The following is a 71,157-nucleotide window of genomic DNA, read 5'->3' on the forward strand; positions in this document are numbered from 1 at the left end:
CCCGTCAAGAAGCTGCGGAGCTGAGGGGGCGGAACCACATTTTCTGAGACATTTCCTGAGAACACACATTGTTGTTACAACAGGTCAGTTTCCGTAAATCAGTTTTATAATTTTAGTTGAGTCACCGGAGCCACCCGTTCTCTGTATGCATCCTTAATTAATGACGTTGTACTTTTTTGTTTCTCATTCATTTTATTTAAGTATGATTTTGCTGGTTTTGCAACAAAAGGGAACATAATACTCTTTCCAAATTATTACTTTTATAGTCATTTACAACAATCGGCTAAAATAATGAAAATAAATCATCCGTTTTATTATCATTTAAAAGTATATATATATATATATATATATATATATATATAAACAAATTTAAAATGAAAACCCATAAAATGTCCAATCCAAAAATACATGTCTGAAAATATCTTCACTCTTCCTCTGCTTATATGTATATGTATGTATGTATGTCAGTAGGTGCCACAAGCTGCCAGAGGGTGCCGCGGGGTGCCACAGAGTGCCACAGAGTGCCAGTGCCACAAGAAGGATCTCGCTGTCTCTCCCTTTCCACTTCCAGGTGCAGGGCGAAACCAAACCAGTGATGATTCCAGTTACTGACAGTGAATCAGTCTGTACTCCATGCTCAAAGGCTTTATTTATCTCTTGATGGTAAAGAACCCTCAAAGAAATACTCCGGCTCCTCTACTTTGAAATACCACAAATGGTTCTGATGAGGTATGTTTATAAATGGTATGTAATTAGTATTTAATAAATCTACTTCCCAAACTAAATGTGTTTTGCAGTTGTTCTTGTATGAACAATATACTCCTCTCACATATACATGTATACAAAATGTGTGTGTATATATATATATATATATTATTTTTTTTTTTTATTTGTTCTGCATTTGTTACTTTGAAGACTTGAACTTGAAGAAAGTCCAAAGTGGAGATGGAGCGACGCCCACCTGTTGATAGCTTCCTCCAGCCACCAGAGGGCAGAAGCTCTTGTAAGTGAGCCTGGTCTGATATTTAATGGGTTGAGAGTGAGCTATAATACAAACCTCTCGTCTTGTATTTAGATTCTTTCCTGCAGAAATAAAGAGTTTAGTTAAAATAAATTATAAAAAAAGCTCTGCCCTAATAACATGTATTATTATTATATAACTGTATTATTATTATTTTCATTACAGTTCTAGCACCATTATTCTGTCAGTTTAAATGTAACCCTGTAACTCGGTGCAGTTTTTGGAGAAAATGTAAAATGTGTAATAGTCAGTGTTTTATCTTTAACAAACAATTTAATTTAAATTTTCTATGAAATTAAAAATTTAATTAAATCGGTCAATTACAGTTATGAGAAATATGTAGAATTGGCAGGTCATACTTTTAAGTAATCGACTTGGCTAACAAAGTTGGTCTGGCTGTTTATTTGACTTCTGTTTGATTGAACTAGTTTTCCCAGGTGTGAAACGTAAACATGTTGTTTCATGTTGGTGATTTGACACTGAAAAGAGTCTAAGATCCTCCCTCATGTTTCACCTGCAGTGCTGTTAGACTGGACAGCTTATTGTGGATCACTTTTCTGTATTTCCCCTCAACACACACAGACACACACACACACACGTACCATGTTTATATGAATTATCTTCTCTGTGTGTAAGGAGATATAAACTATGGTGACATTTTTTGAAGTAACGATGTCCTGTGGAGTTTTCTTGTTAATAAACTTAAGTTGTCTTAACATTCATCWGAAGGCGTTGTGTRAGGTGTAACACGTGATGTAAAACATTTGCCATGTTTTCCTGATATTTATTTAAGGTCATCGTACTTCTCACATCTTAATTATCTTGAAATCGTATCATTGTATTTTAGCATGCATGTGTATTGTTTTTTTTGATTAGTCCTGCATTTATTCATACAGCTTTAGGACACACTGTTCAGAGTTAGAATAAGGAAATACTACACCCCCCCGTCCTTTTTGGGTGGAGTTCTTTGGCTTGAAATCAGCACCAGAGAAAATGTCAAAACACCATCATTTGTGGAAATTATGAAAATCATGCCAGTATGTCCACAAACAATTGAATTTTAATTTTCTATAAAATCAAAAATTTAATTAAATCGGTCAAGTGCCAGAAATATATAGAATTGGCAGGTCATACTTTTAAGAAAGAAAGTTGCTCTAGTAAAAAACACAGGTGGTTGTAGTTTCTTTGTCTTTTGATTGATTCAAATAGTTTTCCCAGGTGAGTAGTGTGCAGAAACTCTTCACCTGTTAGCAATGTGGGGAAAAAGATGATACAGAGGACCCAACAGTATACAGAGTATCTAAAATCAGCGACAGCTCAACTAGCCACATACAACATTACAATGCAGCTTACATGTTTATGCAGCAGTATATTAATCCAATAATAACATATGAAATTATACAATAAAATACCATTCTTTTGCATGATGAGTACTTTTGCTTTTGATAGTTTAAGAATGGTTGTTGATATGTGGTACTTCTGTACTTTTAAGAAATACCATTTAATGCATGGGCTCTTACTTGATGTGGAGTATTCTTACATTGTGGTATTATTCCTTTCACTTAAGTAAATCACTACCTATTCATTATACAACTGATAATCAAATCTTAGACATTAGTTTGATATACTTGGATCTAAAAAATATAGAATAGTAAAAACATATATGTAATTCAAACTCTGACTGGTTCCCGATTCTCCTTTTGTCGTGGCTCAGATTTCGGTGCTATTTTCACCACATACATAGTTTTCGAAAAGTGTGAATCATTATTTCCCTTTGTAATCAGTCTGTTAACAGTCCTCAACTTGTAGGAGCTGCTCATTTGACAAGAAGCACCCCACCCATTCCTTTTTGTTTTCTAGGCTGGTGGAGTTCTGTGTTGTCTTGCTGAAGAATCGGCTCTCGTCCTCAGAGAGTTGCAGCAGAGTCTTCCACACCTCCTTTTGATTTGTGATGAAAGGGAAAACAGCAGCACTGAGAGCAGCGACAACAGAGTATATAGCAACACTTGTCATACCATATAGGGGAAGTGGAGTTACTTTCAGATTAGTTGGCTGCCTTAAATTAGGTAATGCATATTGTTACATTTACGTATGATGTTGCAACGTTTCCTTATGCTGTAATTTCTCCAGAAATCGCTGTGTAAGTCATTTCCCCAGCATCACTGACTATAAACAGCAGCTTGTACAAGCCATTCATACTTTTGTGTCTAGGTAAACACTTATCACGAAAGAAATAACTTTGTTATCTCATGATCACCAGTTAGTTATCTTGTGATCTCAAAACATCAAAGCCTGTTTTAATGAGATGAATTAACGTGTGATCTCGAGATAACAGCGTCAAAAAATAAGTGCGAAAATGGCCATTCTTGTCTTCCGTAGGAATGAACCAAGAGTCTGCTGATTTGAAGATGTGAGGGACAGGGAAGTGAATTTTCCACATGGGTACACCCTATGGATTTTGACGTTATAACAAGTCCTTTATGCATTCCACAGACAGGAAATTATATGAAACTGAAATTGAAGTGACAGATGTCTCAGTTTATTTATATCTGTGATGGACCTTGAAGGATTATATAGGATTCACGCAATCATTTTCTGTGACACTGCATGGCGAATATATTAAAGTTGCATAAAAGGTGGCATTTTGTGAGTCCAATGTTAACACAGAGATTAATTAAAAGGGTATATCATAACAAACAAGTTTAGATATTTTCTAATAAAGAAATATATAGCATGTTATTAGATAGGTCCAGACATATACTACATTGTATTGTCTAGATAACAGTTACACATATTTTACCAAGATCACTCACAATGTTAAAATCTAATTATGGAACATACATTACACGAACGCTTGCCATATTTTTTAAAAACTTGTTTTCTAAGGGAATTAAAGCTCAAAGAAATTGAATCAATTAAACTGCAACTGCCCAAAAGATAAAAAAAATATATTGTATTTTACTATTTTACATTACTGTTTAATGTTTAATCATGAAAGTATATAAACACGCATACACATTTTAAATGAAAGTATTTTTTATTCAGCCATAAAAAATAATTTCAGCATAAAAAAGTTAAAAGTTGTAAAAGTATTCCCTATCAGCAATAACGGACCATATACACATTCAAACATCTAAAGAAACCCATGCTGAAGTTCATTATTATACAGCAGAAAGAGAGATCAACCAGCCTGCCCTGCTCATATTATCTAAATGGCACAGGCACTTAACATTTTAATTCCATACAGTTCAATGCATTAGAAATAAGGCAAAACCAACTAAATTAAAATCATGTCAATAATCAGAAGACAGAAAAAAAGCATGTGACATATTCATGCCACTCTGCAATGTTCAGCAAAAGAAATAAACATTGAATAAATGAGCATTATAACATTAATCTGAAAAAACCCCCAAACAAGAGCAAAGCTTACTTGAGTTGAGTCGTGGTCAGTTGAGCTAAATATACATTAAAAATCAATTATTGAATTGTGAAGCATTGGTTATTAGTATAGCTTTGTAGGATTTGTTTTCATTAGAAAATCTTACATCCTGAGATGATAACTCGGATCCATTGATGGAATTACGCTTGTGTATACAGTACAGAAGTGCATTGAAACGCACAGCTTTTATTCATGTGACACCTCTTGTGCTCCGTCCGCATCAGATAGCTGTTAGAATCAATAAACTGGAATGTCATGTCAAACTAACTGAACATTAGAGATGTCCATAAGAGAAAAAAAAAATGCTTCCTTAGAAAGCAGACACCATCAAAAGTAAATTCCTTGCCACTCTGTTACAACAATGGCCACATTTGTTTTGTTTCAAGTGTATATGTGACTCTGCCACTGGCAAATGAGATGATAACCAACTGATGTAACTCTCTAAGTAGCAATCCTGATGCCGTCATACTGAAGGCAGTGTACTTAAGAGAAAGCTCAGAAAGCAGCAGATAAGCAGTTACAGGTCGGGTGACTCCTAAAGTCTGCACCGTGCCCGTTTCGCCACCTTGTCTGGTGAGGTATTGCGGAGGGAGTTGGAATGGGGCCGGACAGAGTGTCAAAGCTGAGGAGTGACCTTTGACGCCCGGGGCTCTGATTCCAACCCTCAAGCTCTCTAGCAGTGAGACTCCTTTTCATCAACGGGGAAGTAGCCGTCCTTAGAGGGAGGGGACTTCTGATGGAGGCTGTCGCCGTCGGCCGCAAAGACGGCCAGCAGCTTCTCCTGTTCCTGCTTCGTCTTCGGTAAATCGGGGGAAGGTGTGGTCAAGATAACGAGGCGCTGTGAACGAAAAATGGGTTCAATGGAGGAAAGGTTGCTACAGTATGTCATTGATACCTTGTTTGAGAAATTGATGACTATTTTCAAACTAAATATTTAAACAACCAACATAAATTATCTAATCTGTGACATTATCTCAGAGATTATTCAAGATCAGTAATGCAACAACACATGGCAGCACAAAAACAGAAAGCACTGCGGTTATTTTGTCAACGCCTTACCCACTAGATCACAATAATGCCCCTTATGAATTTAAAGAATCTATTTTTAGGCTTTATTAAAAAACAACACATAACTTAACTTGTCAGCATACTTGCTCTAAACACTATAAATCGACAGAGTATGGCCTTATAAAGTTGTTATGGAGAACGTGTTAGCAAACCATTTCAGTTTATGTCCAACTATTTTGGTCTCCACCAACTCGTGAGGGAAACATCTGGCTGAGTTTGTTGAGAGCGATCTCTTTCACATAATCATGTGATCTAGTGCGAATACAAACATATTGATGAGAGCAGCTTCAACACAATTCATTTCCCAAGTTTCTGTCATCATGTGGACTGCTATCTTTTCACGCTTCATTCATTCATTAGCACTTTTAAAGATTTTCTTTGATTTTCTTTAGGTAAAACTTACCTCTCTCAATGTTCCCGATGTGTAGTACAGTTTCACTGCTATCCAGATAGGAATACACAGCATGGAGGACAGAGCCAGGATCCAGCCTATCCCATTGCCCCACCATGGGTATACGTATTCATTGTTGTACTTCAGAGGTGAGTACTTGATCAAGGCAAAAGCAAAGGTTCCCTAAAAACAGACAACGATATTTTATGATTCTGTATGAATGGACGTTGCCTATACGACATACCTGATATTTGAAAAACTAGTAAATGCTTTAAGTCAAAACCTGATAAAAACCTTTAACCTTAACTTAAATAATTGTCATTGTATGTTCACTGTTGGCCAGCAGAGGCTGCTCTTGTTTCAGGAGAGTACAGTGTGAACGGGTTCATATCGAAAATGAATGTGAGACACACCATGCATGTTGCAGGGGTGAAGTACAGCCAGCAGTATTTGAGGATAGGGCTGGGGCGATAGCCAATCATGTCCTCTATGTTATCATAGAAACGGTCGGCACCTGTAATCAGGGAGAGATGAGGGAAAATGCAGTGGAAACACATCAATATCGACCAATCATTTGTGCCAAGACTGTTGACAAAAGAAACAGATTAATAATAGTCATGATTAACAGAAAGATGAGAACTGCTTTAATAGGCTAGGTTCATATTACTGACTCTATTCCCTAAATAAACCAACTAACTGAAATAACACTCGAAACACTCTTTGGCTGTAATGTGTTAATTCTTAGTGATTGGCTGAATGTAGGGGGCAGTGTGCACTGGGATGAATAGTGCCTTGTGAGAATAAAGCCTTTGTCTCTTAAATACCCCCTTTATGCCTTCCCAAATAGCCTGCCTAACACAACTCACCATAAACCCAAGCGATGCAAACAGTCTCAAAAACAGCCACGAAGAGCAGGCACATCCCACTGGCTGCGTAGTAGTCAAAGAGCTGGAAGACGTACATGCCGCCCTGTGTAGACAGATATGGGTTTATAACCCTGTAACTAACAAAAGAAAACCTCCAGGCTGTCAAACTATGAGGAAAAACTAAAATTTGACAGAGTATTAAAGCCACTCATTCATTTTGTATACTTGAAGACAATTTTCCAGAGTATAATTAAGAGGACCATAGTCAAACAACACAGAGAGAATTGGCTGCGCATGAACAAGGAACTGCCGTTTACATGGACTGAAGGATGTTAACAAGAAGCTGTAGTAGGTAGTAGCTCTTTATATTCCTATAGCTGATTGTTGGGTATCGTCAATATGAGTTCAAATTTCTGTTGAAGAAGGAGTGAAAAGATTTTGCACATGAACCAGGGGTGTAGATACCCTCCTTTGGACAAGATTAAATGCTTATTCTGCACTCTTAATCTGTAAAAAACATTATGAAGTGAGGTCACTGAGACCAACCTCTGTCAGCATGATGAGCCCCAAGAGGAAGGACACCACAGCCACCGCCAGGATGAAGAGCTCCCTGCGGTTCTTGCGCCGGAAGGTGGAGGGATACATGTCCACCATGGCTGTCACCAGGCTCTCCACGCACACAAACTGATTGAAGAAAGAACTATGAGATATTTGCATATAAGAGTGTATGCATGTTTGTTTGTGCATGTGTGCTGCTGAGCTATCCAAAAAACTAACAAGCAAACAAAACATTTTCAGCGGATCTGTGCACATATACGCTTGATAATTAATCCATGGTGCTTTTAAAAAACTATGTGTGTGTGTGGTGCATATGTTGGTCTCACTTGACTGTCCAGTCCCAGAAAGGCAATCATGATGAAGAAGCAGCAGGCCCATAGAGGGGAGAAAGGCATCATGGACACAGCCCGAGGATAGGCTATGAAGGCCAAACCTGGACCTGAGTGGGACATAATTGAAATGTCATCAAAGTCACCCTTATTGGTCACCCTCGCTCACGTGCATGCTGTGAAAGTATATAATAAATATCATTAAAACCATAGAGGCTATTGAGAGGCTGAAGGAAATCCATTAATTCAAGCGGGAGCTTTGCATGCATCTGTTCTGACTCATATATTAATTAAAGTCTATTAAAGTCTTTCAAAATAATTCAACCAAAGTAATTCAGCAGAAATAGAAGAACATGTCACAGCAACAGTAGAATGCCTATATATAAAAACTTGAAATATATGTTTCTTTATTTTTTTTTTCTTAGTTTTTGTCAGTTTATGTATGCACAGTGTTATCTGTAAGTGATAAATAAAAATAAAATATTTAAAAAAATGTGTCAAGTAGTTTAAATCAGTGGTTCTCAACTGGTCTGGCTGCGGGACCCACCATCACCCCTTAATGACAAGCTGGGACCCACGACCCAAATTATATATATATATATATATATATATATATATATATATATAATTTGGGTATATCTATATTCAAGAAGTCTAGTAGTAGTAATGTCTCTGTGTAGTAAACACATCAATTATATTTTAACAAATATTATTCTCATTTTTCAAATTTAACTGGATGGATTATAAATAATACATAGAAATACATGAATAAATGTTCTTCTCATTTCAAGTAAAATAACAGCTGGATTAAAAAATAAATTACGTAAAGAAATTCAATTTAGAAAAATTATTTTCACTGAATTGCCTGCAGCTTTAAATTCAGTTCATTCAGGGTGAAGTGAAAAAGCCACAATATTATATTTTTCTCATCTATTAAAAAGAGAAATTAGTGTTTGAAGAATTCCAGTCAGAGTCTAATGACTCTGGTCTCTCTGGATATTTCTCTCTTTTGGAAATCATCCTATGATTTGACTTTCACATCTCACATCTCAACAGTCCTGCTCTCTCTCTATCCTCGTCTCTCCAGCATGTGTCACGGTGTGTGTACATCTCACTCAATTCAGGAAACTCGTCAGAATACTCATATTTTGATTGGCTGAGCTTCATCACGTGATGTGATTCACAACAGCATTGGTCGGTGTTTTTCCTGCACCGCTGAACAAGTGCCGTAAATGCTGGAATAATTCCGCTGCATAAAAAATGCCTATTCAAAATAAAATCACAACTTTTTTTTTTTTCTTTTTTTTGCCCACGACCCACTGAAAACGGGTCCGCGACCCACTTTTGGGTCGCGACCCACCAGTTGAGAATCACTGGTTTCAATGACAGAAGGGAAAGAAATGTATCAGTGATATGTATTGACACAATAATTACGGCAGTAGAGGAAAAACCAACCAGATTCAGCCACTTCTGAGATGGGCACGTTCTGCTCGTAGGACATGAAGCCCAGGATGGAGAAGATGGCAAATCCTGCAACAAAACTGGTACCACTGTTCAGGAAACAAAGGGACAGGCAATCCCTAGAAATAACACAGAGAGGGGAATGTAATGATTAGGAACTGTGTGTGTGTTGAGAAAACCCAATATAGTCTGTACTTGAGATTTGATTCCTGTTCTGTAAATATAAAATGTCAACCATCATGGTAGCGTGAGGTTGAACAACAGGTTGCATTTTACTGTAATTTAAGACAGATTAGAAAGGTAGTGTTGTGCAGTTGATCCTATGTCTAGTGCATCATCATGTCAGTCCTCACCTGTAGCAGTTGTTGTTGTATTTGTTGTAGCTTCCCAGGGCGGTGAGGCAACCCAGGCAGATGGCATAGGAGAAGAAGATCTGAGTTCCAGCATCCATCCATACCTTAGGACAGAATAAGACCAATAATACCAGTTTACTTTACAACTGAGCTGCCAGCTGTCACATGCAGAATAATCACAGTATGGAGTTCAAACAGAACCGTCGGTTGACCATGACAACAAACACAAAGTATAACCAGTTACCACATTGTATACTTTCTATACGGTGGCGGGCCGTGCATTTTATACATGGGCCTTCTGTGCTGTCCTACTGAGCTACGGTTATTTGTTTCTATTGGTGTAATAATACACGTATTCGTATTAAACCGTTTGGTACGAGGCTGACAAACCGAACAATACGTTTGAATAATACTAGTGCATTTGGAAAATGCAGAAGTTTAAATTGTGGGAAATATAATGTTTTCGGTGGACCGCGTAACAGACAACGGGATGTGTGACCTTTTGAACCCGGAACAATAACAAAAAACAGCTGGGGCCGACCGGCGTTCTGCGTTTCACCGGCCGGCGTTCTGCGTTCGGCGTTCGCCGGCTGGCGTTTGCCGGCCGAGAAATAGAGAGATATAGGGGCTGAATCTTTATTATTATTAAATTATAAAATAGCTATAACTTTGTGATTCTGTTTAGGCCAGCAGAGAAGGCTTAGCTGGCCCTGAAGGCCCACCACTGTTTCTATATCATCCTAGTCTGCATATTTACAACCGATTACCAATACAAAGAGATGTATGGCTAACGCTCCTAGAAGACTCGGTTCACTCTGCAGTGTGGAAGCTGTATCTTACCAGTCTGCGTATCTACAAGGAGCATTTCATTAGCAATATAAAAAGATATTCAGCACTAAAATAGTACTACGTCAAATGTCGGAGACTGCCCTCCTCACACAGCCTCCCATGTACTCATAATGAAAGAGTTATCTCCACATACACCATCTGATCCCTTTTTAAAAACACCCAATGCATCTATCAAATCCCGAAACTCACCCATTCAACTCCTCCATCCTGACCTCACCCACTCAGCAAAGCCTATGTATGCACCCCTGTCTCTCCGAGGCATAAAGTGCAGCACTTTTCCACCCTCTCTTTGTAAACTCACTGGCACTTCAAAATTCAAATGAGGTTTGTCTTTATGCTTGCAATTCTGGTAAAGTGCTGCCAGGGCACTGGGGCATGTTTTAGATAGCTGGCAGCCAGCGCTGAAGATCTGATTGACTGGGGATCAAACCAACAACACAAGCGCTGGACACAACACTACACAAAGGCAGGTATTCCCAAGGCACCGACTCCACCAGCCTAGCTTGTCAGGCTTTGCACACACTGGGCTCGTATTCTTCCCTAGAGCCCTGAGAGGGATTTAAGAGGACCCCTTTTTTTTTGATTTTCACACTGGTTGCAATCTAACGGACAGAAGAAATTGTGGAATCCCTGCACCATTCCCTATTCACTCTTTCCTGCAGCGGGGAATAAGGCATGACATTCTGCTAGCACCATTAAATGACACTGTCCCCTCGAGACTTTTTTATTATAAAGCTATAAAGCATTTCTAGGTGCTATAAAGTATCGAAATGCTCAATCCATGGGGGAATACACAAAGTCGTATTCAGAAACTGTGCCTTTAAACGAGCCGTCTGGATTTCCGTATGGTTGTGTTGTCACAAAAAATTAGATATATAATTGACCCTTAAACATGTATAAGAGTTTTTCACTCTTATTAATGTAAAAACTTCAAATTTGACTCAGTTTATTTCGGGTTGCAGTGTATGTGAATGACAACAGCCGACAGGAAGTAAACAAGCTGTCGACTAGCAACACAACTCCATTGAAATGCCCGTAAATGGAGCGTATCAGACAGAAGGTGAAAACAGACAGACAGTATGAGAAAAATAAAAGCGTTTTTGAACACTAAAGCATGTAAACATGTTCCTAGTAGAAACCCAAAATACAAATATCAACCTGGAAATGAGCACACTATGTCTCCTTTAAAGCTATGTTTGGGTTCAGTGCAAAAGCAGGAAGTAATGTAACGTTATGAGTGGATGGATGGATGTGGATGGATGCAAAACGTATTTGACACCAAAGACAGGATTTGCACCCAACCTATTTATTGACAGTGTAACTTTTCTGATCAATCGCATCCAGACAAGATGTAAACAAACTTTCAAGCGAATAAATGCCAACTCAAATGCTGTGAAATATGTGGTAAATAAAAAGCTTTCAATGCCTAAACTGCCAAACTTGTGCACAACTAATCACCACCATTCCAATTTATAGCAACATCCTCCACACATTCCCGATTTAACCAGCAACTTTTAGGTCACTGCTCAGTCTCAGCCTCCGTATCTCCAACTCCATCATCCTGCTGCCACTGTTTTGCTAGGCAAGCAGAAGTTATCGGTTAATTTCTCAATAAAATCGCAGAGATGGCGAAAGCTTTAAGGAGCTAGGAGGATGTGTTGGTTTGGCATTCCCCAAAACACTTTTAGTAACTAATATTATAAAATATTTGTCAATGTGAGTGAGTATTATCACTTCAGCACACTGTACCAGTTTTAATATTATTACAAATAATTAACAATATTACCATGCTAGTAGACATGACATCATAGTTTCTTACAGTTGTATCTGCATGTGTCCGAGTTTTTGTTTCTGTGAATGTTCACGTCTGAAAGCAAGTGTATTTGCAGCATACCTGTGGGTCAGACAGCCGTTGCAGGTCGGGGTAGAGGTAGTAGTGGATTCCCGTGGAGGCTCCTGGCAGGGTGACCCCTCGGATCAGCAGGATCACCAGCATAGCGTAAGGGAAGGTGGCTGTGAAGTAAACCACCTGCAGGGGAATAGCAGCAATTCTCAATCAGAGATACATTTACAAGACTTATAGCAACGAGACGTTCTTCCTTCTCCAATAGAGTGTTCAGGCTAAAACGTGAAATTATATATTGTGTTAAATTGTCGACAATGTCTTAAAGGGTTCTGCAGAACTTATGCATGTTTGGTGTTCTAGATTTTCACTTGATGAGGTTTGAGGTTCAGGTGGCAATCTATGTGCATTAACACTTTTGCGCTAGCTGCCCAGTTCATGCAAGTTTTATTCCTTCTGATACTGTAAACAATGCAACACTTCCTGCAAGTGTTGGGAAAGACCCAACCACACAGCGAACACATATTGAAGGAAATTAGAGCAAAACAAGTCTTTTAAATAAGGAATGCTACAGAAAACTATCTTCCAATACTCTCTTTTTATACTGTTCAGTGAATGTTTGTCTGTTGTGAGTGGGGGAGAGGTTTCACCTTGCCAGTAGACTTGACACCCTTCCAAATGCAGAAGTAGCAAATGACCCACGCAACGGCCAGACAGATAACCAGGTCCCCATTCAGAGAGCCAATGTGATGAATACCTGAGGAAATTCTCAGCACTCTTCGCCTGGGGATCGCACACAAATAATACATAAGAAATTCAAAGGGCTTTGTAGCAAAACTACGAAGTTTCAGAACCAGTAGTGAAAGTTCTATCCGGTCTAACAGTCACACATTTTTTTAAAACAGGATGGAAAACAAGATTGAAGTTGAATATTTGGTGAGCTTGTTGGCACCTATAAGGCCATTTGAGGACAAGGCCAACCAAAAAGGCACTTACTCCCAGAACTCAATGACAGGAGAGGTGGTGTTCTCATGGTGATTGATGGAGCTATTCCCCCTCTGAAATGCCATACAAGAATCTTGAATGAAAGAAAAGACAGAAAGACATTCAATCCTGTGAAGAAAACCAAGCTTTCTCTGAGGTATCCAAGTTACACACAGGCAAGTGAAATAATGCCACCACTGAGACGGAGAAGTGAAATGGTGCAGGAACATTCACTACCTTAAGATAAAATGCAACTGGAAATGAATGAAATGTTGAAGGGGAACACCCGAAAAAAATAAATATGTGTAATTGTTTTAAAATAAACAAAACTAAAAGTCTGTAGCCAGAGTTGTTCAATGCAAACATGCAGATATTTACCGTGTAACATGTTTAGCATCTAAGTGCTTGGTGTTAACATTCTAACATGTGCTAATTAGCACTAAACTAAAGCTCTGCTGGAGTTAATGGGAGTAGGTTTTTCACAGTATTTTGTCATAAACCAGTAAAGTATTGGACAAATTCAAATCTAATAGTTCTCACAACATTTTACTCAAACTCCAAAATCTCAACTGCATATTGACGCAACTTCATATATTCACGGCAATTCAAATAGTTGAGATATTTTAGTCTCGCCAAATGTGTTGGAACGACTCCTGTTGTCATCCACGTGTGGCTAAAATGTTTTATTCAGATCTCCATAAGCATGACATGATGGAGACCTGGCTACACCTGATTAATGAATACACACAAGACTATAGATGTCTAGCAGAAGGCAGAAGCACACATTGTTTTTTTGGCATTTGGTCCTGCGGCTCACCTGTGTTCCAGGTGTTGTTGCAGGAGGCCCAGGGCAGATCCCAGGTGAAGCAGTTGGACAGATAGAAGAGAGCCCAGGCCAACACAACGATGTAGTAGATGTTAAGCAGGCCAGCAATCACCTGGGTGGCATACCCCACTCCTGGAACAGAGAAACATCAAGTTTATGACTGAACTGTAAATGTTTTGGGGAAAAAAGGGGAAATTTAAAGACATTTTAAATAACCAACCTGCATCCGCTGTAAGTGCAATGTTGCATTTGACAGTAGTCTGAGAACACCACCACAGTTTCACTACAGAAATGACTGATAAGAGCTCCCTGACAGATCCATTTACTATAGACAGAGGCACAGTTTATCCTTGTAAACAGCTTGATTACACACATCTTTAGGTCACCGCTGCTGCTTTTTCAAACGACTGCATCAGAGTATAGTAAATTAGACGCATCTTAAATTGTACCAGGCTACATTTTTTAGTAGAACTCTTGTTCCAACAGGTGATTGCACACTTGACTCAACAATTTACCGACTGTGATCCTGTGTGGGTCATGATTATGGATGATTGGAGACTTATTTGAAAGGAAAAAAAAAAGCAATGTTAGCCCGTGTTGGTTACTTGACAGCTGTAACAACTGCATTCATCCCCATCCTACATGTGTATGGCGTTCACACTGGTTGTTTGACACACGAGTGCAGACACAGACGCACACAAAGTCACACATATAATGCACGTAATGTGAACAAAAAGGATATATGCACATAAACAAAGAGAAATTCCCCCGTCATCCCACATGGTTGCACCTATTTTGAATATGTCACTGGTTTGTCCTCTTAAATCTTCGTATGTATCCCATTTAGAGCACAAGCAACTCGTTGTTTTTCATCGTTTCAGAATAAGACGCATGCTGTGACGTTGGGAGACACTTAAAGTTCTAGGCTGAGGAATTTCATCCACTCTTGGTGCCGTAGAGTGTTTTTAACATCCACTAACTAATATTTCTTTGGAAAATAGTTAGATTACCTTCAAACAAGGGGCAGATTTTCCTCCAGCAAGTGATGCCTCCCTCACTGGTGTACTGACCCAGAGACGTCTCCAGGAAGAAGACCGGGATCCCACAAGCAAACAGGAAGATGAGGTACGGGATGAAGAAGGCACCTATAGAAGCACACACATTAAAAGGAACAGTTAGCCCATCAATGTGCTCCCAAGCAATGTAGAGTAGTAGAGGCCACTGCAAGTTGTTGGAATTGAAAGCCTTCTATGGTCATGATACAAAGTCGTGCAGATATTATGCTGCTAGAATAAATCTGATATTGTCCATCTAGAGAATCAAACAATTTTACTTCCTATGGGATAATAAAGATACAAGATTATATAGTTTACTAGTTTTTATTCTTCGTCACTGATCTCTCAAACATCAGCTAATTGGCAACCACTGGCTCTTTTCCTATTTTCAGTGAACCATGACCCCTCTTTGATTATGTATTAACCCGTGTATTATCTCCTGCTAAACTAATTCAAAACCATCGCCTCTCAGAAGCTGAATTTGGCTGCCTGCGACGCAATTGCAAACAAATGCAAAGCTGGAATTTCTAGAAGCTTTGTGTTTCTGTGGTGGAATAAACGCGATGACTAAATCTAAAAGCTTTTGTGTTGAACAGGCCAGAGAATAGAAATTCTAGCACTCACCTCCTCCGTTCTTATAGCAAAGGTAGGGGAAACGCCAGACATTTCCCAGGCCAATAATTTCTCCAGCCACTGACAGAACAAACTCGATCTTGTTGCCCCACTGACCCCGCTCTGTCATCTTCTCCTCTTTACTGGGCACAACGTCCAGGGGCCTGCTGTGCCCATTGGAGGGCTCCATTTTGGACATGTTCTCCGTATCCCCTGTGTGACCAAAGGGTAGAGAAATAAACAAAAATGACTAAGAGGAAATAGGACAAAAGACATAATTTCACATATCCTGAGACGAATATCTGATTGCTTTGTTTTTCAATGGCAAGTCCTTTGACAAAGAATTAAAGACACAAGCATAGTACATGTTCTACAGCTCAGTGTTAATTGGTTAACGTCAACAAGTATCTTCTTTATCTGAAAAGCAATTAAACAAATGACATCGATGGTGATGATGTCACATGGAGAATTCTATCACAATATGCCAAATGTAAGGAAAATTATACGGTATATGTATTTTCCCTGTTTCCTTGAGTTTCCTGTGTTCCCCAGGAAATCTTAATACTGCAAACGCAGTATGCAAAAAAAATGCCAAGATATCCTACTGAATCCAGTAGTATTTCACAGTATTCAAGCCAGCATGCTTTTCTGGCTGTTCTGTACAATCTCATCAAGAGCACCTACTTCTCATCAGCTCCCCCACATGCAACTCCAGGCTCTCCAACAACTCCTTACTAGGTAGTTGTCGCTATACGCCAGTGACAGGCCATGTTCAGTATGGTTTATTCCATAGTGTTTCTCGTACCTCTAACTTGTTTTGTTTTTTTCCACTGTCTCAGGTCGACTATTTGCCTGCCAGCTATGCTATGGCTCGTTATCTGCTTCAGCTCTGCCATCTCCAATTCTTCCCTGTGGACCCTGGATTCACATTCTCCAGCCATTATAGTCTCACATTCTTATCCTTGTGGCAATAAAAGATTGTTTTTACACCACCACGCTGTCTGTGTCCAGCGTTGGGCGAATCAGATTGATTCTTCAGTTTGCATTACACCAGTCAAAACTCTTTTGATCTGAATCACAGATCTTGACAAAGATAGCAATACAAAATGAATATACTGACAGTCAACCAAGTATTGTACTGAATTATATCCCTGCCTTTTTCACAGTAAACAACAAAACAAATCTGGAAGAAAAAGGGGGATCTCAGAGCAGTTTTTCTTAATAGTTTAAAGTAAGGGTGTTCTCAGCTTACCGGCACAGGTAGAGTCTACTGGCTTAGAGGCAGCGGTATCTCCGGGCGACGGGAGCTCTGATCCTCCGGTGTGGGAGGCAACCGAGCAGCAGCCTGTTAGTTTCACTCCGGCAGTGCAGAGCGACATTGCTCCAGTTTGATCCATTTGTTGTGGTTATCTCCTTGTTCAAGGTTAGATGCTTGATTAAAGGTGTGTCTCGCTCCGGAGGATGTTAGAGTTGCGCAAGTTGGAGGCAGGGACCGGTTTTAGGATGCGTGAGTCAGAACTGCAATCGAGCTCTGGTAGCACCTCTGCAGGTACACAGGTAACGGCAAATTTCACTGCTGCATTCAATGTCAGTAAGAATATTTCTTTGCTCCCTGTGTTTCGCGAGTGTGAGGTAGAGTCGTATTTTTCGGTGCGTTTGAGCGCATCGTTGCTGCTTTGCGATGGCCAGAAGATGTGTGGGCCGTACTTCTTCAATGTAAATTGGTAGGTAAAGCTCAGGAATCTTGCTCTTCACTTTCTGTGGGAGGTATGCTGGTTTACAAGAAGGTTAAAGGTGCCATTCCGGGAGTGTATGAGTTAGTGCCAGAGGCTTCCAGACAGCGTTTCCGAAGCCTTATGAAGGCTTACAACCAGGCTTACGTTGACTTTGGCCGTCCGCTCATGTTTTCCTGTTGATGGATTTCATCCTGGGAAAATGATATAGGGGAAGGTAAAGTTTCCCCTGCCCCTGAAGTTGTGGATGTCCCCATATCTGACTATGTCTGATCAGAGCTACCCAGATGTGTTTGAGTCCCAGGACAGGTCTCCCTGTGTTAGTTGTTCGGTGAACGGAACCTTAAAGGACCCTAAGGGTGTAACAGAGTCAGTTACTGATCCTGCAGTGTCGGTCTTATGGGAGGGGGGTATTACATACTGTGTTGTGTCTTCTCTATGCTCTCTCCGCTGTCTCCCCAGTGTCCATTCAGGTGCCACCCTTGAGTGTTGTCATGCGTTTAATGCTGCCAAGTCTCTCCAATGCAGATCTCCAGTGTTGTCTGCTCCCAACTTCCCGCTTCCCTTTAAACTTGAAGTCGATGCTAGTGCTTCTGGAGCCGGTGCTGTGCTGTTGCAAGAGGGCGAGGGAGATGTGTGCCATCCTGTGTGCTACTTCTCTGTGAAGTTCAAGCACCACGTGCTGAACTACTCCACCATTGAGGAGATGCTCTGGTCATGATTGTGTGTGTGGGCTCCAGTTCATCGCCGGTGACTGTGTCCACCGATCATAACCCTCTTGTCTTCCTGGCCCAGATGTAGGTCTACAACCATAACCAGCGGTTGCGTTGGTGCAGGGCCCAACGCCTTATTGAAATATAGCAGAAGAAAGGGGGCAGGCAATGTGGTGGTTGATGCTCTGTCCCGTGGGTGAGATTTTTTTGTGTGTTTCATGTTTCCCACCCCCAGTGTCCAATCAGGTGCCACCCTGGTTCCTGCCTAGCAGCTGCAGCTTGTCAGCCAACCTGGCTGGGCTCAACCACCTATTAGTGGCCATGGTGGTTAAAAGGCCGGGAGATCCACACAGACAATCCCGTGGGCCAAGTGCAGCGTTCCAGCTGTTGGTGTGTTGATCTCCTCCGTTCAAATGTGTAGTGTTAATACTCTGACCCACTAGCGTGATTCCTAATGTGGTGTTTTGAGTTCCATTATCACTGCTGTTGGTTAGTGTCACTTTCTTTTTTAAGAAAGTAGTTTTCCGATGTTGCCTGTGTGAGCATCTTTTCGTTAATTAATCTTTTTTTTGTTTATTCATCTGTTGCCCAGGATTCTTTTCCCCTGGGTTATTTACTTTGTTATTCCCCTCATCCCCTAGACCAGGGGTCACTAATAGGCGGGCCGCGGTTTGGTTCCGGACCCAAACGCCGTTGTATGCGGACCCGGATCTAAAACCGATAATTGATAATTAATAAATTCTAACAGAGCGCTTCTATTTTTACCGGCACAGCTTTTCCAGCCTTTACGGCACTCGGTCAGAGGTCCAGGAAACACACCGACCAATTACATGTGCTGTAAATCATATATGTGTATTCCTATAAGCTTCGCAACTCCAGTGACATTTGCACACACACAAGAGAGAGACCCAACAGTCGGAGAGGTACGTGAGTCAGAGAAGTTATTTCACATACCGTTCTCTAAGAAGAGAAATGTGGACCAGAGAGACCAGATAGACCAGAGAGACCAGAGAGACCAGATAGACCAGAGAGACCAGAGAGACCAGAGAGACCAGAGAGACCAGTCTTTAACCAAGAATAGACAGACTCATATATCTTCATTCTTCCTACATACAGTTCAAAACCAGTATTTCTCATATGTTCAGAGACAGCGTGTGAAGCGTCACTACGAGACAAAGCACAACTCTTTTGAGCAAACGTACCCACTCAAATCCGAAATGAAGGTACAAAAAATAAAGGATCTAAGAGCCCAAAATGAACAGAATCCTAATGCATTAATTCACTGCCCAACAACAATGTTAACAGAAATGAATAGAGCTGAAACAACTGGTTTATTAACCACAGATAAAGTCCCTGCACACAAAGACAATTCAGTTAAATTAATTTTTCTAAAATGAAGTACTTTATTTTAAGAGTCACGTTTTTCAAAAGCTTACTGATATGTGTTTTACTTTTTAATTCAGCCTACATTTTACTTGAAATAAGAGAACATTTATTTGTTATTAGAGTATATATTATTTATAATGAATCCAGTTCAATCTGAAATCTGACAATAAATAGTGTTTGTGTTATTCAGTTGAACTTTCTTTATTTGATTTGACAGTCAGATGTTGACGACATACAGACGTTAATACAACTGTTGCCTACTTCAATATACATGGCACTAAATCAGAGCGCAAGTCAAGACGTTATTTGGTGTTCCGGACCGTTGGATGAGGAAATTCTCTCTAACTGGACCTCGGTGAACTTTAATTGAATACCCCTACCCTAGACCTTAATCGGGGAGAGTAACAGCCAGCAAATCCAAAATGCAGCAGACAGTCTTGATGTATACTCTCAAAACCAAACATATTACTGCAGAGCTTAAATCCCCTCATTGGCTCCCAGTGCAAAACAGAACAAACTTAAAATATCTCTCAGTAGTCCTTAAGGGACTTAACAGTTTGCTTTAATTGGATTTAAGTGTAAAGGGGTTTTTAGGAAGATTAAGTGTACTTGGAGGGAGAAGAAAGAATTACAGGACCATGGCGAATTGTCAAGGAGAATTCCCACTGTGTATGTGATGAGCCAAATATGCCTGTTTTTGTTAACCTGAGCTACTACATAACGTCTGTCACTACTCTTCCTGTGTTGGATGAGGTCAGTAATGGCTTGATGTTACGTGACCACGCTAGAAGTTAGTCAAGCCCTTGGCCAGACCCTGTTTAGGGGCCAGTGCCGCTGAAAGAATTACGCTCTGTGGAGGAAACAGACAACTCACTGACTGTGCTCACTCCTGTCAGGTTGCATTAACAGGCCTCTCACTGGCCCCTCTGTTACCCTCCCCCCCCCTCTCTCTCTCAAACACATCACGATCGCTGCTGCAGTCCAAATTCAGACGGACTGTTCATCAGTCTGCAGGAGATATGCTCAAACTAATTCACTTGCAAGAATACATGCCATCAAACCTCCTTCCCTTCATTTATCCTTCACACATCCACACAAACAAACACGCGTGACGTGTTGTGTGACCCGGTCTCACGGGAGTTCGGAAAACAACACAGGGGATGGAAATCACCTTTAGCCAGAATGCTTTTGTGAAGCCACTTTTAGGAATGTACTCCCACTGGAAAAATGGGCAGAGGTGGAGCACAACTGTGACTCTGTGTGTGCTGTGCACATGAGGTTGGAGGCTGGACATGTTTCAGGAGCCAAAATCTCCAGCACTTGTGCCAAATTCTGGCCTGAGGTAAAAATAGAGCCCCTTGTTTTCAGAAGGCACTTGGTGGGAATGAAGGCTTGGTGCAACAAAAGCCAAAGGAGCCCCACTGCTCTGCGCTGGCAAATGAGAATCCTCACTGGCTTTGCAGCCAGATCACAGTTTACCTTACTTTTTCACAGTTTCTTTGTGGATGCTGGGAAGCCCAACACACAAGCCAAATATCTCACTTTGAACACAGTTCTTTTAATAGGTGAGACTAAATACGGGCATTATTTATAGTAGCATAGTCGGGCTAAAATAGGTTTCATACATACATGCTTATAGAACGTGAGAGAAAAGGCACACTGTGAGAAAATATGCCAAGTCTGTGAATTACCTCACCGAGCCACAGTGGAGCTTTATCCCAGGAAACAATGCCAACTTCACCTCTCTGAAAAGCTGTGGACTGACTGAGCAAGTGACTGAGTGACAGAGTGACCTATTGAATGATTGGATGAATGTGTGGCTCACTTAGTGGCGATTGAGTCTTCTCATTTGTCCTTGTAACATTACTCTGCCGATTTGGCATTGAACTTGTCGGACGCACAATGGACAGTTAAAAAAAAATAGTATAAAAAAAGGATGCAGCAAAACCAGCAAAATCTTCATTTATATTCCAAGCATTCTTCTTCCTTGTCAAAACCCAGTGCCTACATTGCCCACAATGCAAGTCGCCTTCCGACAGTTTTGTACGAAATCCGATGTTTTATCCTGCTAGCAGCCTCGAGCCTTATTTAGCCTCACGCAGAGATGAGGAGCTTGTCTAAAAGTAGCTTGCTTATTCCACCAGAAAACAGTGGCAGCTTGGCCTTTGGATCTTTTACCAGAGATGAATTGGACAGAAAGATCTCTGTCCCTCCATCTGAGCTGTCAACTACTTTTAGATTCAACATTTATCTGACATCTTTTACTGATTTGGCATACAAAACATATGACTGAAATAGGATGCACTGATACAGATTAAACATTCAAAAATCAAGCTTGCTGGTGCTCCATGATAACAATTTTTTTATTTTCAAACTCGTAGTTGTCAGACCCAGCTGTTAACCCAAAAAAATGTCAGCCTATGTAAAAAAAAAGACTGATACAGAGTGTAGAGTTTTTAGCATAACATAGACTTCCAAGTATTTATTTACTGAAGTCAAATGTAAAGCCGTGTGCTTAGATTGCGGAGAACGGATCGCAGTGTTTAAGGATTGCAATTTGAATCGCCATTACGAGACGAAACACAGAGAAATACAAAAACTTGACTGATGCAGAGCGGGCACGGACCTCTGAGGCTAAGCTGCAAAAGCAACATGCCTAGAAGATGTTGGTTCTCTTTGGATCTACCTACATATGTGAACAAACATTCTCGTGATGAAGTTTAACAAATCCAGATCCAGATCCTCTCTCACTGACCATCACCTGTCAGCTGTCCTTCACATCTCACCTCACACATTCAACCTGACTTCAGTGCACTCGTTCAAGCTCAACACAGACTAGATTTCTCGCACTGAACGGAGAAATAGAAAATGAGGTAATTGGACTACAAACAATAGTGATAAAAGTACTGACTTTGCAGAAACATGTCAGTCAACCCTGCCAGTAATTTATTATTATATATGGATATTAAATATGTATATTTTCTGGATCATTATTCCTGCTGCAGATGTTTCAGGTGGAGCTTATTTTAACTCCTTTATACACTGTTGTTCAGTTTGGGTAGTTAGGAAGGGTTTGAAAAATGATAATGTGCAAAGTATCTAGTAACTAAAACCTCCAGACAAATGTAGTGGAGTAAAAAGTACAATATTTTCCTCTGAGATATAATGGAGTGGAAGTACAACATTGTATAAAATGGAAATACTCAAGTAAAGTACCTTGAATTTGTACTTAAGTACAATACTTAAGCAAGTATAGTAGTTATATTCCACCACTGATCATAACATTTACTCTTACCACTCACAGCTTATTAAAACCATACAATGTACTGCTTTTTATAAAGAGGTGGAATAATATTGAGCAGGATTGAGTTCAGTCTATTGATCCGGCCCTTCCACAACAGTCCCTGTTTCTCATGTGGCCCCTTGGGAAAAATAATTGCCCACCCCTGCTCTAAAGGGTAACTACAGTGATTTAGCAGTACTCTTCCATAAAGTTGGGCTTCCATAAAATATCCATACCTCCAGTTTTTATTAGCTTCCTGTCAAGCATGTTAAATCTTGTGGCACCCAGGGATTAAGATGCCAAAGTTAACCCTGATGAATTCATCAGACATCTGGTTGTTTTTACCTGACCCCAGCCAGTAGCTTGCTCTAACCAAATGAGATGGTTGAATACTTAACTTTTTGCTGTGGCGGGATAGAAGGTAGATGAGAGCGTCGAGAGTGATCTTAGTACAACTGAGGGCCGCGACACCAAAAGAATAAGCTGAAAGACACTCAAACGCTATGTAGAGCTGAAGGAAACTGCAAAGTCGGGTGGTGTGGGTTTGTCATTAAGAGCAACCCTTTTCACATAGGAGTCATATAATTGATTGTTAATATGAGCCGTTTGTTGTACTGATTTTTGTTTAGAATTGATACAAATCAGAAGCCAGTATGAGTGACCACAATTGAGATAAGTAGAGACCACACAGTCGAGGTGAAAGTGGAAAAAAAACCAAAGAGTACACTGATAGATCAGTCAGACATTAGTGTGGTACTTTATTTATGACATCAATATACGTCGGCACAAAAGCCTGAGGATATGAAATAATGGTTCCTCTTCTAAACACGTGCAGCTATACAGTTGGATGATTGCACAATGCATAACTGGATTAGTGGAAGTTAGGAGAGATATATCTGGTTGGTGCAAAAGAACACATAACAATAGCAATACATAAGCTGTAACTAAAAATGGCAAATATCTCTTTTAGACTAAGGCTATTAGTTTGACTATGAGCCTTATCTGTTATATTTTCAGTGTCTCAAATAGATGTATAATGAGATCTTTTCATTGGCAACACTGTAGATCCATGTTCTCTGACAGATCATTTATTTCCAGGGTTGGACAGGTACAAAACAAATCGGCCCTGGCATTGTGGGCCCGACTAGCCCACCACAAAGGACCACATGCCACCCACCTTTGCACTCCCCTATGTGAGCTACACCAAGGTGTAAGGAGTAAGAAGACTACAAGTAAGATTTAGAAAGAGGAAACATCATAAAAACCATCCAAAACTGTTAGAATTGTGTACTCCACTGTGGTGATCATGGCTTTCCACAAGGACATGGAGTAGAACAGCCAGTGGGAGAAAGTAGCCAGTTACAGGTGTCCCGGAGCATGGGACTGATACAGGCACATGAATAAGCACGTTTCTCTATCATCATCACCACCAGCTACTCATTCCGTTGTGAAGGACTGACGATGAATTACATTCCATACAAGCAACTCGTCTTAGAACACATTCTGTCCGATTTGATCTGCTTTCTGATTACAGCATGATCTCAGCATGTAATGAACTGAATTAGCTGGACGAAACCGGGGTTTATTTCTTAAAGAAACTAAATAAGACAGAAGTCTTTGAAAACAACAGCCTTCACTGAGCTCTACTGCCACTAAACAACGAAAGACAAATGTAAGATCACCATGAATATGTCCATTTTTGTCTCATAAACAGCAATACTTTCACTTATTGTCCATCTCTGGCAAAAACAAATATAATCACATGATCAACAACCAAAGTCACTCACCTTTCATAATGTTGTGATTGGGCCACCAAATACGGCCCTGCTGCCGTTTTAGGTTTCACTATATAACATTCATGGATGGGAGGAGATCTGACAAACTGAAATCTTTGGTGCAGCCCGCAGTGAGATTTTCCCTCGGAGTTGCCCCTCTTTGAAGACCCCCCCGCCTCCCTTTATCCAATTCCATTCAGACACCCCACACACAAACACACACACACACATACACTCACTCCCCACAGCACACTAGAGGTCTGTGCTGTCTCAGTGTGGTGGGCTGATTGCGTAACCTTTTGACACACACATTCTCCCAGGGCCTTTCTGTTCAAAGAGCAACCAGGGAGCATGGGGGGAGAGGCTTGTAACACTTGCGTTCAGGTGAACCATCAGATTACATATATGACAGGCATTGACATGTGTGTGCATATCTGCAAAGGGCAAATATTTCTGAGGTGGGTTTGCAAAAGATTTAAGTCGAAGCCACCCTAGGCAAAAACACTGCTTTTTCATGCACTGATCAGTTTTGGGATTATTATGCTTCTATAGCATCTTCTTTCAGACGAGGGGAGAGACAAAAATCCCAAATACACATTTAGATGTTTATTTTACCCATCTTTGTTTATTTGCTTCAGCAGATTTCCTTTTAATTCACCAAAAGTTAGTATTAGATAATGCCTCATTTGCATATCTAAACAAAAAAAGAAATAATTGTCTTTATGTAAGTTATCTTAAGTTATGCAAGTTTCTTGTTGATAATTATGAGTTAAGCTTTTCACCCCATTCACCTGCAGTGTCTGATCTTTACATATCTTTAATGACCATTTTTTAAAAAAAAAAATTTTTTAACCTGACTGTCCAATGTTCCGATTTCTGAACTTGAAATGTATGCAAATTAGCTTATATTTGATTAGACAATGCCACATTTGCATATTTATACATAACATTTAAGAAAATCAACTGGGGAAGTGACATTGCGACATCCATTAGTTAATGTTTTACTCTATTCACCCGAGTGTCTCCTCTGAAAGATAAAGAAATGCATCAACCTCAAACCCTGTACATTTAAAATAATTTCAATGGTCTTCTCTGACTGAGTGGAATTAAAACATCTCTCTTGCTTCATGAAGCCCCTTCTCCGAACACATCCTTAATTCAGCCCCCGGAAAAGAGTCTGTATTCCCCCCACAGACCCAGTTGCCCATTCAGAACATTTTCCCACCGTGGGGGTCCAGACTGGCTCGGTTCGAGGCAATTGTTAGAAGGTCACGATCCAGAGGGTCTTAATGGAGGTGGGGGGGGGGTGGGAGTGATGTGCTTCTGCTTTTCCTGTCTGAAATCTTTCAGGTTGAGGTCTTTCTTGTAAACTCCCCACCCCACCCCCACCTAAAGTCAACTTATGATTCCAGACACAGACACATTAGCTTCCTATAAAAATGAAGCGGTCTGTCTGACTTTAGTTTTGTGGCAGTTTAGACATTTAATATCTGAATAACCTGTTTAATCAGTTCAAAAATAATTAAAAAAGTTAAGTCAACAAAGTCTTCAAACTTTTCATCGTGGTCCCATTTTCTAACCTACAGTAACTTAGCAGATTTTAAATCTCTGCAATTTCCAGCATGAGTAAAGCTCTTGGCCACATATATGATGTTGCAACCCTTCACCCCAATAAGTCTAATTCCATTTGACAGCATGACCTCATGGTTGCTAATCAAAAAGATCATACAAGAATCATATACAGGATAATATCATTGCAATGAGATGGCACCATCCTCATCTCCAAACATCTAAGGTTTAGCATGGTGCATGCATTCATAACCTCATTCATAACCTCACAAGTGCAAAAGTTTAATTTGTCACATTTATGAAATTGTTTCAAATTGTCACAATAAATATGTAGCACTTGCGGTGATTGGCTGCGATCAAAACCATACAAATAGTTTTTTGTTTTCGAGATTTAGGCACAAAAGGGATCGATCCAGGGTTTCGATACTTACTGGGTTATTTCTGCCGATACTTTAAAAGGTATACGAGAACCGATACCCAGCCCTACATGTAATAGTGTGCCTGTATATGTGTGTGTGTGTGCTCTTCATGACTAGTAATTAGTGTGCACCATGGCGCGTAATAATAGTGGGCACTGGGGCAGGTCATAACTTACTTCTATCGCTACTGGGCAGACAGGTTACAGGCAAAAAGGTAACTGAACACCACATAACAACAATGATGAGCTGACAAAAAACAAACAAACTGGGCTGGTGAATGACTGAATTGGGGAAGTGTGGACAGGTGTGTAAAACATACAAAAGCAGGAAGTGAAGTGATCTGAAACGATAGAGGGGAGAGGTGAGTGACAAAATAAAACAGGACACACTAGACATAAATTAATGAAACGTAGGAAAAACGTGGAGCAAGGCAGATTATGACAAGGGGGCTCATTAATGAACTGTATTTCTTCATCCTGTGAAGGATCCATCCTGTCTCTTTAGATCAAACTCAAATGAATGAAATGACTCACCCCTTCCTTTCCTGTCAGGACAGTTATCTTTAGGATTTCAGTAGAACTAGAAGCTACTCTGCTTTTCTATGTGACTAAATAATTGCTTTTGAAAACACACATAGAATTTTCAAAACAAATACATTCAGAACAGGATTAGAATTTATATTTAAAATATATCTAAATATTGTTTATAGAGCAGCAACAAAGTCACTATTGTCATTAATATCTCAGAAACAAATGTAAAATAAACACTTCTGAGTGAAGTTTATAAAGAAAGAAGAAGGCAGGCATCCATTAGTGTCAGTTATTCAATAAGTTTATAAAAAAAACGTTTGGCTGATCATGCCTGCTGTGCTTGTGTAAATGTGGCCGCAGTAACCGATTGAATTAGGTTTCACTTTCATTTACGTGTCCGTTCTTGTTGCACAGATGTATTGATAAAGTATTGGCTTTTTACTCGCAAATATTTTATTGCAGTTACAGTAACAAGCGTAGTTGCCGTCAGCTCAAGTATCCTTCACTTCATCTAGTTCACTTCACCGCAGCGAGCTATCTGCTCGCGCTTCGTGTGTGTGTTTGTGCATATGTGTGTGTGTAGTTTGAGGATCTCAGCCTGACAGAGAGAGCAGAGCAAATACGTGCTGCGCCGTGAAAATAAATGACTTCAAAACATTAAAAAGTACTAATAAAACATCAGGGCTTATCAATACTCCGGTAATTTAGCACCAGGGCCCGTTTAACATAAAGGCTGTCGCTAGAGCCAGTTTCCAATCTGGGCTGCTGTAGAAACATGGCGGTGCAAGATGGCGGACTCTGTGGAAGCCTGTATCTATGAAGATATAAATGGCTTTTTCTAAGCTAACGAAAACACTGAGATTCCCAGTTTCAGGTGATTATACACTGATTAAAACATAGTTATGAATATTATATCCCATTGCTGCCAAATAATCCCCCTAAATGTCACACACTGTGAGTCTAATCTAAACAGCATTTGGATGCATGCCCGATGGATGGATGACCAGATTAATAATTTCCCCCACTTTTCGGTTTCTGTGAAATCAAATGATCAACTGTGCACATACAAATATTTACTTAAGCCTTTTTCAAGGGGGGCCTTGTGCAGTAAGGGGTATCCTTAAAACGTTTCCTAAATCACTGCTCATAGGAGACTTGTAATATGGATGCTTTTGAAGAGATCTGAACAGACATTAAGCCACTAATAACAAAAACCCACATTTGTAAAATGCTGCGGACGGCTTTCATTTTCTGGTTGTACATTTTTCTTTGACAGGCAGCCGAGGAGAAAACTGGCCATGACGGTTAAAGTAGGTAAGAGGTGTGTACACAAAGATTACACAGTGTGATCAAACTCATATACCCTCTCTGAACAAACCAGACTGAGAGAGCTCAGAGTTAACCAAAGCCTGACCGGATAGTTTTCAGCTGTTTTCTCGTCCATGTCATGTTTATAAAGGTGAATGTGGTCAGATATTTGGCTGGCAAACCTGAATTTCAATCATGCACAACCAGAAAAAGCAAATTTAATTAACTATAAACACAGACGGTTCAACTCTCATTGTATTTTGCTTTACTTTTTTCAATAAAATAACAGCGTTGACATGAAACGGTTGAAATATCTATCTATTGACGCTGTCTTTATTAATTGAGTGTGTTGCAGTTCCTCACCATGGCCACTGGAGGGCAACATGAACACTCTTAACCATGAAATAAACACACTGTTTCCATCTTATGTCTCAGTAATTTCATTATTTTTTGTTTTTCTCTACATTTATAGCAACAGTGGCATCAATTAATTTCAAAACAGTTGTTCTGAACTCTCTTTGAATATTACACGAGCCTTCTGCGAGTCTCACATGAAACTCACATGCAACAACTGAACACATTTGTCATCATACATCTGAGCTGTGTGCTCTCCTTAAAACCAGCCGTGTCTTTGTGCTTTTCACTTACTGTGAGCTAGAGCCCTCTAGTGTTGACTCTGAAAATGTACCAGTGTAAACTTCATTGATGAAATAATGATGATGAAAAAAGTCAGTGGAAACATTAATATTCATCATGAAATGGGTACTCTGGATGGTCACTCCACCTGTGTTGAAACAACAGAATTTAAAAAAATAATTTCTGAGCATAATGATGATCATGATGATGAGCTCTTATTTGAAAAAAGCAACACAACACAAATCATTATAATGCAAACTACAACCTACATATTTACATAAAAATCAAGTACAGTATTTTATTCAACTCACTTTTGATTATATATTTTCCTACCAAAGCGTATACTTACATCAGCAGCTCCACAAAGCGAATGTTTTTGTTCAGTGCCTCAATGGCTTTCATTTCTTCCCCGGTGAGTGAAAAATCAAATATCTGGAACAATATATGAGTCGTTGTTCTTAAAATGATTGAAATTGATTCATGAATACTGTATGAAAATAAAGATTTCAGCACGAAAGCATACACGCCATGATAAAAGGCGCTTTGGTTAACCCACCTGGAAGTTGTGTTTGATCCTCTCGGGGCTGAAGCTCTTGGGGATCACGGCGACTCCTCTCTGGACATTGAAGCGCAGAGCCACCTGGGCAGTACTCTTGTTGTACTTTTTACCAATAGATACAATCAGCTCGTCCTCCAGCAGGGGAGGACATTTCACATTCACCCTAAACCAGAGACAGAAGAAAATACAAATGATGCCAAAAAAAATAAAAAAAATGCTTGAGTTTTTTTCACCCGTCCATTTAACACAATACCAGGGGGAGCAACACGTTCCAAAATACCGGCTGTCAGTGAAAAGTGCATATCTCTTCAAACCTTCATACCAGGATGCGTCTCTGGAGGAGCCAATTGGGCAGTAGCCAACAATCACAATGTCATTGTGACGACAGTACTCCAGAAGCTTGGGTTGTGTGAAATATGGATGGCACTCAACCTGAAGGTAAGCAAGAAGAGAATGAATCATTTAAAAAAGAATACTGGACCAAAGTGGTCCGACTTTACATCAGCACCCTGTGCTATACTAAATCGAATTGGATTGGAATGGAGAGGAAAGATGCACTCCTTTAATACCATTAAAGCTAAACAAAAGATGAAAAAAGAGTTTCGTCAAAGTCTGTTGAATATCAGGCATATATAAGCAACCACTGATACTGCACCATCTATGGAAACTTGTTCCTATGTGGCATGTATCCAAGAAAACTCAAAGAGACATGTTGGGGTCACCTGGTTGGACACAGGTTTGTGTTTGAGGCCGGGTTTGCTCAGCAGCAGCTCCAGCTGTCTGCGATTGAAGTTGGAGACTCCCAGAGATTTAACCAGCCCTGCGTCTTTGCAAGCCTCCAAAGCCTGTTGAGAGGAAAAGATTTACATCCTCTCAAAGACTGAGAGTGATTGTCTTTACAGACTCTGAGAGACTGGAGAAAGAAATACAAGGTGAAGAGGAAAAAACAGATCTCTCAATAGAGCTTGGCTGTTTATGACACTGTCCTTGGTAGTTTCTGATGCTGCAGCAGAGAATATTCTGGGATCAACTTTCAAGTATAAAAGGAATATCATATGCGGTTTCTCCTGATTTATTATTTTTCTGTTAGCGCATGAGACATTCTCTAGAATGCACAGAGAAAATAGCATATCCTTTAAGTTGTAAAAGATGCTACCTATTCTATGTTGCATACCGAAAGTAAATAACATCACACTCGCTTATTAGACACTTCTAGGTAAAGCTGATACAAGATATGTGGTTGATTTACTGCTATGAAGGCTATAATATATATATATATATATATATATATATGTATACATGTTGTTGAGACTATCTCTAACCAGTGACACAGTTTCTCTATCTCTACTGTCATTTTTTCAGTTTCCAGTCACTCGTGTTGATGTAAAATTCATAGTATTGTGCAAAGTGTTTTTAATATTTTGTCCGTCCCCTCTAACATAAATACATGTTCACTTAGTCTGTAACAGTTTTTGGCATGCTTCATAAGTTATACTTATGTAAGAAAGCAAAAGTGAAACAAAAAAAGACGAAATACACTAAGTGAGAAAACAATATGACATGATACTGCATCCAGACATTAGAGACAACAAAGAGGAGAAGAGAAAAGTCTTGAAATAGCAGGACCATCTATTTTGATGAAGTCGGTAGAACTCACCTCCCATGTTGCACAGAGGTCTGTGTGGTGGTAGATGTACTTTCCATCCTGGTCTTTTGGATAGAACTCATTTCCAGGCTGAAATGTAAGCACAATTCAGTCATTTGCATGTAACACTTCAATGGTTTTGGCATGAGCTGTTCATGGTGATGCTAAAACTTGAATTTGCAGTTGGCTTTAATTCGACTATTTTGGATAATTCAACCTACATAATACAAATATCTGAGTGTGACTAAGACATTTATGCCAACTGTAAACACGGCCAAATTGTTCCAGTTACCCAATCTTAACCAAACATACCCTTGGCTGTCTAATCTTTTCTGAAACCTAAAACTAAAGCCACATTGCACATGTGTTATGCATTTATACATTTTAATAAAATTGTCTTGGTATCTTATCTAGTGTATATTTAATAATTTAACTAAAAAGAAACATTAGATTGGGAAACAATCATGTAGATGTGTTGTTTAGGTTTGTTTTTCTATACTCACTAACTGTTCTTTCTATAACAAATAGTTTTCAATCAGCACACATTTCTTAAAACATCTTCTAACTTCAAACCACCCTGTTTGGGTAAATAATACCTTATCCAAAACCAGACACCACCAGTGTGACATACCTAAGGGAACTGTTCAGACACTAAATGACTGGTTGCTAAGTGAACTGCAATCTATTTGTGTGCTATTAAGAAACCTTGAAGGCCATGGGAAGCTCGACGATGTAGAGATCCACGTAGTCCAGTTTTAAGGATTTCAGTGTCCTCTCCAAGGCCGGCCGCACCAACTCTGGGGGATGAAAGGTATTCCAGAGCTGAGGAAGATCACACAGTACTAATTAGAAAACATTCAAATGAAAATTGAAATGTCCAAAACACCTGACATACGACAGAAGGTATCACCTTTCCGCAGTAAAAGATGTCCTCTCTTCGAACGGTTCCATCAGCAATCTTCTCTCTAATGGCTCGACCCACTTCGTGCTCGTTGAAATACACCAGTGCCCCATCAAAGTGCCTGTAACCCACATCTATGGCATGCTTGACACACTCCAGTGCTGTGCCTTTGGGTGTCTATCACAAATTCAGAGAAAATATTTTTCACCCGGTGTAGATTAAGTCATGCTGCAGTTTGTGCTCATATGCATTCCTGTTCAGATGATCAATCTATGTTACTATTTATCCAACCACTGCAAGCAATGAACGCAGGCACTCCTCCATTACAGAGAGTCCTCCTTCGCTCAACACGCCTATAGCTCACATGCAGATGTAGAAACACACAGACGATATTCTTCTTACCGTTTGAGGGTCCCCATAGGTGCCCAATCCCAGCAGTGGAATGTGGTTCCCGTCACTGAGAGGGATACTGTGGCTGTCTGCTGTCAGATTCATTGAAAAAGTGGATATGAAGTGGCCTGTCGCCTGCCTACTAGGTAATCTATCAGTGAACCTTGAACCCTGACGTTTCACTGAAGTTAGAGCGCATTGTCAACCTAAAGGAAGTCATGGCGTTTATTGTGGTCTGTTTATCCCCTTCTCAAAGTCTTATCTGGATATTATATTACTCTTAGTGTTACTATTGCTGTTATTGTTGTTATTATAGCAGTTTAAATATACATAATTTGAAGAAGTACCAAAATAATTTCATTTAATAGTTTTATGAGTAATAGATCAATCAGTTATTATAACAAACTGAGTGATGGTCACAATGGATGTGATAGTAAGGCATTATGGCATTACACACACAAAAACAATCAATGGAAGTGTCGTGTGTTGATTTGTGCCAATACAGTGTCAATATGTAATAAATGGAATGTAAGTTGATGTTTTTGCAGTAAAATAGATGACCCAAGTTCAGGCATATAGCCTGATAAAAAAATCCAAATTTTAAAAAGAAAATGATGACACTATTAATTAACGGCCCTAAATGAATGGAAAGGTTAATGCATTATTTTCTGAGCACATACTGTTGTAGTACCGGTCCAATTAACTACAATCACGAGTATTCTTTGAAAAGCAAACAAACGTAAACTGGGAAGTAACGCAGTAACTTTCACAGTAACAAACACGTTGTCCTCCATCACTCACCTCCTCTTATATAGACGCGCGCAGTTTGACCCCACCCCTCTCGTGCCGCAACGAGCGCGTGCGGTGCAATTTGAGCAACATCTCGTCTCACAACATCTGCGACACGACACCCTCACGCGGAGGCATTGTTATCTCTCGTGCGACAGGTCTGTGCTCCCGTCGATAGGTTGTCGCTTCACTGAAAAGGTGACACGTATAAGAATTGTTGATATCTGCGCGCTGTGTTGGAGAAAAAGGATGACCCGGAGGAGAGTGCGGAGGGACATGCAGGTGAGAGAAGATGCTCTTTTAGCACACGCATAGTGTGAAGGAGGGAAATGACTCTCGAGCCCCGTCTGCTCACGTGCGTGTGCATCTCGTAGACTACACATAGAGAGATATTTTGCCTCGAAGGCTAAAAGTGCAGCAAATGGATGGACGCGTGGATAAACAGGAGACGGGGGATGTTGCTGTTGCTGCTGCTACTGCTGCTGCTTCCGTCGTCGTTGAGAACGAAGCTGAGAGCAAGCAGGTGCGAGAGGAAAAGTCCGGCGCCACCGTTCAACATCACATGGACACTTGCCCCGTTTGCCGCCTGAACTTTCACAGTCGAGAGCCCAAACTTCTGCCGTGTCTGCATTCTTTTTGCAAGAAATGTCTGCCTGCGCCCTCGAGGAATTTGGCCATGGCAGAGCCGCCAAGCTCCCAGGTTGACAGCGCGACCAAACCACGTGAGTCACTCTGTTTACAAACAATGGCCATGGATCGATTAAAGGGTCCTCCCCTTCCATGCAAGACAATATAAATAAAAGAAAATCACCATGGCACGTGAAGGCTGGTGTGTTTAAGTGCATGCATTGTCTGTCATGTGTGAGTTATTTGATCAAAAAGCACAAAGTGGATTTCCAATTTTGCTGATTTACTCCAACGTGTGGATTCTGTGTGGTTCCAGTGAATGTGATGCGCTGTCCGGTGTGCAGGCAGGAGTGCATGGAGATAGATGTGATGGAGAACGTCTTTGTGAAGGACTCAGCTGAGGCTCCCAGCAGCACAGTGGAGAGGACAGTCCAGGTCGGTGACAAAAAGCATTACCATGCGGGGGCAGCCTTGCATGCTGATGATCATGATAAGCGTTGTCCTGTGCCCTGAGGGTTGGAACGGGGACAATATAGGTGCAACACAATGGTTCTTGGATATGTCTTTTGTCCACTCTGACATCATGTTTGCAGATTATATCTCATCCAATTTGCTTGATCAAACGAGCTTGTTTGTCTCATCTGCCTGTAGCTCTGCATGACCTGTGATGACAACACCGAAGCGGCCGGGTTTTGCGTGGACTGCGTTGAGTACCTCTGTGCCACCTGTGTGGAGGCCCACCAGAGAGTCAAATTTACCAAAGACCACAGCATCAGACAGAAGGCAGAAGTCCCGCGCGGTATTCTAACCAGTGACCTCGTCTCTATCTTTTTTTATCCTGTGAAAGACTTTGTGGTGTTTCCATGACAAAGGGAAGATCTATTGTGTTGCTCTGGGTTTAGTGTAGCGCTTGTAATAGATTTCAGGGCTAACTGCTTCACAATCAAATGTCGTTTCCGATAGGACAATACGTTTATCATGACTAAGCATTCAGTGTGTTAAAAATACACACTTGGCACTTTTGAAGTTTTGTCACTTGGTTTCACTGCAACATTCCACATTCTTACACTTTTTACTAGTATTGTTTTAAAGAACGTATTACTAATGGCCCAATTGATAAATATACATTTACATAGAAATCTCTCATCTTGCCCAGTTTTAATGCCATTTTGTGGTACTGTGAGCAAATTCAACCTATTCACTCAGCTAAGTAATGGAACACGTTGCTCATGAATTTCAGCAGAATCCGAATTCAATGAAACCATTTAGAGTTGTACTTTGAAAAGAAGTAAAAGCCAAAAGTCTTATTGTCAATGTCTTCAAATGTTAGACCGGACACAACTGTCCAGTTACCCAGAGTGATGAACCTTCTGTTGTTTCCCAGAGGTCCACGGTGTGTCGGCTCAGAGGCCGGTGTTGTGTGACATCCACAAACAAGAGCCGCTGAAGCTGTTCTGTGAGACCTGTGACCTGCTAACCTGCCGCGACTGCCAACTAGTAAAGCACAAGGACCACAAGTACAGTCACAAGCTTCAATATTACTTCGTATATTTATATCATATGGCGGTTCATACACCTGTGGATGCATTTCAGTTTGGTTTGACACATATTTAAAACAAATATTTGTATTGTGCACTCTGCAGGAGTGTCCCTGAACCCATTAGCTTTAGGAGTGCTGCTGCACATCCCATCATCGATGTCATATATATATATTGCATCCGCTGACTCAGTGTTCTCTTTGGAGCAGTTACCAGTTCCTTGAAGATGCTTATAAAAGCCACAAGCAGCACATGGAGAGCATGACCCATCAGCTGCAGGAGAAAAAGAAACAGATTGAAGAGGTGTCAAACTCCATAAACAAAGGGTACGTACTTCCACATACCACAAGACTACACATGCCCAGTATGCAAAGTATTATGCAAACGCTTCTCAACGTTTTTTTGAACTGTTTAGAAAGAAGCCATTTTCCACTTGACGTTTAGCTCTCATGATGGTTGTTATTCTTCAGCCTGGACTCTTATTTCCCATGTTTATGTGTCTATGTGACTCATGGGGGCATCAATTTTCTAGAAGTGGTGTAGTTTTGAGGGAAAGCGCTGTGACCCGCAGCCGCTAACCGAGCTGCGAGGGCAGATGCACAGCGTCAATGCAACTGGAAGTGCATGTTTTTTTTGCCACTGCCAGGTTTAGATGGTTATTATAAGTGTCTGAAAGAAAACATTACGGGAAAGACCCTGCGGAGAAATAAAACCTTTTTTCTTGACCTTTCGCCTGATCCAGTCTGTTTGTTATTGTGTGCAGCGCGCTCGCTCAATACTGGAACAATTTCAGAAACGGTTGTCCCTATTAGTTAGTTAGACAGAACAAAATGGGAAAATAGCTTCCAGGTGGAAAAATACCAAAGTGACCCTAAAAGCATGCATGCTAAGTAATAATCAGAAGGCTCTAAAATGTGTTTTGAATTTTGTACCGGTTGATTTTGGACATGTGATGTCAAATTTGAATACTTACTGATAGTTTCAATGTCTGCTTTTCAGACTTCTTCAGGTTGATCAGAGCCGCACGTCGGTTCATAATGAAATACAGAAATCCATCTGCAGTTTGATTCTGGAGATCAACAAGAAGGGCAAGATGCTAGTTCATCAACTTGAGGTACGACAAAGGCTTTTGAATTCATAACAAATATAACACAACGGTGTTGTTTGTCAGCGGCCTGCTGCTGATCTCTAGTTTGCTGTGTGGTTTCCAGAAGAACATTACCTGCGTGCAAGCTCAGTTGACTGCCCCACCCACCACCACCCCCCCACCCCCGTGGCGCTTACCCTCAAGCTGTTTGAACAGCGCAGATGCTCACTAATTCATGTTTTTCAGGCCGTAACAAAGGATCACGAGAGTGTCCTGCGAAAACAACAGGAGGACATCGGCTATCTATCCAGACACCTGGACCACGTCATCACCTTCACCAAATGGGCCACCGCCAGGAATGGAGGGACGGCCCTCTTGTACTGTAAACGTTTGGTGAGGCTCGTCCCACCATAAAGACTCCGCTCAGCTCTGAAGGCCGGTTTGGAGGCTTGGTCTATCTTGTGCCGCGATGAAGTGGGAACATATGCCTTTCGTAACACACAAGTGTCCTCCTCTGAAAATTATTAATCACATCCCTTCTGTTGCAGATCCTGTTTCAGATTGGAAACCTCCTGCGGGCAAAGTGTAGTACCTCGTTTATACCACAGAGCAGTGTGCGCTTCCAGAGTCGATCCTCTTACTGGGCCTCCAATGTGGATCTGGGTAAGACATTAACGAATGTCTCTGTCATAGAAACTAATCAGGAACCCTGAGATTATTTCAGTCTCCACACTGTTTTTATTTCTCTTTTTTTTTTCTGATTTGTCTTTAATTCTTACCAAAATGTTTCTGTAGTTTATTACTGCCTCATTTTCAGAATGTTGCCACAAGATAAAGGCCAGACTGCAATCCACGAATTCACAAATGTTCAATTTGATGGAGTTGCAAGCATGACAACAAAGGTAGTGGCAGACAATGTTAATGTGGCAAACGTTGCAGAAACTGCATAAAGCTAGAGTCACATGCCCTATGTCATGATTATCTGTCCCTCGAAGGTCTCCTGTTTCACTTCAAAACTCAACGTTTCAATTGTTATACTCTCTGGACAATATCAAAATGGAACAGTGAACAGTTTTTCCACCGCAAACCAGCCCCCTTTTATATTTCACTGCTTTCCAAAAATCCCTTCTTTGTTGTCGCTTGCATACAGGGTATGGGGGGGGGCTTGTCATCTCTTCATGCAAATCACAGCACTTACCAGAGATTTGTTGGTTCCCTTTAGTGGTTTGGATGAAGGATGCTGAATCAGGGAGAGTGTGCTTAAAGATTCACAGGGTTCAGAGCTTACTGAGATATTTTGTTCCAAGAGTCAGCCAACAGAAAAGTAACAGCAAACATTTTGACTGGCAATTCATTGTTTAAGTCAGATTTTGGTTTTATCAAGCGTAAATCACACCACTCTCTGGGTCCAGCCTCTTCATTGTGAGGAATTGTTTTTATTTGTTTTATGTCATTCTAAAGTTAATATTGTTGGGTTTTGGAATGTCAAAACAAGCCATTGGAAAACATCACATTGGGCTCTGAATTTCATTGTAAAAATGAATCTAAAACACTTTCCACAGATACAAGTTATTAGTTACAAACCTCCTTGACATGTTTTTCCACCTTAATAACCTCCAACAAGTTCTGCAAACTTTCTACCACATTGCTGCCCAAACTTTCTCTATCCCACAGTTCTCTGCAGAAGTTCTGTCTGTATTGTGTATTTTTTCGTCCCTACTTGTTATGCTAATCCTGTCTCTGTGTGTATACTCCCCTCAGGCTCTTTAGTGGTAGAGAGTGTACCGGGCCATCAGCTGAGTGGTTTTCAGGGCATCCCACATCAGCTCTCCCACCCCGGCCACGGCCCCTCAGGCTCACCCCACAGCTTTGCCCTGGGAGCGCCCAATAACACTCTGGCTCAGCTCCAGATGCAGGTGGACAAGCTGAACCCGCAGGCCAACTGGCAGCCCCAACCACCTCCTCCGCCCTGGACGTGGTACCAGAGTGTCCGACTGCAGCGAACCGTCCCGGGGGCCCTGCAAGGAGGAGGCTCTCCCTCCCAGAGCGTGCTTCCCCAGCCAGGTCGCAGGTTCATGGCACCTCCTCCCAACCACGTCGGCCCAACTAGCGGACTACCGTGCCCTGGGTTTACGCCACAGGTTAGCGCACGTTGCTGCGTGTGAGTGTGTCCGTTTGACAGACAAGCCCTCTTAACGAGCACCGACAGTGGACGACATTGTCCTAAATAGAGCTGACAGCCTTCACATCCCGGGCAATTTGTGTCTTTCCTTGTCAAGATGGATTTTAATCTTGGACGAGTTTATGACTCAAAATCATAAAATAAAACAGCTCAATCCGCAGTGCAACAGCGGCCAGCATGTGACAGAGAGCGGACCCAAGATTCCATTAGAGAGGGTTCATAATATCTCGTCATCCAAGTTGTTTAGTCTAGTCCGCAGGGTGTTTTGGTTCCAGCGCTGAGCTATAGGCTCAATCACAGGACAATACTTGGTGTGTGAAGTGCACCCTTAAGTTGTGTCGTACTGACGTGCACAAGCTGTTACAGCTGCATAATGAAATGATCTCCGTAGGAAAGAAATATGTGTTTTTGCATGTTTTACTAGAAATCAGCTCCACTTCATGACTTATTTTTTAAAGCAGGTTGTGGTCAGGCTCCAGTAGGTCTAAAGAGTGTTTTTTCTCTACACGTCACTAAAGTATAATCAACTTAAAGAGATTGAAGGATAATTGAAAAGTCCATAACTTTCAGTATACAGTATGTCTGCTTTTATTTTTGTTAAATTGAAACTGTGAGTGCAGATCCATTCGAGATAATTACCTCCTAGCGTGATGAGGCATGATGAGGCAAGTCGATTGTTGCGCAAGAAATTAAAACTGATGGCTTACTGGAAGGTTTGCAAAAACAGTGAAGTGGTTAGTATTAAAGCCTCTCAACTGTTGGTGTCAAATCTCAAAATACATGACTCATTAAACAAAGCTTAACACACAATAACTCAGTGTGTGTGCGGATTGATCAGATTGTATAAACATGTAATGTCACAAAAGCTGTTCTGACTTCAGCAAAAATAATTGGGGTTAATTCAGGACCCCATCACTCATAGTAATTGAAAACAAATAGGTGTTCAGGGCCTTTACATTAAGTATATGTGATTTGAAGTGATGTGTTATTGTAGTGTAGCGTTATGCGTTAAAACATTCCAAATGTTGGTATGGCCCTTTATGTGTATCTGAACTAAACCAAATGTCATACATGCAGGAATCTTGTAGAGAAACATTAACTGAACCTGCAGGTTTATAGTTAAAATAGACCAAAAAAAAATAACATCTCAGGCAGATCAGCCTGGAGCTTCTGGGTGTTTTGTTTATGGGTTTCGTCTTCTGTGTTTCTTTGTTGCCATGGGGCGTCGACCAACGACAGGGTAATGAAAGCGCACTGTTTCATGCTCCCCTCCATCATCACATGTTTACAGACGCTGACAGGAATGCAGGATGAGAATGATTGCAGCATTTCTATCCATCTTCCTTCTTTCTCCGTCTCGTAGCCTCTGAGGGGGATGGGCAGCAGCTCCAGCTACCAACCCAAAGCTGTGGACGTGTTTTCCTCTCCACCTCTGTACACCCATGTAGCACCACTGCCCATCAATGGTGGCGTCAGTTCGCCTCAATCACGACAGACGGCAAGTGACTCCATCCACTAATGTAAACTATGTTGATATACATTGTAGTAAACAACATGCAATGCTGTGTTTAGATTGAGCCCACATATCTGAACGGGAGGAATGATCCAGGCGGTCCGGTGTATGTGCTGAAACCAAACTATCCCCACAGCCTGCCACCTGCTCTGCTACACAGAAATGGTATGTCTGCACCGTCAGTGTCGAACCGTATGCATTGCTGTATTCTCGATAAAGGAAAACAGATTTTTATTTCTCTCAAGTGCGAGGACAGCAGAATTCTCTAGGGTACGCTGCTGTATCCCAGGAGGAGAAACCGGGGTAAGGAGACAGCTGCATGCCCCCTAATTCCTTTTGGGCCACCGGTCTGTCTGGTGAATTTCGATTTCACTCTAATTGGTTCATGCTCTGCTCCCAAGGACTGTTACCTGGAAACCTCCAGAAACACAGCCGGCCAGTGGAGCAGTGGGCTCGGCCGTCAAGAAAAGACGGAGAGCGTCACCAGGGCCCATCATTGTCATCAAAGATGAGCCAGATGACGACAGTAGCTACGTAAGGAGACAATAGATCTTTATTACAGTCCAATGACTATTCCATATGTACTCTATATCAGACATTTATCCAAAGCGGGCTACTGTAGCAAGACTGGGCTAACACAGAGTATGAATTTAAAGGGAAATCGTGATTTATTACAACTAGGCCATCATTTCTGCGTAACTAGAAATTGGTTACCTTAGCACTGTACTCACCATACACCTCATACAGAGCTGTTTTTTCCTCCCTGTTTGTGGATTCCAGGTACAAGCCAACCAAAGAGCCAGCCTCCCCGACAGCACGGGTGACCGACCCCAAATCAGTGTCCAGGGTGAGGGGAACAAAGTCCAGACTCCTCTTCAAAGCACGGATGACAAACCCCACAGCCATTCACAGCCTCCGAGCAGCCCACGGGACCAGAGTGGGACTAAAGCTCCGGATCCCATCTGCTCACTGTGGGGGGGGCAGCAGGTAGACCAGCACCGCGCTCCGCTAGACGACCCTAATGAAGGCCTGTGTGCTGCGTGTCAGACTGCGGGGGAGCTGCTGTGCTGCGAGAAGTGTCCCAAGGCTTTTCACCTTTCGTGCCATGTTCCAACTCTCCGCAAATCTCCCAGGCAAGCGCTGACAGGGCGAATTAATTAATTTATGCTCTCAGATGAAAACCCCATAACTCATGTTTCTTTTAGATTTTTCCTGTTTATGCTTATTATTATGGTCCCCTGTGGAATAAAAACCCCTTCAGCTCTTAAGAATGAGGCAAGACAAGTTGTTGTCACATCTTGGTGTGAGCATGCTTTATGCACTTCTGTGTTGCTGTTTACTGGCTTTTGTATTGAGTCTCTGCACTGTGTCTTTTCAGTGGCGGATGGTTTTGCTCTCTCTGCCGTGACCTGTTAGTGCCTGAGATGGAGTATGACTGCGAAAGCAAAGCTGAAGCCAAAACAGTAAAGAAGGAGCCAGATTCTGAAGGAGGATTTCCCCCTGTGGACAAACGAGTCAGTTCTCTTTTTTTTCTGTTTACAATGATGACAGTAATTTCGGTTACAATAAAGATGATAGAATTATAGTAATTATAAGGAGAATCTTTTGGATATCTGCAGGAAACAGTCATATTTCCAAAAATATGGCTAAATGCTCAGATTGTGTCTCTATCCTCACTTTGCTAGGTGCATATGATAGTGTGCACATGTTACAGCGCCCTCCTGCTGCTCCTTCATTGGACAGACACTCAGAATCCTAGCTCACTCATTGGCTAGCCTGACTAAGTAACTCACATCTTTCGTGAATATGAAAACCAGGCACAAGACCTCCAGTTGTCGTGACCAGGACCAGGAAGCGATCGCTCCAGAGAACACAAAGTATTTTAGGCGACACGTAGCATTTGGATATACACGAAATACGTGGTTTTACTGTTGGAACCATTGGAAGCCACTGAAATAAAACTAACCACAGCTTTAATAAATCAACCTAAATAAATGTTTGCCAAGCCACCATATTGTGTTCACTATTGTCCTGCATCTATATTATGTACTACAACAATAACATTTAATGAGTTGCCAATTGTCTCAGGTTCAAAATTATTAAGTAAGCAGATGCGACAGACCAGAGATTGGAGCATTTGTTTGTCACTTGACTTGTATTAAGTCCTTTGTCTTTTTCTACCGCTGCAGAAGTGTGAGAAGCTGTTGCTGCACTTGTTTTGCAGCGAGCTGAGTTCAGCCTTCCCGCAGTCTGTATCCCCCTCGGTGAGTCTGGAAGCTTGGCTGACAGCAGGGCGAAAAGTTCACAGGATTAATGTCACATGGAGTTTCTGTAACTGTTATTTTAATGATGTGTAATATGCAGTATTTATCAGTAAATACAGAGACATTATGCAACTTTAATCAGGTATTATAAATATAGAGGGATTTGTCTTGCTGTCAGAGCTTGTAGTGTTTGTATTTGCACAGTGGATGGGCATGGATGAACATTAACAATGATGGACTATAATCGACAATAAGTGCGTACATTACAACACTATATTTGTGTGCAGTACTTACCTACAGCGTGCATTTTGGCTTGAAATATATCTGCTTATTAAAAACCCTCACGTAACAAAATATATCACGGTTTTACTTCACCTTCCCGTAGAATTTGATCGTTTTATTATCTCTCCCTTTCTAAATACTGTAGGTATGTGCTAATCACAGGCTGGCTATAAAAGGACCAATCAATCTTTCCGCTGTGAAAAAACGACTGGAAGCGAAGCAGAGTGTGTGCTACCAAAGCCCTGCAGAGTTTGTATCAGACGTCAGGCTCGTCTTTGGGAACTGTGCAGCGCTCAGAGAGGTACTGTACAAAGATTTGCAAAAAGCAATTTTTTTTCAGTATGCAGCTCTTGACACTTGGTAATAAAATATTGTTTCCCTCATCTCTGCTTACAGGTTGACACGGAGGTCACCACGGCAGGCGGGACGCTTAAAGAGCTGTTTGAAGAGCAGCTGGGGATCATGTTCCCTGACCTGACCTCTCCAGAAATCAAACTGGAGATGATTCCTACTGCCCCCTTTGACTCTCAACTCTTGTCTCTTGACAACATATTCCAGCATTCAAAGCGCCAGCGCACATGTTCAGACTCCCAGGATGCACCGAGCCGTCCCGGTGGAGAGGAGGGAGTAGTGTGAAAGCACAAGTCTTCTTAATCGTTTGGATATTTGACACTGCCAGCACCAGCTAATATGTGGCGAAAATGTATTATACACAAAAATGTATTGTACACAATCACCAGGTCACCAAAAAATGTGTTGTATGTTTACTGATTCAATTAAATTGCAAGCAAACAACTATGATACAGGGCGACACATTATTTAGTTTTTCTGGACTAAGCATGCATTACAACTGCTGCATTTACTCTGAATCTGAAGACATCTTGGATTAAAGCTTGGAGATTAAGACTGAGTGTCATGCAAGAATTTAGTTCAGTTCACAGGGTAAAGCTGACCGGCTTTTATGATTACTATAATCGATTTGAGTTATTAATTTGCTCTCCCCCAAATGACAGCTTCATTGACACATGGCTAATCGGTGGTGTGGTCAGGTCCGGTGTGTTTTTCCTGTTTAGCTCTCCGTGTATACGTATGAAAGTGATCGGGAAGGATGTGAATCTGCAGCTTTGATGTTTGTGGTCTGTGTTCTGTGGAATAAGATACGGTTACGGTCCCCTGGAGGCCAGTAAAGTGAAGACATCAAAGGAATCGAAGCTGTTTGATAAAACCCAAGACAGTTCAAGATGTTACATTGTCACACATCATTAAACAGTATTTCTGCTTGGTCGGGTTACATGTTAATGTTATGTTTGATTTTATTTGACTATCTACAATTTATTTATTTAATAATTATTTATTTATGTTTGTTATTATATTTTATTGTTAAGAGCTACGACCAGTTTGAATGTTACGTGAGACTGTCTCTACTTGTTCTGAGCTCGTTTTTAGTTCAGTAATATCTCTTCCACACACTCACTGTTGTGAACAGTTTTCCTGTAACCTCCCAGAGCCAGAACATTTAGCCATAAACCTACTTGCATACAAGTCAACTTGCAGGTGTTTACAGGGTACAATAAAACATGATCGCCTACGTCTGAGTAATGATTCTGTGTAAAGACGAATGCCATAAACCCCCTTCACCCTATAAACGCATGTTAATGCAGTCTATTAATGTCCTGCTTGAAAAGGAGAAATGCATTATTTCCCTCGTTACAACTTCGATGTTCAGCAAAGCCCCTTTCTCCTTTAAGAAGCGTCCACAGTCGTGTTGACTAACAGTGAACAGGTCCTCTGGGGCCCCACAGGGCAGGCCTCTGACTGCCCGGCTGTGTTTGTGGCCCTCTGCTGAGTGACACAGACGTGGCAGGACACCCTTTGTTCAGCTTCAAAGGAACTGTACTCCACCCGCCCACAACAGGATTAGCTCTGTTTGAATGCGACCTCGGCCACTCCAATTTCCTCCACCTATGAGCTCGGAGGTCAGCTCACGCTGCTGTTTCTTGTTAAAGCCCAAATGTAGAATGGAGGTGGAGAGGAGGGCTGGTAGTTTCTGGAAGTCTAGCAGGCGTGAGAAGTTGCCCTCAGATGTTGACTGTGCTTTAGCCCGGCACTGGTCTGGCTCTCATTTTGGGCATTCTTCATTTGTTATATGGCCTCTAAAGGCCTATTATCAATTGTCTACATTGCACTAAGGCAAAGATAAGATTAAGGACAGCAGTAAAGGAGTGCTCTGTGTTGTTGTAGTAACTGTAGCATCACAGAGGGGGGGTTGCCACAGCCTTGACTGATAAACATCTGCAGGAACTATATCTGTGCTGCTGTAGCAACAGTCTACTTTAAACCGAGAGGTCCTCAGTTTAAATACATTTCCAGGACCATACAATGTTTTTGCATATTTAACTTAATTTCTTATCATCACTTTTCTGCTGCAGTGTTTGATTTGTGAAGTGTTTTTCCTACCTTCATTCATTTTGCTAAGATCCTAACATGGATTTGCAGAAAGCCTGCTAATCCATTACAGTACACACCATGTCTGCTTTTTGTGGTTGAATCGATGTCCTGTTGTGGGACTGTGATTGATTAAAAAACATATACGTTTTGCTTAACTGTGCAACTGTAACATTAAAGACAAAAATATAAAAGCTGTTGTTCACTGTGATGGATTACCTCCTCAAGCAAGTTCTCTGCAAGCTCACTTTCACACCATGGTGGGATGTTTTTCATGAAGGTTTTATTGGGGAAAAATGAACCCTGGATTCCAATATTGCAAAAGGGCCATTGTATTTTCTAAATAAGGAAGATAAATAACATAAAAGTTGAGCTTAAATCTCCACTTCAATAACCTAAACCAGCTCCGCAATACTTGATAGTGAAATCAGTGTTGACACGCTGCCAGAACAAATGACATTCATGAATGTTTATTATGCATCCAAAGCACTCAAAACACTGCTGTGGTCTATTGAAATGTAGATTGTTAACAGAGTACAATTACCAACAGGAAATGTAGACCGTGTTGGACTGAAGAGCACAGAGACTGAGACACGACTTGTACACTTAAACAGTGCACTTTCCAATATACTGTATGTATCTGCCATATACAGTACTTGTGGGCTATGCATGTGGTGTCCTGCTATCAAGTTTTTGGTGATGTTTCTAAACTGGCTACACTGGTGGTGGAGACATGTGGCTCTGATTAGAAGATCATTTAACCTCTCTCTGTCACCATGCCCAGAGTCAGTAGACTGATTGAATTCGCAGAGGGCTTTAGTTGGTACAAAAATGTTTATAATGCAGTCTAGCAATTATTTCTCTGCTCCTTGCCAATTCTGGTAGACTTGTGTGTGTGTGTGTGTGTGTGTGTGGCTTGTTTATACCCAGCTCCTCACAGTTCATGATCACTTTGGCTGATGGTGTGCCCACATCTGTGGCGCAGTTACAAAAGCTTTAATTCATTAAATTTGAGGGGAAACTGCCTCATTTTCTTTGGTGCAGCTGTGAACTTTAGTAACTGCAGGGAAAATAGGCTCAGAACTATAGGCCTACAGGTACCTTTAATAATACTACTTTGCAGAGACAGTATCAAAGGATATGCAACGGCACAGAGCCAGTTTCCGATTTGATCTATCATCTTCCTTAAGGTGCAGCAATGGTAGTAACAATATTTATTTTTTTCATTCCCCCTATTTCCTCTAACTGAGATATCCAAAAGGTTTCAAGGCTTATAGTCTGGACACAGCCACAAGACATTTTCGAAATATCCCAAAACCGGCTCCAGATGTTGAGTAATCAGTACAGTCATTAGTCACAGACAGAAAAAGTCTACTTTGCTGTTGATGGGGAGACAATTTCCATGTGTGCGTGCATGCCTTACAGCACAGTAGCCTGAAGTCACTTGCAATCCCTCCTGAAGGCAATAAAAAAGTTTCACCCCAGCCCACATCTCCCTAGGTACTACTTCAGGTCTTATACTTTCCAATGTGCATAAATGTGTCAGTTATATAAACCATTTTAGAAGGAAATGCCTTTTCCTGTCAGGATATAGTTATAAATTACAGTATAAACTCACTTCTGAGTTTTATTACCAATCTGTGAGTCCCAACAGTCAAATCATACTTTTAATTGTAATGAAATGAGCTCACGGTTGATGGCTTTATGTTGGAGTTTGTACAGGAAGAAAAAACTAAAAAAAACAAAGTATTTGATTAGCAATAAGTCGCAGTCTGCCCGCCCCTCGCAGTGTCATAATTGAACGCTCATTCCTCCAGTCACGCTGCAACTGCGACTCACTCAGCTCCATCACATCCACTCCTTCACCGCGGAGAAAGTCTTCCTTCTTCAAAAGGAGCACTGCTGTTTATTTACGCATCCGGCAGAATAACCAAGCGTCAAAGCTCTCGGACTCGTTTTTTTCTCTCTCTCTCCTCTCCCACCAGTCGAATCGCTTGTCATTCAATGGGTCCGTGTGCAGTGCTGCTGTGCTCTGTGCTCGGGGTTCTCCTCGGCCAAGGTAAGTTACCTTTCTGGAGGAAAAGATCACTGCTACGTGACCACTTTGTAATGATAAGGTCATCCAAACCGAGCCAAAGAGTGTATGCAGATGTGGGCGGGTATTGTGTTGTAAGGTAACTTTTTCACGCGCACGTGTGATGGTATTTACAGTAAGAATGGAAGTGATAATAGACAAAAGCGTGAGACGCGGGGAGGTGATGAATTTGGCACGGGCTAGTTGGGGCATGTGATGAAAGCATGGCTCACAAAGCTGGGTGCTTCAAAGTGCTGCAGGGGTGTATTGAAATGAAGTAGGGCTCGAATGTTTATAAAATGTAACAAAACATCATCATTATTTCTGTGGAAAGTTTTTATTTGTTGTTTCCATTGTTTTCCCTCCTAACTCACAATGTAGTTAATGCCATTGAGTGTTGTATAAAGTCACCTCTTATTCTTCGCATTGTGTAGGACACAAATCCAGATGCTACACAATAATATGATTTGAAAATGTCATATTAAAAAGTAAACTGTGTCCTTAACTCTTTCATTGCATATTATTAATGCTACAGATTATTTATAAAGTGATAAAAGATGATGTCGCATGACTTAAAAATGCAGTTACACATAACTTGAAAGCAAGAGTTCTCACTGCCCTGGTTTCTGCACTTTCTGCCCTGCAAGTCAAAGGCCAAGTGCCCTGGTATGCTGCGATGCTATGTCAGAACGACCAAGTGTCTCACCAGGACAGGGTGGTCTGGACAGAGGAGTGTGATTTATACTTATCCAAAAGCTCAAGGTTCCCATGTCACACATGGGGCAACTTTCACAGTCAGCAGGGCCACTTTTCTCAAGAGCTGCCTTCTTTGTAGGGGGTTGCGTCGCGGGTCAATTTAGAGTGAATCCATTCCGCTATCATCATCGACCGGTTATATAACCAAAACTCTTAAAATAATGTAACATTGACACAGAAAGATAAGAAACCTGTGACTAAAAGCCTCGATTGCAGCCTGCGAAAGAGATGCTCACTGCCGTTGTGATGTCTGGCTCAAGCCAACTGCTCTGCCGGGGCGGAGCCTCAGTGGGCTCATTAAGCCTTGTTTACATGAGGCGTCTAGACGCACTCAAGCCATGTGCCGCTCTGCCAGAATGGCCCTCACAACCAGCACCGCCATCCAAGATGGAAATCAGCCCTCTCCAGGCAGACAATGCATCACAGAGACAGGGAACCGCGGCAGACTGCGTCTAGGCCGGAGTGCCTGGTTTGCCTCTTTTGATAAAACAGCACCACACAGTTTTTAAGGCACTTCTGGTCTTTCAATTTAGGTTTGAGAGCAGCAGACAGTGGTGGCATTTGGAATGACTCTGCGATGCCTTGTGGGTTAGAGTTAGTTATCAGCAGAGGGCTACTGTGGGGAGAAAAACTATAGGACAGAGCAGTGAGACCAACTGTCATACATACTTCAGTAAAGGAGTATTTGGTCATTAACACCTTTGTATGGAACAATAATGGCACTCATTTCTATCCATATTGTTATACTTTTGTAAGATACATGTTTTATTTCAGTGTCATTGGGACATACTGGTGTTACTTTGCCAACAGACAGAGATCTTTAGCATTCAGAGACAGATAGAGAGAGAGGGAGAGAGAGAGAGAGAGAGAGAGAGAGAGAGAGAGAGAGAGAGAGAGAGACTTTGAGAGGGCCCACTTGGTAGGCCCATGAGAAAAGCTTTTAAAATGCCATCTTATTTCATCCAGCTGCTACAAGGGTTATTGGCCAGAGGATTCTGGGATGTGCCAGACTTCCAGAAGTCAGTAGTGAGTCAGCTAATGTGGCTGCCTAGTAATAAATCCTATGTCCATATTCACTCCTTTCTGCCAGCTTAATCGTCCTTTGTGTAGCTGCAAAGGCCACAACGTTTTATGTGTGCTTTGTTTTCCTGTAGCCTACGCTGGAGAAATGACTTGCTTTCTTCTTCAGAAACCCCCCCCCCCCCCACAAACACACATGTTGCTTTGAATTAACTCTTAGTCATTGTTATATCTTGACCCTATTGTTCTAGTCTGCAGAACTGGGTTTATAGGAGCCTGCAAACTATTGAGAGAAATTGAGGGTTTTATTGCAACACTTACATTGTGTCGTTACAATGTTGATCAATGCAGAAAACGTTTTTTTATGATGACTATTCCTGCTTGTGCTTCGTCTTTGATTTACTGCTTATAATAAAATTCCTCCTGCTCCTCTGGGAGAAAGCAGCAAATCTATAAAACTGAGGGCCACAATTCCAGACACTTGTCCTCCCAACGTAATCTAACTTATTATCTGAATTTGTTGACTCTTGCCAGACTGTTAACGTCAGACGCTGTGTCTTAAACAGATGGATTTCCTCAGTGCATTTCACAATCACTATTTCCAATAATTCAGAGCATTCAGTCACTAACCAGCAGAACCTCATATTCTATTATAATGGGTCGACAAATCAATTTCACGGTGAGTTTGTTGTCTCTTTTCTTTTCTTTTTCATCTCGGGGCACTTATTGTTAATAACAATTTGGCACACTTATCCTGGTTTGAGCCGAAGGCAAAAAAAAAAAGTCCAAGAAGCGATCTGCCAAAGCTATTTCACGTTTGGCATATCACACACAAACAACAGGCGAATGAATGTACTTGATGTCATTGGGACGTTTGGTTGTTTACAGAGTTGAGGCGTTCCACACTCTCTAATCCACATGAATAAACAGCCAGATCACCACAGAGTTGGTTTTGCTCCAGCAAAAATAAAAAAGCCTTTCTTGAGTCTGCAACAACATATCCATCATTCATTGTCTTTGGCAAAAAAAAGACCTGCAGGCAATTTAAATTGGCAAACAGATTTTTAAATTTTGTTTTTCCATCTTTTGGAGAACGCGAGGCAACTTGCCATATAGGACAATGGTAATATCCTTTTTTGTTTGGGTTAGATCTCCAAATTTGATCATTATAACTTCAGTTATTCAGCACGTTTTATTTTTGCCAAAAGAAAATGTGTTTGTCAAAGAAATAATGCTTAAAGGGGCAATGTGTAAGATATGGGCGGTCCGGGATCAGACCCCCATTGCTGAGGTTTGCACTGGCTGCATTTGAACTACCTGCTAACTGAAGGTCTGTCCGTCTACCGGAGCTGCGTCTATTCTCCCACAATAACGCCACAGTAAGTTGATTGAGTGAATTTAGTCTGTGGCACCACCCAACCTTTAGACGGTGTCTAACCCACTGTAACCTCTTTGTCTTCTTTTGATAATCTTAATTGAAATTCTGGGCCATATCTTACGCATTACACCTTTAGTGTCATAAAACGAAGCTTATCACTATGCCATTTGATATATTTTGCTTCGTCGTGAGCATCGTGAAGGGCACGAAACAAGTCTTAAAGCGTGTGTGTTAACCACCTTGTGAGTTTGCAGGCAGGTGTGATAAGTGCAGATGCAGCAGCGCTCCATCTGGAGTCGTATCTCCTGCTGGGATTATGTCGGCGGGGGGTCCCCTCACTGCGACAAACCAGACAATGCCAGATATGAAAACGACCCTCTGACAGTGAACCACCTGTTCACACAAACACACCTTGTGCTGTTTTGAACGTTTTGTAGGAGTCGGGCAGATCTCCATAGAGGACTGCTGTAAAGATGGCCAGAGGCGTGGCAATGACAACGAAGACTGTGCGTCCCTCCCGCTCATCTCTGAGTCAATCCCGTGCAGGTGAGCAGGCGCTCTCTGCTACTTTGCTGTCAAAGATAGCAAATTTATACACCAGGAGTTAGTTGGTAAGGTGACTTGCCTGAGGCTCATTCTGAATTACAAATCATTAACTGCTGCACACTGTGTCACAAACTTACATTTTCTATTCGCGCCACAGAAGCTCCTGCAGTATTGGCCCAGGGGGATTTGGTCTGTACCATGCCTGTAGGCCTTTAATAAGAGATCGCTTTACCTTACTCCCGTAAATCTCCAGGCACATTATTCACTTCACGTGAGCGCAGGAAACACTAATAGTGATGGGATAATAACAGGGCTGCTGGTAACCCTAGAGGGTGTGCTGCCACAGGTTCAGGGTCCCATAAGCCACGGAGATCTGCTGCTGATGGCAAACACATTCACCGTAGCCACCCCGAATGATCCCGAATTTGTCTAAATTATAGGGGAAAAGAGGAAAAGGGCAGAGGTTTGTGGGGGAGCAGGGTAGAAAAGGGGTGAAGGGGGGTCAGAAAAGGGTCTGTTTCAATACCCAGGAAATAGCTTGGTGAAACGCGACATAGAGGGAGGATAGAGAGAGGCAATAACAGGAAATCTGAACGATTACTTCAGACACCAAAGGAAAAAAAACAAGTAAGACAGAAAAGGAGTGGGGAGAAGAGAAGAGAAAAGAAAAGCAGGAGGACGACTGTGTCCTTAAAAGGTTCTGCAGAAGAGGTGTGCGCCTTGAAGTGAATTTGAGATCTACAGGAGTTTATTTGGAAAGTGGTTTCTGGTAAGAGTTGATAAAGAGGCTGGTCGGAAATGAGAGAGGAGAGGTGAGGGGGTGGCGTTTTATGCTTTCTGTCTCGTAAAATCCAGAGCAGACAGAAACACCCACTCGTAACTGATTGGACGGCACAAACAGCAAATGTTAGACAACACAATGAAATCTGATCAAACAGAAACATGAAGTCACTGATATTTTGATAATAGTGGTGTCATGTGAGAGGCTGTGCTTGTTCCAGATATTGCTTTTGAAATCCAAGCACCCATCGTAGTAATATACAGCATTTTATTGATCCCTGTAGAGATATTATTATTATTAATATATATATATTTTGTGACCCTCAGAGCTCAGAGGTCAAGGTTGGCTGGAGTACTTCCAGTAACAACGTGTTTCTCACTTTCTGTTTTAAATTTGTAAACTGATTTTATAGGGAAATAGATGTCTGATTCTGGTCGTACTGGCAACTGTTAGTCACCCAATTAGTGGGAAACTTTTCTCCATTCTCACAGGACACAGCATGCTTACGTAAAGGGGCTGGTTTGTTTGAGTGGTATTATAATAAGATTGATTCTGTCAAAGACCACGACCCCACCCTGAGTACGGACATGCGGAGGTGGACAACTGTTCCTTTTGGGACTGAAATGTTGGTTTAACTCCATGGTTCAACCCAGTTTAAGTCCAGTGATGTCAGCGTTGTGTCCTCCTTGGAATCCACACAGGACTTCCTCAACCCACTCATCCACACATCTTTAGTTTGACAACTCTGAGATCCCCATCAGGCTTGCCTCAGGCTGATTTTAATGAGCTACGCTTTAAGGCAGAGTTGCATTGCACCGAGGAGATTATAAATGCACCACCTGTGTTTTGTGTTTTTTTCTTGCTGACAGGATAGTGCAGGAGCATTGCTGTGTAACAGTGCTTGAGGATAACATGTGCACCACCGGCATCACTGTGGCCAAGGACCAAGGAGTCTGCGATTCTTTATTCACCAACACCTGCGAGACCAAGAGTACAAAGGTGTGCTTGTGCTTGCATTTGCACACACATACGTTTATGTGTGTGCCTTTCTCGTTGAATAGAGAAAAAAAAAAAGGGAATGAAATCGCAGCGTGTCCCAAAAAAAAATCTGCCTACACTCAATCAATGTACAGTACATCCCTCTGCCGGACAGACAGTTTGGAGGCAAATGATTGATGAGAGCGATGATGTGCATTTGTGTGTGTTTTTGTGTGTGTGTGTGTGTGTGTGTGTGTGAGTGTGCTGTGAGCAGGATGAGGCATGTCACTCCAGGGAGGAATGGAGCTTGCTGCTGTCAGATAGATTATAAATTAAACTCCGACTCTAGAATCTTCTGCAGGCTCACGTCCCGGCACTTTTCAGCCTTTTTATGTTTTTATTCTTTCAACTCAGCCCTCAGTGTGCTCCGATATTTTCACGATGTACTTCACGTAAACGCACCATGGAACGATAAATGTTTGGCAAAATGTACCGAGGAGGCAACGCAAGTTGGTGCATTTTCTTAAAAGGATGAGACAATTGTCAGTGGGACAGCTTGTCTTTATTTGATCGACTGTTAAGTGCAGGTGGCGTCTCATACTCAAATGTGCACAGTTAAGCTGAATAAGACCAGAGATATTAGTAGGAGATGGTTTCACCCCCTCTAACAGGATAAAATAATGGCCAAGTCACTACATTCACTAGATTTACTGTCCAGCTTCAAGAGGTTTCATTACATTGTGAAACACAACGAATGAAATGAACTTAGCAGAAAGACTGGAAGCAGAGGGAAGCCGCTAGCCTGGCTCTGTCCAAAGGTAAAAACAATCTACCTACCAGCATCTTAAAAGTTTACTAATACATATTGTGTCTTTTGTCTACACACTGAAGTGTAAAAACATTACTTTAATATTTTACAGTTTGCTTATGTATGCATGACTATTTCTTGGCCGGGCAAAGTAGGCTAACTTCCTGAAATCCTGACATCATGCGACCAGCGGAGACATCATCTATTACATTTCGATGCCTCGTCTACATGGGCTTGCGCCTCCCAAACAGAGTCAGTTCATAATGCCGAAGGTTTAGTAGCAGCCGGGTAACAAGGGCAAATGCCAGAGGGGTCTGTGATGTAGAATACAGACGTAGCAAGTGTGGGCAGTCAGAGCCACCCACTACTCTTCCCATCGAGTTAAGAGATGGCACTACTTTCCCAACCTTTATACAAATACTAAATAAAGCAAACCTGCAATCATGAGTAATCATACAACCTCATCTCTGGCACTGCCAGATATTCTATAGTATACGTATATATTTACTATTTATTTATATAGTATACGAATTTATACGTAAATTCGTAAATACGTAAATTTACTATTTATTTATATAGTATACGAATATATACGTATAGAACACGTATATATTCTATTATATTCAGATATTTGATATTCTCTCATTGTTTTTACAAATCTGCTACTTTTGTAATGTATTTATATATTTTATTTATATTGAATAGTATTGTGTTGTACTATAGTGTTTGCTGTTGAATTGTACTGATAATATTAAGCCACTACATTGTAATAACCTGCCCCAGGGACTACAGACAGAAATGAGCTCTCTGGCACATTTACATTGAGGTGGAAACTGAAATGTGGATTAATGTGCACTGTCCCTGGTAAATAAAGAAAGAAAGAAAGAAAGAATTAAATAAATAATTAACTAGAAATAAATAAAAAATGAAGTCCCTGCGAGAAAAAGTTGAGCACATATTTTCTCTTAAAACCACAACCTGTAAACAAGGTATAACATGTCAGTGAGCTTTAGATGCTATTATGCTGATTTTGTTACCTTTGGAGATAGCTAGGTTATAGCTTTCCCCCCTGTTCCTAGTCTTTACACGAAGCTAAGCTCTCCGCCTCCAGACTGATACTATCTATGCATTAGTGTGGTATCAAGCTGCTCATCTAGTCGAAAAATTTCTTTAACAGTGAGCTCGGATCATGAACGCGTGTTATGATGCACGTTTTATTAACTCTGATTTTGGCCACCTAAGGGCTGCGGAAAGAAACTGGCATGTTTCCAATCGCACTATCACCACCTCGACACCCTCTATAGCCTACTCTTATTGCCCAAAGTGAAACACAAACACACCCATCCCCCACACTCTGCACCTTTCATCCCCCTCCCAGACTGACATTACCAGGCTGCCATAATGACTGATTGAGCATGCTTGAGCCAGAGGGGATGATGTCATCTCATCACTGTCTTTCTGTCCGTCGTTACTGCTTTTTATCTGTCTATCTGTCTATGTGAAGCCAGTCCCTTGGCATGCCTTCTCAATCAGCCTCCTTTTTTTGTCTGTCAGGTTGATTGAGAGCTTGGCTGTGTGTCTGAATCCCATCCTCCTCAGTCGTCAGTGTAAAACCCTGTTTTGTCATCCCAAAGTCTCCCTTTTCTTGCCTGCAGTTTTGGTTTATTTCCCCCTGGTGCATTAGAGAGCTGAGTAGGGTGATAATTATCTACTGTATGACTTAAGTCTTTATTATGCCCCAAAGCTTATCCTATTGTATTCTTCTCTGTGTTCTGCAGATGTGCTGCGACTGTTGTCTTCTGGGGAAGGCGACCCAGGCGAAGGATCTACCCTGTGACCACAACCTGTCGGTGGGCTACCAGTGTGGCTTGGTGTCCCGGGCCTGCTGCATGGATGGAGCCCCAGACAACCAGACCACACCCACACAAAAAACTGAATGTGGGTGATAAAAAGCCAGCATGAAGTAGACCAAATATTATTGCAAATTTTGTTTGCATCAAAGCAGACAACTTACATTAGGGTAGAAAAACAGAAAGCCCCATGGGAAAACCTGTGCCCAAACACATAAAAAATATCATCAAAATAGTGGAGGATGAGCATAAGAATGAAGAAAATTGAAGGCGCTGCTGGTGTTGTCAAACATAAGCCCACACTGCCCTCTGTTGGATATGGAGGTAAACAGCAATTAGAGATTTAATGTGTTGCTCATGAGCACTCCAGCAAAACTACCAAAGATTTCCCAGCAGCAACTTATCAGTTGTGAGAGTTTTGGGGTTTTGAATTGATTGACAGACAGCAGTTTAATTAGTAATGAAAATAATCGTAAGTTGCAGTGCTGGAAAAAAAAAATAGCAATATTTGTTTATGGTTTAGTGCTCTTTGTTAAGATAGAGGCATGAGCTGTTGAGATGTAAGGCATATGAACATGTTTGGTTTTCTCTCATACAGTACCAAACATGGATGAAAACACTGACAACGGAGAAAATTCGATATTAAGTGACCAGTGCAAAGGTATGGTTTAATACGTCGATAAACAAGCTTTTCTACACCTAACTGAATCAATCTCGCAAACGCCGTGATCACTTATCAACATGTTTGTGTTTCTTTTATAGGGAAATGTGCTCATGACTGTGTGGGCAATGACACTTGTTCCTGCTTCAAAGGCTACAAACTCAAGCCAGATGGAAAGAGCTGTGAGGGTAGGCGGCGCTCCTCCCCCCCGTGACAAAGAAATCAGAGCACAGAGAACAATTATTTTTTTTTTTTTAACTATAATAATATGTGTTACTATTGGAAATATCAGCACAGTAAGACAAACCTCTGCTTTCAAAAACTTTTAGATATCAACGAGTGTTTGTTGGGAGCCAGCAACTGTCGCGGAGGAGAGCGTTGTATCAACACAGAGAGCTCTTTCCGTTGCCAGAGAGAGGTCAGCTGCGGTACTGGCTATGAACTCACTGACGACAACAACTGCAAAGGTCAGGGCACTCAGTTTGCCTCTGTTACTGTGTGTCTGAGTCATGTTTTTTTGTCAGTGTGTTCAATGGCAATTTTGCTGTGATTTCTACATCCAGACATTGATGAGTGTGAGACTGGCATCCACAACTGTGGCCCAGAGTTTGAGTGCCAAAACACCCAGGGGTCGTTCCGTTGTCTCCCTAAGGTGAAGTGTGGTCCCGGCTATATCCAGGATGCCCTCGGCAACTGCATTGGTATGCACCATACACCTACAACAGCCCTTAACAACAACAACAACTGCATACTGTATATTACATGTATATTTTAGGTGACTATACCTGTGACTAAATAGGCAGAATAACATAAGTAAGCTAGACAGATGCACACTAGACACGCTGGCAAAGACAGAGTGCAGATGGACTCTACATGAATCCTGCAGGACTAATCAGGGAAATGGGGAGCAGGTGAGGAAGTGCTCGCAGGTCTTCAGGTGAGGGGAATGGTGGGAAAGGGGTTAGTGCAGGGCGAGAGGGAGTGGCTGGATCGGCAATGACAGGGAGAGTTAGTATGACAGGTAAACACAGAACATTTAAAGAACTGTATATTCAGATATATTATGTAAGATGGACCAGGGCAATGTTTTCATGATTTAAAAATGTCCTCTGTGTCTGTGTTTTTAGACATCAATGAATGTGTTAGCCAGATGGGCCCCTGTCACCGCGGGCAGATCTGCATCAACACAGTCGGCTCCTACATCTGCCAGAGGAACTCCGTTAACTGTGGTCGAGGATACCACGTCAATGAAGAAGGCACGCGCTGTGTTGGTACGGCTGAAAAACTCACCAATCCTAGGTAACAAAGCATCTCACTAACCTGTCCGAGGTGCATATATCATGGTGTTCCCTGTTGTTTGCTTCCCCCTCCACAGATATTGATGAGTGTAACGGCCCTGAAAAGGTCTGTGCAGGTCATGGTTGCATCAACATGATAGGCTCTTTCCGCTGCGAGTGTGAGGCTGGCTACACCTTCAACAGCATCGGTCGTACTTGTGAGGGTAAGCAGCTGGTCCATCTCGATAGGTGCTGTAACACAAGTAGCTAAATCCAAGTGTATCCTCTGCATAAATAAATAAAACATACATATAGAACTGAACGTCTATCAGTGCTGCTCAAAATGTGTATAAGATCATTTTGTGGCATATTTGGACTTTGTGTTTTAGATGTTAATGAATGCAGGCACTACCCTGGCCGCCTGTGTGCTCATAAATGTGAAAACATTCTGGGATCCTACAAGTGTAGCTGCACCAACGGCTTCAAGCTAGCCGCTGACGGCAGGAATTGTGACGGTAAGACAAATACCTAGAGAACTGCAACTTTTTTTTGCGTCTCCTGTTCACATGCAAATCAGGTACGTACCGATGAAAGTAACTGTTTATGTAGTAGGCTACATATTGAAGTGGACAGGTGAGGATCCGCCTCTCTGCAGGTGCTTGGTTTTTATGCTTTTGAGGTGTCCGTGTTAGTAAAGTATTAGGATAGAGTGCATAATGCTCTGTAATAATCTTTTCTCTGCATAGATTTGAATGAGTGCGAGAGCAACCCATGCAGTCAAGAGTGTGCCAACGTGTACGGGTCCTACCAGTGTTACTGTCGACGTGGCTACCAGCTCAGTGATATAGATGGCATGACTTGTGAAGGTAAAATTTAGCCATTTTAACAGATACTTGAGTACACAGGAATATTTTGAAAAATCAAAAAAATGCAAGAGTCGGCTTGTGTGTGAGAATACAATAAAGCAAACTGTATTATCTATATATATATATATATATATATATTATAATATAATTAAAATATATATATTTTTAATTTACTGTTTGGTTTGACTTGTGTTTATCTGTCTCTGTCACACTTTTAGATATAGATGAGTGTGCCCTGCCCACCGGAGGTCATATTTGCTCCTATCGCTGTCACAACACCCCTGGCAGCTTCCACTGTTCCTGTCCTGTCAGTGGCTACACCTTGGCACCCAATGGGCGCAGCTGCCAGGGTAAGCTATCCCACACGTGCAATTTTGGTATTTATTTTTGTGAATGTTTTGAAATAAAATTGTTCTACTTTTTTTGTCTTTTTCCTCCCAGATATTGATGAATGCGTTACAGGAACACACACATGCTCAGTGAATCAGAGCTGCTTCAATGTGCAGGGAGGATTCAGATGCTTGTCCTTCGAGTGCCCAAACAACTATCGGCGTGTTGGAGAGACGTGAGTATTTGGATTCAGTACACATTGTTGCTGAACAGGACACATTTGTCAACAGACACAACCTTAAATATGTACTCTGTGCTCATGGAAATATGATAATTAAAAGACACAAAACCGCAGACAAATATACACTCAGCGAGCAAGGTCCATTAAACCAAACCCCTACTCATATTTTATTCAAGGCTCTGCATGTCCAGTGTGCTCAATGCTGGAATGACTTCGGAAAATATACGGCTGTAGCATGTCCTCTTGTTTTAGAATGATGAAATGCACAAGGATACTTCCTCATTGGCTCTGTTACAGTAGAGACTGTGTATGACCTCTGCAGGCACCAGTAAATAACTCCTTGCATGACCACAAAGAGGGCACCATGACTGGCCTGTGAAGTATTATGCTGCAGAGACCGATGTTCCTTCCACTGCATGCCATGCACGACAAATTTTATTTACACCTGGTCTCTCTCTCTCCTTCTCTTTGTGCCTTGTTTGTTCTGTCTGCCCCCCCCCTTCTCTATTTACAGTCGATGTGAACGCTTGCTTTGCAATGAGTCTGTCGAGTGCCTGGCCATGCCCCTGAGAATAACCTACTACCACCTCACCTTCCCCACCAACATCCCCGTCTTCACCAACATCTTCCGCATGGGCCCCACCCACACCGTGGCCGGCGATGACATCCGGATTGTTATCGCTGCCGGCAACGAGGGCGGTTTCTTCCAGACAGAGCAGGTGCCCAACGGTGGCGTGATGTCGGTGGCAAAGCTCATCAACAAGCCACAGGACTTAGAGCTGTCTCTGGAGCTAAGGCTGCGTCGCTACAGCACGCTCAGCACATACTTGGCTAAAGTGCTGGTGTTTGTTACCCAGGAGGAGCCCAGAGTACCTTACAATCCCCTCCTAGAATAAACACAGGAGTTGCGTAGGGTTGCACAAGTTACTGCACTCTTAAAAAAGGATGTGTCATTTTAAATGCGTTGTCTCGAAGAGAAAACAGAAAAAGTTCATCCACAACACAAAATGCATGCAAGATGACCACACAGTATGTTGATAGCAAAGTGCAACTTTATGTGGCATACTGCATGGATGCATTCAGATAAATATACAAATATATGCTATGATTTCCAATTAATGATCATTATAAGACCAATATTCATCTTTACTACTAAAGATAATTCATGTTTCTGTCATCCATTGACTTAATAGGTTTCGGCCTGTCTAAACTCATGGCTGTATTGACTCATGGCCTGATGAACCAGCTTTGGGGCCCTGATCCATAAATTAACTAAGGGCCCCTAATGACCCCATGTAGTCCTTCCTACAGTATCTGTGCATTATCCCATCTTCTTAAAATATACAAATTAATTGACAATGTGGACTTTGACAAAAAAAAAAGCCAATTTCACTTGAGACCAAGTACATACACATACATATTCTTAAAGGAATATTTTGATATATTCGGGACTAGATGAGGAGACTGATACCCAAGGTCTCAATCGCTAGTTTCAAGTCTTCTTCAATTAATCATGATGTTGATTTAGTAAATTAGGGTCCCATTTAGAGTACAGTAGATGATAAAGCAGGATATGCTTCAGGGCATGGATACCTTGTGATTTAGAGGTTGATTTACAGGCCAGACAACCACGGCGTTGTCTGGCCTGTAAGTTGTCCGTGTTTTTACATTTTAGAACTTTTAACCTTTCATGGTGTGTTTATAGTTCATGGAAGTTAATTGTAACATTTTGGTCGTCGACAAATGTCCACGTTCAGTTGCAGCTCCACCCTCTCGTGTCACTTCTGGTTGTCCGGTCAATCATCCAGCATTTTCTATTTCACTTTTTTGGTAAAGAATTACCACAAAAATGACTTTGTTCGACACTAAGCACGCGTTAAAATGGCACATCATTGTTTAAGGGTGGATATGAAAAAACAATACAACTCACAGAGTGAGAAGAAAGAAGCACAGTTTGATAGCATATCATGTAGCATTTTACATAATCAACTTGTTAACACTAGATTTAAGGACCATTTATTCTGCATTAGGAATTAGGTGTAACTGAATCTTTCTTCGTGGAGGTAAGGCATCGTGATAGCCGCTAGGTGGCGTTCTAGGTCAGGTTAAATCATAAAATGGTAACGAGTCTACCGACCCAAGTCTGCCTTTAACTGAGTGTAATTTGATGACGGTTGCATGATAAAGTCTGAGATTTTGCAGGATTTTATGGTTTTTGTGTTGGATGAACAGTTTTCTATTAAAATTGAAATAGAAATAACACATGTTCAAGTCAAATCCAGTTCTTGATAATGGTACATTGTAGGGTTTAATCAAATACTGTAAAGGGAGAAGCTGGAATGTGAGGCCAAATCACAGATGGAGGCTATGTGACTTCCTCACATAGTTTCATATTACTATTATTCCAACATCTTCAGTCAAGAGGGAATCCATTGATATATGCAAATCTCTAGTCATGTATATATTCGAAGCTATACATTACTACATGTATCTATACACAAGGTATTTTAATGCTAACGCTATGAAGCAACATATTTTATTTATACAATTTAGTTATTATTGTCTCCTGATGATTTTAAAGCGTTCCTACATTAGTAATGTTTGTAAACACAGAAGCAAAATGCCTGTATTTTAAATCGGCCAAGAAACATTACAAGTCAAATTTCCCATCGATAAGTCAAACCCTTCAGTTATATGAGCATATATGTCAAATTTCACTATTTATTAAGTCCATAGATTAATTCTTCACATCCAAATTCCTATCAAAAATGAGCCAGACTTTTCCTTTTAATGCATTGTTGCTCCCACTTCCCAAACATCAGTTACCTTGCATCGCAAATATGTCTTTCTGTGGCAGTTATTTTCATGCACATCTATTTAGCTCCCATTACATTTTAGACTTAATGTGAAATGCACAGATTTCCACTGCATACTGCGGGTGTAAACCCCAAAGCAGACAGATAATCCAAATGAAGGCTGAGTAAGTGACACGCGATGGGATGCAGTGGCAAAGGAGAGGGAAATGTGCACCAGCAGGAGTGGGTATAAATAGTTTGACATGCTGTGAGGCTGCTGCCCGAGGGCTGTGGCTTATAATAACTGTAAATTCAGATGTCCTAGGTTCCTCCTGTCCTGAGCTGTCAGGCCAGTAAGGATGCACTTGGTCCCTAGTGGGGATATCCTTAAAATAAGAACATAGTGGTGCGCAGAAGGTTTTTTCCTCCCCTTTGACATTGAGTTATGGGGCTCTGGGCTCTGGCCGGTGGTCTGAACAATTTGTGGTCCAGCAACATCACCGCGCACAGAATGAATGATGCCCTGCAGTGTTTGTGTTGGGTCGTTATCAATGTGCCGACTATAAATAATAATTACCAAAAAAAATAAAAGGCCTTACGCTTGACCAGAGGACTTTCATCCAAACAGTCTGTTTTTCTTTCTGGTCTGAAAGTATTGGGGTTTTTCTCCTGGGCTGGGCCACGTGACGCATGGGGGAGATGAAGAAGACGTGCATTAGTGCATGCACGCGCGCACACACACATACACACACATACACACATACATATACAGAAGCATGTTTGCATGCACAAAGGCACACATGCACAAGTAAACATACACAACCATATTGGTATTTTGGGTGCAGAAATATACATATATTAACACACACATGAAGCTGTAATTAGCTCCACTTGCTGCCCTTGCTTTGAAGGGGGCAGTTCATCCTGGGGCATTATCTTCTCGTAAATTTACTCTCTGCCCCAACAGAGCTTTCACCTTGTCCTCTAGAGCCCTGCTCGGGTCTTTCTGCAGCTCAGGCTGTGGTATTATAAACTAGGAGAACATTTTGTGGGTTTGGCGCGGGCCAAAGCAAAACTTGGACCCACCCGCTAATTGCTAATTACAAGCCCCTACCCAGTGGTGGCTTGACTTTTTGTCAGGGGCTTCTCTCCTCACTCTCCATGGAAGGAGCCCTGCAACCCAAGCCGGGCCTGGGCTTTGAGCTGCAGCATATAGGTCCCTCGAGGAGCGCCAGAGATCCACGGCCCATGACTCACAATGCGGCTATATGGCTGCCATGCACATTAACTGGACTTATACATGGCAACTTGGCTGTTTTCATAACCCAATATAACCGTGTACTGACTTGTCTCCTTTGTGAAAACCGAGCTTAAATTTAACATCTTGGATGTCGAACGCAAGGCTTTTATTTAGTTTCAATAGCTCTCTCGTGATCACAAGTTTCTCATTGTTTCAAAGACAAACTCTTGATTTATGAGGTTGTTAGTGCCTTAGAAGCCTCTTTTAAAGTCTTATGTAGCAGACAGGTAGTGAATAGGGATACTTCAGGTGGCGTTAGCCTTAGGAGCCAGCAGAGGCCCTCTATTCCCTCCGACCTGTCACTGATTAGTCTGTGGAATAAACAAAGCCCTAAATAATAGGATGAGAGCTGCCCTGGGGAGAGGCTGGGGAGTTGTCTAGTCATGTTGCTCACAATTTAGGAGTCTTTTAGAATACTCCCTTGCCCCATAAATCCTCCTCAAGAGATTATCTGATGTGAAGCCGGAGATGCTCAGCAAATCCAAATATTTTCCTGAGCAGGTTGTGGATCATTCTTTGTGGGTGTAGTAATTCATTTCCCACACAGCTTGAAATCGTGCATCAGAAAAGCATCAATGGCAAGCGCTAGTCTCCACAAGCTACAAAGGTTGGCTTCGACATGAGCTTTGGCCATTGTTGGTTTATTATTCTTCCAAATCACATAGAATAAGATTGTTTTTGATGTTGACTGCTACATCCAGTATCCCTGCTGTCTTGTTCAGATATTGTTTGTATAGCGGCCATTGGAGTTGTCTCACTGAGTTCTTGATTACGCAGTGGGCTGCCCTTAAGGATGCCTTGTTATTGTGAGCTTTGGGAAACCAAAGGCAGTTGACTCTGAAGTCTTTCTAGAGACATTACCTAAAGGTCTGAGGCCATGTGTGTGTGTGTTTGTGCTTTCTTTTTTTTTTTCAATGTCTGTTCCCTCCTTTAGAGTTGCAAGGCTTCATTCTGACACCATTCGCTGTACAAAGTCCTGTCAGCCCAATGACGTCGCCTGTGTTCTGGACCCCATGCACTCAGTGTCCCACACCTTCATCTCCTTGCCCACCTTCAGAGAGTTCACAAAGCCAGAGGGTAGGTACAGGTCAACCTTTTGATGCGCATTCTCATTATGGAATTGTTGGTGTAATCCAGATGGGCAAACCAGCTAAGAGCTCTAGGTTCATGATAACTGTAAGCTAAGAGTATATCGATCATCTCATAGAATTATTGACAAGAAAGCAAATTAATGTATTTCCCAAAGTGTTGATCTGTTGTTTCAATGCCATACTTAAAATGTACTGACTCATCTAAACCCATCTAAAATGTATTCTACATGTTCCCTAACAACAAAAGCCCATAATTGACGCTTCATTTTGTTACAGAATGTTCTGTTAAAATCTTTGGAAACATGATTTCTTTTTGTGTGTCAATGTGGTCCACAGTCTTTTTTTTCTTCTCTTTAGCTCCACTTTATCCCCCTTAATCTCTGAGCTCACATCAAATGCATTTCCCTGCAGCTGTAAGAATCCATATGACTATACCTCTGACCCCCAAATTAGTTATTCCATGATGTTCTCCATGCAGTCCGGTCTTGGCTGGCCCACACCAGAGAGTAAGTGCCATGCTGGGTGGATATGAGTAACCATGATAATCACTTGCAGACAGTGACAGCTCACAAGCATCTACTGGCTGACATGCAATGCATGTTTCAGACACACTCATGCACAACGTCACGGGGAGTTAAGCTCTTGTCATTTCTCGTAAGCTAGGAGTTGGGGTGTAAAGGACTTGAGGCCCTTTAGCCCAACATTGAAAAGCCTCAACCTTCCTGTGACCCTCTCAGTGTACAATAAACACAGACGTTTCCATCTCCAATTTTATTGTCTTTCACTCTGAAAGAACAAAGAAAAAAAGAAAAGCAAGAGTTGGCACTGGCTTGGCGGTGCAATCCCAGTGTGATTACGAGGGTTTAGGCTCCAAAAGGTTTTTTTGTCTAATTGTTATCTTCCAACAGAGATTGTTTTCCTGAGAACCACAGTGCCGGCTTACGGGTCCTATCACTTAGGCAGTTACGATGTCAAGTTTGACATACTGGAGGGCAACGTGGAGAACGCCTTCGACATCATCAAGAGGGTAGAGAACGGAATGTATGTGGGTGAGTACAGGGATTTTACCTTGTTTTATGTGTTGTGAAGTCTGAATGCATCAAACCAGCTCAAACATTTGACAATAGCAACTTTAACATGCAGCCTGTCCCGACAGCCTCCGTGAATGGAAATCACATTTTCTTTTTGACAAAGGGGGCGTTTTTTCTTAACTAATATCCATTTTGAAATGCATGAAATATATGTGATTTTTTTTTCTTCTTTTTTACAAATCAAACTCACATGTGCACATTGAGAAGACAAAGAGCACAGAATCTCCCATTGGCAATGTCTGGGCGCCTTGACATAAGTACATCTGACACAGTCCGTTACGGTCATTGCAGTGTTGTGGCATCACATAGCTGTCATCATCTTCATGGGGGCTCTTGGTGTCTGCGTCTTTGGAGAGCTGTCCTCCCAGTGGCTCTCAGACAGACGAAGGCTTGTTTCTGTCTCACCAAATATTTGACATCAATTTCCACAGTCTTGTGGTTTAACAAAGTACCATTTAATTCACTTATCTATGGCTATGCGTATCCCAAGCAGATCATTACTTTCCACAATAAGTTATGGTGGTCTGAATGTACTGGAATAGAGTTGCATAAATCTATACTTGTGTAGTCACACGCACGTGTGACTGCAGTTGACAAGCAGTTCATTATAACTACCTGTTCAGCGACTGCCAGCATGCAAAAAGAGCTTCAAGTAGGAGCAGCAGATACCATTTCCAGTGGGGTGTAACAACAACATGTTTGGGGAGAAGCCATACCCATCCTTTAGTCTGGTGGTGACCCAAGGTTGCTGCACACGTGTGGGAGAACTGAACTTTGAAGATAAGGGTGCTGTGAGCCCAATGATGACACAATGTTGGGCCTGTTTAAGTGTTTTGGTTTTGTGCTGAGATGCAGGCAGGTGGGGTTAGTGTAAGTACAGCGTCTTCTTCTTCTCACACTGATGGACAAAGGGATATGCACATATGTCTTTACAGAATGTAAGGGAGAGAGCGAGGAGGATAGAGTGAGCGACTGCCATTTGTTTAGGCGGGATTGTGGGCGCATGCAACTGTTCCTCTCTTGTACAAGAGATGTGTGCTTGTCAAACGTACCCAAATTCACACATAAAAATATGAGGGAAAACATTTTTTAACCGGCAATAATGCGCGTAAGTCATTGTTAGAGCAGTTATAATTCAATTATACTGTCTTATAATGTTTTTTGTTGGAATGCGCAATGGTGTAATTTTGCATGAGTGATAAGCCTTATTTTGTAATATACCGTCTACTGTGTGTGTCTGTGTGCGCGTGTGTGTGTGTAAAGGATTTAGAGAGAAATTCCCTGTTTATGGTGGTGCTCATTTGCAAGGGCAAGTACTGTATGTATGTGTGTTTGCAAGGGAGGCAGGGAGAATTAAATTGCAGTGAGAGACTGTGATTCAACGAACGAGGAAAGAGAGAGAGAGAGAATATGTGCTGAAGTAATCCCGGGTGCTTTGCTTCATGTGGTTAAATGTATTGTTCCATTTCCCCACGCTTAGGCCTCAGTGTCTCGCCGAGCATTAGAGCACTTAAACCGACGACCACATGAAAGGCCTGTTTGTGAGGAGCCACTTCTCTCCCAAACCCATTGGATGCTCATTGGATGCAGCTCTTGCATGTTAGCACCAGTTGCCCATCGCATATCCAAATTGAGGCCCTGTGCAGTGGAGCCTTTTGGTCACTGACTGCTCGCTGTGAAGTGTGGCCTCCACGGTGCGATGAAGGCTCTCTTGGTTTTATTTTGTGGGCTGTGCTGCTGGTGCTTTGGCCCAGAGACGCTGCTGTTGCGCAACCAATTGTATGAGGCGCGCTGACGTGTCACTTAAAGAAGCTTAGTTTCCAGTATCTCCAGTGTCTCCAGCAGTTGTATTACAGCTTGGTGGGATGTGAAGAGTAGCAGACATTGAGGCTCCACTAATGAACAAGTGTGCAAACTCAAACTAACTTTGGCCATTATTTTTGGCCACGTCTTGTGTTTTTGAAAGGGACAAAAGAGGCAATTAGGAATCCTCAGAATCCGTTGCTAACTTGAAAAAGTGATTCTTGAGAGGTTTGATTGGCTGACGCTCTTTTCCGTTATGCTCACTTACTCACTCTTTTAAAAACAGTCGACTGCACACACAGGCATGTAGTGTTTGCATATGTGCATACACACATACATATATAGAGGCTGACAGCACACCAAATATTGTAAGAATTGCACCACTCTTTCCAAGCTCCTGGTCATCCATCACTGGCTTTCGCAGCACTGTCACATCTGGAAGACAACCCTGACAGCCTTACGCATCTGTGCAAACACAACAGGCCCTCGGCGCTCGGAAAACATGATCAGAACCGATCAAACACTTACAGATTCCCATGACGACCACGGTAGCACAGCGGCGGCCGACCACACAAAATCCCTGCAGGTATGCAGAAGCACAGCATGAAGTGACGTATACCACCCTCACAACAAAGACATCATTTGTGAGCCATCGTGCACATATTTGGAAACACAAACAGTGGAGGAATGCATTACTGTCATCCACTTTTAAATAGGGACAGGTTGTTTGAATAGGATTGATAAAGGGGTGATTGACTTTGGCAGTCAGCAGGTGTATGGTGATCCCTTTGAAAACACTGGCTCTTTGGTCTTTGCTGGCAGCATGGGCTGAGTCTCTCACCTCTGATAAAATGCTAGTGGTCCCCTTGGTTTTATTATCTCTCATTGACATACATCATCGTGGGGATCAATGTTGTCTTTGACCACTCCCATTGAAGGTATCATAGGGTAGTGTTGCTTTTTTTCCTTCATGCATCAACCTTTGCTTGCTGAGCATGCATGAATTATTTTAGTTTTGCTTTACTTAGCACAGAAGTTGTTAAATGATCTATTCTTATCATTATTTAATTATGTTTGTTTTATGCAGAGAAACAATGTGACAAGCCACCAATCCCATTTCTCACTGGAAAAAAAGCAACGTTGAAATCAGTACCTATTCCCATAAATAAGTGTATAAATCAAATGTAAAATACTGTAGACAAATGTGGAATCACACAAGTTTAGTCATTCCTTAAATGTGTGCAAATGACTCTTCTTCTTAATTAATCATTGTCATGGAAAGATTCTACTCTACCATTAATCACTGCTGTCTAATTCTTGTTAGCAGGAAACACTGATTTATGCCATATTCATGTTTGGAGAGCAACAGATAATATAGTACCTTCTCTTCATGAATCATAGCCATCCTCTGGAGAAGCTATAAGTCTAAGAGGTCGCAGCTAAATTCCTTTCATTTTTGAAATGCAGGTGGAAATGTGCCTTTGCGGTTCATATCCTGCGCAGAGAATAAATGCCTTTCGCATTACCGTTGGCACAGAAATGGCAGCCAGAGAGGCAGCCAGGAAGATGAATGGAAGAGGAAGTGGACAGTGTGTCTCCATGCAGGTAGCCATGGTCGTCAGCGCGGCCATCCACACTGGCTGGTGGAATGTGAGGCTACTGTGTAAGACATGACTACTTCAGAGCCAGTGGAGCTTGTGGCTCTGGCTTGTGTCTCTGGCTTGTGGCCGTGCTGGTGAGGAGTCGAGGACAACAGTGGAGATAAGCAGACAACTTGCTCCATTTGAGAGGCTGTCATTTAGATGAATCATGGCACGGCAGCAGCGGGCCCACTAGAGCGCGCCAAGACCATAAGGAATCCTTGTCTGCCCGCAAGAGATTAGCACAGCTAATCAAAACAGGGTCTTCTCCACTCAACAACCCCACAGTCAAACACTCAGCGCTCCCATCGGGTGGTCCTCCACCACCAGCGTGCCAATGAAGAGATAGCGATGCAGATATGTCACGCTCAAAAATTGCTAGCAATGAAACTGTCTTAATAATTGACCAGATACACTTATCTCCCTTGGGGTAGTGATCTATTCAATTTATACTCGGCATTACTCTTTGCAGTCTGGCACTGTGATTTTAAGAAGATGTAACTTTGTTTAGGTAATTGCTCAGTTCACAAAATGAAAACTATTCTCATCCATTGCAAAGTACTTAAACAGCTTATCAAGATCCTGTGTACATTCTTCCATTTGAAATGTAGATGGAGAACATAATATAAAATGCAAACAAAGCAGGTTTTTGTATCCTTTTCATTGACGCTACATTGTCAAGTCTATTTTCTGCTCCTTAGTTATGGGTCTTCGCTTTGAAAGGTCACTTGTAATATAGTGCAAAGGTTGTGGTAAAGATAATGGTGCATGTTATGTCATCTCAGCTGCTCTGGCCCACAACTGCTTAAAACAGAAAGTCCAAGAAAAGAACCAACCGATTCCCCACGGCTACTTCTGAATGATGTCACTAACCAGTTTGCGACACAGTCCAACAATGACCCACGGGCCATTTGAGAGATCTGTAAGTATGACTCGCTGTTAATTGACCTTAAAATATCAAGCCACATGTGCTGGCCTTTCAGAGCAGGGGTGGGCATGGCTCCCACCCTCTCTTTGGAGTGGTCAGCTGACCTAACTGGCCGTCCTCGCACCAGTGACCAGTGACCAAGCTGTAAGCAGATCAGGCACCCATGGGGCCTGTGCACTCAGTTTTTCGCACAGTGTGTTATGTTGGCAATTTGAATGGATTATATTTCAGCCATGCTGATGGGTTATCAAAGCTGAAATTGTTTGCTTTGCTAATGGGGTAACAAGGGAGCTAGTTAGCAATTCCTTTGGCGTGTCTCCTTGCTTTTATGGACTTTTTGGAGAAAAAGTTTCGGGCAGTAAAAAAAGAATCATTGAACAAGAAACCGCTGTGTTTATGTTTATGCCAACAGTGCTCCGCTGTACCTCAGTGATATGGTTAGATAAAAAACACATCACAGTTATAGCCATAATGATGCTGAAGAATGCCCTCCACTCTTTGCATGCTGGAACTTTGTACACCACCTGGATACTCTCCAACGGTTTCACTGCAATGAGCATGCATAGCGCCACAGCTAGTGTGTCATTATACAATACTGTGGTGAGGCCAATGCATACTTTTCATTTGTCTCTGGTGTTAAACCCGTTCATTTTGGATTTTGTCATACACTTCCTCGCTGAGTTGTAGAAACCAGAAAACCAAGAAATTGTACTGTTTACATGTAACCCTTCAATATTGCCGCGCTCGTGGCCATGAAGGATGACAAATGCCTCCTGGCATTTGCTTCACTTTGTTTTGTGGCAGTGTCTCTGCTACTATTACGCATTTATTTAAGGCTATTTTCTACTTAGGGGGCTACTTTATGGTGTGGTGGAATGTTTTTGGAGAGCGGACAGATTGTACAGCTGTTTGTTTGATGGTGGCTGTTCATGTCACCTTTGCACCCTGTGGCAGATACCTCAGTGAAATGGAAAGATACCACAAACCTCTCCCGCACTACAACTGGATTTCCTGCTCGGGAACTTCAGGCCTCAGATTACATGACCTTGCAACCCAGTCACAGGGCAGGGCACAGGGTTTTGAAAACCTAGCCGTGTTTATTTATATGAATCTCAGGTGGTATGGTTGCCAATCAAAGTCAACCTGTTTTGCGGGCTGTTGGCTTTTTGCCTTACAGGCCGGATGAAATGTTAAAGATGAGTATGCAGTTGTGGTTTCACCTCAGGTTCAATTTGAGTATGTTGAGGCCCAGCTGTTAGCTGATGCTTTCCCCTCATTTAGGATACCACTGTGCTTTTGATGGGAAGCTTACGGAAACAAAGATTCATCATGGTCACATACACTGGCTTTAGTGTCAAGCTCCTAACATAATTACCTTTTTCTCACCCTCAAGGCTGTGCAAAAAATAAGTTAAACAAAGGCTCGAAGTTGTATAAAACATCTGAAGTGTTTCCACGAGTCACCACAGTAACCGTGATACGTCTCACATGTTAGCATACATTCCCTGGTTTGTTATCATGACCAATAGCATGATTCCAAAATTTGAGGTGAGGAAAACTAAACTGCGAGTTTTCAGTTGAGTTTCGAATCACCAACAGTGAGCTTGGAGGGAATTTGGGGATTTGGAGGAGCTATTGGGCTTTATACCAGAATTTCACAGTTGAGCCCTATGCGTTAGACCACAAACAAATTTAAAAAACAAACAAGCACATTC

General features: G+C 41.7%; 4 protein-coding genes across 6 annotated transcripts in view; 2 read left to right on the forward strand and 2 right to left on the reverse strand.

Annotated features, from left to right (window-relative positions):
* Nucleotides 1-4,060: 4,060 nt before the first annotated feature.
* On the reverse strand, nucleotides 4,061-24,717 carry slc6a13 (solute carrier family 6 member 13). The gene is made up of 15 exons (XM_031862904.1): nucleotides 24,558-24,717; nucleotides 15,668-15,868; nucleotides 14,999-15,133; nucleotides 13,980-14,120; nucleotides 13,175-13,256; nucleotides 12,829-12,961; nucleotides 12,230-12,364; nucleotides 9,487-9,590; nucleotides 9,128-9,252; nucleotides 7,670-7,782; nucleotides 7,332-7,469; nucleotides 6,786-6,888; nucleotides 6,333-6,433; nucleotides 5,932-6,102; nucleotides 4,061-5,298 (listed from the first exon to the last, which is right to left on the reverse strand). Exons 1-15 carry the CDS (start codon nucleotides 24,562-24,564, stop codon nucleotides 5,134-5,136), a joined length of 1,854 nt encoding a protein of 617 aa, XP_031718764.1. The 5' UTR covers nucleotides 24,565-24,717; the 3' UTR covers nucleotides 4,061-5,133.
* Nucleotides 24,718-25,867: 1,150 nt separating this feature from the next.
* Nucleotides 25,868-33,163, reverse strand: LOC116396625 (aldo-keto reductase family 1 member D1-like). Of its 2 annotated transcripts, XR_004213614.1 has the most exons (10): nucleotides 32,515-33,163; nucleotides 32,122-32,289; nucleotides 31,917-32,033; nucleotides 31,224-31,301; nucleotides 30,289-30,411; nucleotides 29,889-29,998; nucleotides 29,564-29,729; nucleotides 29,357-29,439; nucleotides 29,020-29,155; nucleotides 25,868-26,873 (listed from the first exon to the last, which is right to left on the reverse strand). XR_004213614.1 is itself a non-coding variant. In XM_031871362.1 (9 exons), the coding sequence occupies exons 1-9, from the start codon at nucleotides 32,605-32,607 to the stop codon at nucleotides 29,113-29,115; spliced, it is 981 nt and encodes a 326-aa protein (XP_031727222.1). In that variant the 5' UTR covers nucleotides 32,608-33,163; the 3' UTR covers nucleotides 27,671-29,112. The 2 variants fall into 2 exon arrangements, 1 of the variants encoding a protein (XP_031727222.1); XM_031871362.1 differs by lacking the exon at nucleotides 25,868-26,873 and having other exon boundaries at nucleotides 27,671-29,155.
* A 197-nt stretch (nucleotides 33,164-33,360) lies between these two features.
* LOC116395906 (transcription intermediary factor 1-alpha-like) lies at nucleotides 33,361-45,364 on the forward strand. Its single transcript, XM_031870127.1, has 18 exons — nucleotides 33,361-34,013; nucleotides 34,235-34,353; nucleotides 34,570-34,717; nucleotides 35,303-35,435; nucleotides 35,666-35,782; nucleotides 36,456-36,570; nucleotides 36,790-36,936; nucleotides 37,092-37,206; nucleotides 38,305-38,684; nucleotides 40,089-40,223; nucleotides 40,298-40,403; nucleotides 40,484-40,541; nucleotides 40,640-40,772; nucleotides 41,019-41,371; nucleotides 41,617-41,752; nucleotides 42,428-42,502; nucleotides 42,930-43,085; nucleotides 43,181-45,364. The coding sequence occupies exons 1-18, from the start codon at nucleotides 33,713-33,715 to the stop codon at nucleotides 43,418-43,420; spliced, it is 2,967 nt and encodes a 988-aa protein (XP_031725987.1). The 5' UTR covers nucleotides 33,361-33,712; the 3' UTR covers nucleotides 43,421-45,364.
* Nucleotides 45,365-47,053: 1,689 nt separating this feature from the next.
* Nucleotides 47,054-71,157, forward strand: part of fbln1 (fibulin 1) — a 27,627-nt gene continuing 3,523 nt past the window's right edge. The window contains exons 1-16 of one of the 2 annotated variants that reach the window (XM_031866333.1): nucleotides 47,054-47,288; nucleotides 50,895-51,003; nucleotides 52,654-52,783; nucleotides 55,349-55,508; nucleotides 56,019-56,081; nucleotides 56,183-56,269; nucleotides 56,411-56,548; nucleotides 56,645-56,782; nucleotides 57,209-57,352; nucleotides 57,457-57,582; nucleotides 57,748-57,873; nucleotides 58,105-58,224; nucleotides 58,443-58,574; nucleotides 58,666-58,789; nucleotides 63,825-63,967; nucleotides 64,890-65,030. In XM_031866333.1, coding sequence (XP_031722193.1) covers nucleotides 47,234-47,288; nucleotides 50,895-51,003; nucleotides 52,654-52,783; nucleotides 55,349-55,508; nucleotides 56,019-56,081; nucleotides 56,183-56,269; nucleotides 56,411-56,548; nucleotides 56,645-56,782; nucleotides 57,209-57,352; nucleotides 57,457-57,582; nucleotides 57,748-57,873; nucleotides 58,105-58,224; nucleotides 58,443-58,574; nucleotides 58,666-58,789; nucleotides 63,825-63,967; nucleotides 64,890-65,030 — 1,936 coding nt within the window. In that variant the 5' untranslated portion in view covers nucleotides 47,054-47,233. The other variant, XM_031866341.1, reaches the window with a different exon arrangement.

The sequence above is a fragment of the Anarrhichthys ocellatus genome, unplaced genomic scaffold, assembly GCF_004355925.1.
Source record: "Anarrhichthys ocellatus isolate YVR2014 unplaced genomic scaffold, GSC_Weel_1.0 scaffold2, whole genome shotgun sequence".
Classification (NCBI taxonomy): Eukaryota; Metazoa; Chordata; class Actinopteri; order Perciformes; family Anarhichadidae; genus Anarrhichthys; species Anarrhichthys ocellatus.

Bases quoted from the DNA above. Each gene is read 5' to 3' on its own strand.
- LOC116396625 (XM_031871362.1), bottom strand. From the start codon at position 32,607: ATGAATCTGACAGCAGACAGCCACAGTATCCCTCTCAGTGACGGGAAC. The intron at 32,034-32,121 runs GTGATACCTTCT...GATCTTCCTCAG, and splicing joins ACATCTTTTACTGCGGAAAG to CTCTGGAATACCTTTCATCC. The intron at 31,302-31,916 runs GTTTCTTAATAG...CTTACATTTCAG, and splicing joins AGCTTCCCATGGCCTTCAAG to CCTGGAAATGAGTTCTATCC.
- slc6a13 (XM_031862904.1), bottom strand. The intron at 6,889-7,331 runs GTTGGTCTCAGT...CTGTCTACACAG, and splicing joins GGCTCATCATGCTGACAGAG to GGCGGCATGTACGTCTTCCA. The intron at 6,103-6,332 runs GTGTGTCTCACA...GTCTGTTTTTAG, and splicing joins TCACCCCTGCAACATGCATG to GGAACCTTTGCTTTTGCCTT.
- LOC116395906 (XM_031870127.1), top strand. From the start codon at position 33,713: ATGGATGGACGCGTGGATAAACAGGAGACGGGGGATGTTGCTGTTGCT. The intron at 37,207-38,304 runs GTAAGACATTAA...TACTCCCCTCAG, and splicing joins GGCCTCCAATGTGGATCTGG to GCTCTTTAGTGGTAGAGAGT. The intron at 43,086-43,180 runs GTACTGTACAAA...CTCTGCTTACAG, and splicing joins ACTGTGCAGCGCTCAGAGAG to GTTGACACGGAGGTCACCAC.